General features: G+C 58.4%; 9 protein-coding genes across 17 annotated transcripts in view; 3 read left to right on the top strand and 6 right to left on the bottom strand.

The window, feature by feature from the left end:
• Positions 1-1993, top strand: part of KMT5C (lysine methyltransferase 5C) — a 6957-nt gene extending 4964 nt beyond the window's left edge. Inside the window, 4 exon segments of the mRNA XM_032326575.1 lie at positions 190-332; positions 422-473; positions 475-601; positions 815-1993. Of these exon segments, the coding sequence (XP_032182466.1) occupies positions 190-332; positions 422-473; positions 475-601; positions 815-1308 (816 nt within the window). The 3' untranslated portion in view covers positions 1309-1993.
• A 4336-nt stretch (positions 1994-6329) lies between these two features.
• Positions 6330-7795, bottom strand: LOC116580325 (cytochrome c oxidase subunit 6B2). The gene is made up of 4 exons (XM_032326574.1): positions 7694-7795; positions 7451-7580; positions 6618-6718; positions 6330-6511 (listed from the first exon to the last, which is right to left on the bottom strand). Exons 2-4 carry the CDS (start codon positions 7560-7562, stop codon positions 6458-6460), a joined length of 267 nt encoding a protein of 88 aa, XP_032182465.1. The 5' UTR covers positions 7563-7580; positions 7694-7795; the 3' UTR covers positions 6330-6457.
• Positions 7796-7915: 120 nt separating this feature from the next.
• Positions 7916-15879, bottom strand: FAM71E2 (family with sequence similarity 71 member E2). 6 transcript variants are annotated; one of them, XM_032326551.1, is made up of 13 exons: positions 15496-15879; positions 15146-15300; positions 14752-15010; positions 14376-14400; positions 14151-14215; positions 13961-14061; positions 13819-13871; positions 13661-13737; positions 11475-13428; positions 11256-11414; positions 10412-11195; positions 8255-8342; positions 7916-8165 (listed from the first exon to the last, which is right to left on the bottom strand). In XM_032326551.1, exons 1-12 carry the CDS (start codon positions 15643-15645, stop codon positions 8315-8317), a joined length of 3810 nt encoding a protein of 1269 aa, XP_032182442.1. In that variant the 5' UTR covers positions 15646-15879; the 3' UTR covers positions 7916-8165; positions 8255-8314. The 6 variants fall into 6 exon arrangements, with proteins under 6 accessions (XP_032182442.1, XP_032182443.1, XP_032182441.1 ...); XM_032326552.1 differs by having other exon boundaries at positions 10412-11414; positions 11475-11675; positions 11856-13428; positions 15496-15878; XM_032326550.1 differs by having other exon boundaries at positions 10412-11414.
• Positions 15880-17084: 1205 nt separating this feature from the next.
• IL11 (interleukin 11) lies at positions 17085-20879 on the bottom strand. Of its 2 annotated transcripts, none has more exons than XM_032326565.1 (5): positions 20709-20879; positions 19361-19533; positions 19077-19163; positions 18795-18956; positions 17085-18066 (listed from the first exon to the last, which is right to left on the bottom strand). In XM_032326565.1, the coding sequence occupies exons 1-5, from the start codon at positions 20713-20715 to the stop codon at positions 17896-17898; spliced, it is 600 nt and encodes a 199-aa protein (XP_032182456.1). In that variant the 5' UTR covers positions 20716-20879; the 3' UTR covers positions 17085-17895. The 2 variants fall into 2 exon arrangements, with proteins under 2 accessions (XP_032182456.1, XP_032182455.1); XM_032326564.1 differs by lacking the exon at positions 20709-20879 and adding an exon at positions 19966-20164.
• A 4234-nt stretch (positions 20880-25113) lies between these two features.
• On the top strand, positions 25114-26444 carry TMEM190 (transmembrane protein 190). The gene is made up of 5 exons (XM_032326571.1): positions 25114-25221; positions 25314-25349; positions 25792-25917; positions 25989-26073; positions 26162-26444. The coding sequence occupies exons 1-5, from the start codon at positions 25164-25166 to the stop codon at positions 26400-26402; spliced, it is 546 nt and encodes a 181-aa protein (XP_032182462.1). The 5' UTR covers positions 25114-25163; the 3' UTR covers positions 26403-26444.
• Positions 26445-27309: 865 nt separating this feature from the next.
• Positions 27310-32010, bottom strand: TMEM238 (transmembrane protein 238). Of its 2 annotated transcripts, none has more exons than XM_032326572.1 (2): positions 30273-32009; positions 27310-27434 (listed from the first exon to the last, which is right to left on the bottom strand). In XM_032326572.1, exon 1 carries the CDS (start codon positions 30811-30813, stop codon positions 30280-30282), a length of 534 nt encoding a protein of 177 aa, XP_032182463.1. In that variant the 5' UTR covers positions 30814-32009; the 3' UTR covers positions 27310-27434; positions 30273-30279. The 2 variants fall into 2 exon arrangements, with proteins under 2 accessions (XP_032182463.1, XP_032182464.1); XM_032326573.1 differs by lacking the exon at positions 27310-27434 and adding an exon at positions 27580-27656 and having other exon boundaries at positions 30273-32010.
• Positions 32011-32443: 433 nt separating this feature from the next.
• Positions 32444-34850, top strand: RPL28 (ribosomal protein L28). The gene is made up of 5 exons (XM_032326570.1): positions 32444-32568; positions 32884-32975; positions 33077-33200; positions 34492-34610; positions 34717-34850. Exons 1-5 carry the CDS (start codon positions 32493-32495, stop codon positions 34804-34806), a joined length of 501 nt encoding a protein of 166 aa, XP_032182461.1. The 5' UTR covers positions 32444-32492; the 3' UTR covers positions 34807-34850.
• Positions 34851-44922: 10072 nt separating this feature from the next.
• UBE2S (ubiquitin conjugating enzyme E2 S) lies at positions 44923-49309 on the bottom strand. Its single transcript, XM_032325507.1, has 4 exons — positions 49084-49309; positions 48322-48469; positions 46831-47021; positions 44923-45396 (listed from the first exon to the last, which is right to left on the bottom strand). The coding sequence occupies exons 1-4, from the start codon at positions 49084-49086 to the stop codon at positions 45067-45069; spliced, it is 672 nt and encodes a 223-aa protein (XP_032181398.1). The 5' UTR covers positions 49087-49309; the 3' UTR covers positions 44923-45066.
• An 11249-nt stretch (positions 49310-60558) lies between these two features.
• Positions 60559-65096, bottom strand: part of SHISA7 (shisa family member 7) — a 14019-nt gene continuing 9481 nt past the window's right edge. Inside the window, exons 4-6 of one of the 2 annotated variants that reach the window (XM_032325180.1) lie at positions 63814-63879; positions 63190-63339; positions 60559-61308 (exon numbers count right to left, since the gene is read on the bottom strand). In XM_032325180.1, the coding sequence (XP_032181071.1) occupies positions 60665-61308; positions 63190-63339; positions 63814-63879 (860 nt within the window). In that variant the 3' untranslated portion in view covers positions 60559-60664. The remainder of the gene's footprint in view (positions 61309-63189; positions 63340-63813; positions 63880-65096) is intronic. The other variant, XM_032325181.1, reaches the window with a different exon arrangement.

Consider the following 65096-nt stretch of genomic DNA (forward strand, 5'->3'; position numbering starts at 1 on the left):
ATGGGCGGAAGGTCAGGGAGTGTGTGCAGAGGGCAGGCCCGGAGGGGTGCCCCCACCAGAGGACTCTGGGCTCCCAGCCCCTGCCACTCCTCGTCCCTGCCCCAGTCCCAGCCCTGGGATGTGTGCTTAGCTAGGAGGGGTGGAGGCCGGCAGCCACCAGGACCAGCGCTGAGCAGCCCGGGCCCCCAGTTTGTGCCCGCAGATGGGAATGCGGCCTGCGTGAAAGTGCTCCGGGACATCGAGCCAGGGGACGAGGTCACCTGCTTCTATGGGGAGGGCTTCTTTGGTGAGAAGAATGAGCACTGTGAATGCTACACCGTGTGAGAGGTGAGGTGCCCAGGAGGGTCCTGGGAGGAGGGCAGCGACCCGGACGTGCTTCCTCAGGGCCTGCTTCTTTCCTTCTCCCTCCTGCCACCCCCAGGAAAGGTGAAGGAGCCTTCCGCCTGCAGCCCAGGGAGGTCCTACCACCACGGGCCCCTGGACAAGTATGAGCTCCGGGAGACCAAGAGAAGGCTGCAGCAGGGCCTGGATGGCGGTGGTCGCCTGCTGGGCCCCAGGGCCTGTGCTCACCTCTCCGCGCTGCGCCGGGACCCGTTCTGTGGTGAGTGCCCCTCCAGTCCCGCCCTTGTCTGTTCTGCCACCTCTGGCCCCCCTGCCCACCTATCTGTGCTGCCAGCTCCTGACCTCTGTCGCCCCCATGCCCCCCTTGTCCTGCCACCACCTGCCATTGCCCTTGGTGGTGGGGGGGGGGTTTGCCAGAGCCCAGCTCATGTTCCATTCTCTCCCCCGTACCCCCCTCCCCGGGCCTCCACAGCAGCCTGCCAGCCCTGCTGCCCTCTGCCCTGTGGTGCTCGCCCGGAAGCCTCGCCCCTCTGGCTCCAGTGGCTGCCGCAGCCCCCACTCCGAGTGCGGCCCCGGAGGCGCCGACGCCCTCAGCGGCGGCGGGCCCCAGCGCCCCCCGTTCTCCGCACTGCCCGCGTCTCCCTGCACCAGTGGGGCGGCTGTGGTCCCCGCTGCTGCCTGCGAGCAGAGGCCCTGGTGGCCCTGGGCCCAGCCCCCCGTGCCCACTGGGCCCCTCAGCAGGACTGGCACTGGGCCCGGCGCTACGGGCTGCCTTACGTGGTGCGTGTGGACCTGAGCCGGGTGGCTCCAGCCCCACCTGCTGCCCCCGCCCCGGCCGGGACCCCAGGCCCTGCCCCCATCCCCAAGCAGGCCCTCGCCTTTGCCCCCTTTTCCCCACCCAAGCGCCTGAGGCTGGTGGTCAGCCATGGCTCCATTGACCTGGACGTCAACAGTGACGGGCCATGACAGGCTGGACAGGGAGGCCCCAGGCCAGGAGAGGAAGGAATCCCTCCTCGCCCCCCTCCCCCCGAGCCCCAAGTTCTCGGGGACTCACTGACCTCTAGAAGGAGCCATTGGCACAGTTCTGCCCTGGGCTGGGCTGGTTTGGGGACACCCGGGGGTGTGACCCCTGACCCTTTGTGACTGCTGTCCCCTGAGCCACCCCCACCCCAGCAGGGTACCGTGGCTACTGCTGCCTTCCTACCCCAATTCCAGCCTCAGGACTGCGGGAGCTGCTCCCTTCCCCACCCACCTCCTTCCTGCCCAGGGAGCAAAGCCATAAGGGGTAGGGGCCGCCCTGTGGCATCTCCCCAGAAGCCCAGGCCTCAGGAGGCAACGGAGCTGACCCAGGGTGGCACTGCCTAGAGACAGCATGACAGAGGGGAGAGGAGTGGGCTTGCTCCTGGCTCCGCGACTGTCTGAGACAAGGGGCTGTCTGGGACACATCCTCACCAGCTGGGGGGTTGGGGTCTCAGGGAGGCCGGATGCGACCTCATCTTTCTCATGGTGCTATCCCTGGTGCTACTGGGGTGTGGGGGGGTCCCTCCCCTCCCCCACACCAGAATGGGGTATGTTGGGGGATTGGAAGCACTTGAACTTTTTATTTTATTAAAACCTTGTTATAAGCAGCACCCTTTGTAGCTTTTCATTTTGATTGACATTTTGAGGGGATGTTGTCAGCCTACTGAGACCCTCAGCCCTGCTGGGGAGACCGGGCGGGGGGGGGGGGGAGGCGGCCAGGGCTCCGGGGGCCTCTGAGTTCAGAAGGGTGAAGGGTCCACAGGCTATTGCTGGGGATGGCGGGGGACAGAGGCGAGAGTCACATCTCAGACAGAAGCGTGCTTCTGAAGAGGGCCCCACATGAGAGAGGTGACAGACAAGGTGACATTCCGGCAAGAAGAGGGACTCGCTACCGGCCCCCCCCACCCCCGGCACAGGGTCCCAGCCACCCCTCTGAAGTCAGCTGCGCCCGCACCCTCGTCCGTGTGCTGTTGGCCCAGCTCTGGGGGACCAGCGCAGTGGGCCTGCTCAAGCTGCTCAGGACCCAGGTCCGTGGGGATTCTGCCGCCCCTCCTCATTCTCCCCTCCACCGCAGGCGGTGCCCAAGAAATGAGGACAGCTCTCTAGACCAGTGAGCTCAGGTGGTGGGTGGGCCTGAGGCCTTCCCCCTCCGGAGCATCAGGTGGAGCTGGGGGCTGAGCGGTGGGAGGGGCGGGACCCAGCAGAGCTGTAACCTTTCTCCAGTTCCTTCCATCTGCAGAGGGCCCCCCCTTCCTTTCAGGAGACAGTGAGAGAGCTCATCTCTCCTCCCTGTGGCTCCTAGTGCCCCTGGTCATTTCCTCCCTCCTGTTAACGACGAGGGAGAAGAGAACGCAGAGGGATGGCTTCCTGTAAAGAAAGAGGCCTCGCCCGGACTGGTGGGCAGGTGCCCTCACCGAGGCTTCTGGACAGGGCTCAGAGCTGGGAGCCGCCTCCCAGATGGCCACAGGGTGGCAAGAACCTCTGGAAATTCTGCTTTAAATGTAGCAAGTGCACATGTGCCTGTGGGTTCTTCTCAGGGAAGAGGGTTTGAAGCCTTCCTCTGATTCTCAAGAGTGTCTCGAACCCCAAAAGCAGAGATCAGAGACATGGCCTCCATCTTGAGCCAGCTAATGTGTGTGTTGTAGGCTGAGGAGCACCAGTTGTGACAAAGGTGTTTCCTGACCTTTCCCAATGGCCCCCTGGGGCCAAGGCCACCCCTGCTGAGAGTCAGGGAAGACCTCCAGGGCAGGAACTGCTGCCCCTTTCATAGATGGCTTGCGGCATCCACCTTGCTGGCAGTTTCCACCCTGACCAGCCCCGCCCCCATAAGGGCCCCCAGCCCAGCGCCACTGGGAAATGCCTGGAGCCCACGTTGAGGCCAGGAAAGTGTCAGGACCTGGAGGGCTTGGCATCAGGAGCTCCCCCTGGTGGCTCAGGCCCCAGGGGCGGGGGTAATAAGGGCCGCAGGCCTTGGGGCCTAGAGCCCCATACAATCCAGGCAGCCTGAGGGAGGACAAGGGGAAGACCCTGAGATGAAGGAAAGAGGAGCTGTGAGAAACAAAGTAACTGCAGCTCCCAGGACGAGGGCTGTGCTCTGCTCTCTCCTCTTCCCAGCTCACTGTCCTCTCTGGTGGCTAGGAGGGCAGCAGAGCCAGGTGCTCCCCAGGCCGGCGCCCCAATCCTGGGCCCACGTGTCTCCTCGGGGGGTGCTCTCCTACCCTGCCAACGCCATGTGTGTTGACCAGATGGCTCCAGCAACTCCAGGCCCCTGTTGGTGGGCCGGCCGGCCTGGAGCTGCTTGGTCAAGGAGGGATCCAGGCTTCCCGTCGCTGCCACCATCGGGTGTGGTGTGGGGTACCAGCATTGAACCGCCGCACTAATTCTGAGTTCCTCGAATCGCCCACACAGACTGAGCCTCCTGCACATGCACCCCGAGAACACCGGGGTGTTCTCCTAACAGCGGCATCCTCCCAGCAGCCCTGTGACCTACCCGTGTTATCACCACATTGGGGGTGAATGACCGTGGTGCAGAGGGTTTAGGGAGTCTGTCTGGACTGGAGCTGCGCCACAGGGCTTCCATTGGGGGGGGGAGCGGGTGCCTCGAGGTTTGGGGAGCAAAGGATGAAGGCTGCTGAGCCCCTTGGTGATTCTGAGCCTCTGGAGGCACCTGAGCCTGTCTGCAGAGATGGAGGAAGGAGCTGGCTGAGATCTGCAGAGATGGGAGGAGGAGAGATGGACTGAGGGCGAGGGGGAAGAGGGGAAGGAGGTGGCGATAGCAGGGGTGCAATTGGGAGGGGGAGAACTAGTGAGAGGCCTCAGTTTCCTCCAGCCGGTCAGGCTGCTGCAGGTCCGTGAGGTTGACATCAGGTGCTTCCGAGGAGCTGGTAGAGGAGCAGCGGAACAGGTGTTCAGAGTTCGGGCCTGGGAGTTCGCAGTGATGTTGGTGTAGATCCTGCCTTGGGATCTGGCATCCACAGGACCGTGGAGGCAGAGTGTAAAGAATGTTCCAGAATGGGGCTTCTGGGTGGATCAGTCAAGTGTCTGCCTGGGGCTCAGGTCACAATCCTGGAATCTGCTTTTCCCTCTGACCCTTCCCCCTCTCTCATGCTTTCTCTCTCAAATAAATAAATAAAATCTTTTTTTTTTTAAAGAATCTTCCAGAAGAGGAGCACGTGGGTGGCTCAGTCAGTTAAGGGTCTAACTCTTGATTTTGGCTCAGGTCATGATCTCAGGATGGTGAGATCGAGCCCCATGTGGGGCTCTGCTCTCTCTCCCTTACCACTCCCCTCCCCCCCCGCTCACACAAGCGCATGTGCCTCCTCTCTCTCTCTCTCTCTCTCTCTTCAAAATAAATAAAATCTTAAAAATGTTCCAGAAGTGGTCGAGGAATGATGGTGGGGAGGATCCTGGGCCAAAGATGGAAAGGAGGAGGAAGGCTAGGAGTGGCTTCTGGGCAGCCAGCAAAGCACTCTAGGCACTGGTACCCTGGGGAAGGTCAAGGGGCTGGCTGGGGCTGCGTGGGTGTCAGGCCCTGTGGTCAGAGTCTACCTGGGTGACCTCACTGAGTGTCAGACACCCATCAGCCCCATTTGGTGACTCAGAGCTGCCTTGCCTGTGTCCCTTGATCCAGCAGTGCAGCCACTAGAGTGGGACAGCCCTTCCTGTAGCTCTCAGCACACCCTGCACCTTCCTGTGCCCTCCTGCTTCTCAGGCTGTGGTTGGAGCAAGGGAGTCCTGGGGCAAGGTATCTGGGTGCTGCCATCCCAGCAGATGAGACGCCGGGGGTGTGCCCTGGTTGGGGTGATGAGGGCAGTGTAGAGGGTATGCAAGGGTGGGAGAAGTCATCAAGGGGGATGGGAGGAGTGAGGAGCAGGATTGAGCCAGTCCTCCCCTGAGTCCACTCAGCCCCTCCCATCAACCCACCTCTCCTGGTAACGGGACTCTGCACCATCTGGGTTTACAGCTGGGGAAACTGAGGTGCACACAGGTCAAGAGGCTTGTTCAGGTGTTATTAGTAATAGCCACCTTTGAACCCCAGGATTGAACAGGCCTCTTGAGACTACTTCAGGCAGAGTGTGGGTCCAGGCTGTTCAAGGAAACGTACAGCTTCTGGGAGGAACAGTGGGATCCAGTCCTCCCCCTGCCCAGGACTCAGGCCCAGGCTAGAATCTCAGGGCTCTGTGCTTATGAAGGGTGACTCCTCAGCCTTGGCGGGGGCGGTGGGTTGGGGGGAGGACAGCAGGGGGGTGGGTGGTTAGACAGGTGACATTTCAAGAGGCATTTGGAATCAATGCTGCCACCTCTGAGGCTGGCTGAAGGCAGATCCAGTGCCTGGATGGGGCAGGAGCAAAGCATTATCCAGACAGGAGCCCGGAGCATCCGGCAGAAGCATCCTGGAGAACGTCAGAGGAGACTGCTCTGGCCTGGGAGCAGTGCTGAAAGGACGGGTGGGCCTACAGAAGACTGCTGGGAGGGGCTCCAGCGTGAGGACAGGGTGTACTTGGGGGGCAATGGGAGTCAGACGGGGGAGGGGGAGTGACATAGAGTGGTGAATAGCTGGGAAAGGGTCTAGAGACGGAGAGGGATAGTTGGGGTCAGCGCTGGGGGGCACACAGTCAACACCTCAGAACTTGGGAATGTAAGTCCCAAAGGAAGACTCCTTTGGGGAGGTTAGAGGGGAGGAGGATCCTGAGGGAGGAGATGGAGGGCGGACCAGGTGTGGGGGTGGGCAGTCAGGAGCACCCTGGGGGGCAAGCGCGGTCATCCACAGAAGCCTGGGCCGGCGGCTGCTGGCTGCTGGAGGTACTGGAGCGGGTGCAGGAGGGGCTGGGCTGCATCCCACCCTGGAGACCCCACGATCCTCCTTCCGCCCCTGCCCCCTCTCCCATCAGCACCAGTAGTGCTAGCTGCAGGGCCCTGACGCAGGAAGGACTTCTCCAGCCCCCACACCACATATTAAGAAGAAATATCAGCAGCAACAGAGCTTTATTGGTGGTTTAGAGACTGGGGAGTGTACAGCCGGGGCCGGGGCTCCAGGAGACGCCAGGACGCGGGGTCAGTGCGCTGATCGTTCGGAGGAGCGGCACTCAGACCGTCAGATTTTGCCGGCGAAGGTCCCGTCCTGGATCTGCTCGGTCCAGCGCCGCACCTGGGAAGGGGCGGGCGGGGGTGGGAGAGGAGGCCGAGGGCGCCGGCTCAGCTCCACGGAACCCGGCACCCCCGGCCGGCCGCCGGCGCCCCCCCGGCCTGCTCACCCAGCTCATGGGGCACAGCGAGTGGAACACGCGGAAGTAATACTCGCAGGGTTGCGTGCTCTTCCCGCGGCGGTTCATTCTCTTGACACAGCGGTGGTAGTCTGCAGGGTGGGGCCAGGCGAGCCGGCGGGGTAGCTCTGCGGCCCCGCCCCGGCTCTCCCGGCCTGGCCCCGCCCCTCACCCCGCCCCCAACAATGGCCCCACCCCCTCCGTGGCCTCGCTCTCCACGACTCAATCCCGCCCCTCCACTCCAGGCCCCGGCCCTGGCCAGGCGCTCGCGCTGTATCTCTGCATCTTTGTATCTCTCTCTGTCTCTCTACCTCTTTCTGTGTATCTCTCTCGCTCTCTCTTTCCCTCCCTCCCTCCCTGCCTCGCCGCTACCTCGTCAGACCAAGTTCCTCCCCTTCCCGGGAAGACCCCGCTTAGCCCTCCCTTGCCCCGCTCCTGGACTTGGTCCCATCCTCTCCAGGCCGCGCCCCTCCACGACCAGACCCCGGCCCACCAAGGTTGGCCCACCCGCTCCAGACCAAGCCCCGCCCCTCCAGGGCTCAGTACTCGCCGCTCCACACCAGGCCCCACCCACTCCCGACCAGGCCCCGTCCCACCATGGTCGGTCCATCCCCTCCAGACCAGGCCCCGCCCCTCCAGGACTCGGTTCTCCCCGCTCCATACTAGACCCCGCCCCTGCGGACGGTGGTCCCCTCCCCTTCCATCCCAACGGTCTCCGCCGCCAAGTCGGGTCCCCGACCCTCTCCCCATCTTCAGGTGGGGCGCGCCCCTTCCTGCCTCCCCTCTCTTACCCCCTGCCCCTAACCCGGCCCGCAAGGTCTCACCCAGGAAGTTCTGGTAGCAGTTTCGGGTCTGGTTCTGGTTGGGGAAGCGCGGGTCGAAGGGCGGTGTCGACCATTTCCCCTTGGGGGGCTTCTGGGAATCGACATCCAACATCCACGGAGGCGGCAGCTCCTGCGTGGGAAGGGGGCTCCGTGGCGCTCGGGAGCGCCCCTCGTTCCGACCCACACCCCGCTGCTGGCCCCGACCCGAAGGCCAGCCCCTGAGCCCAACCGCCCTGCCCTCACCAGAGTGATGTTAGCGTGTCACTGGGTCAGCTGTGGTGTGGGACCGTCCAGGGGTACCCGTCGCTTCTGAGTCTCCCCGGTCCAGCTCACGAGAAACCCGACCCCCAGGAGGATTGGCTGGGACCCCTGGATCGCAGCCAATGGGAGCCGCTGCGCTGCAGGGGCTGTTCTAGGGCGTGGGGCGGGGTCTGCGCGGACCTCTTTTCCGCCTCTTACCCCCAGCCGCACCAAGCTCTTGAGGTTCCCCCGCGCACACACAGGCATCCAGGCACGACTTTTGCTGAGTCTGACTCAGGCTTTTAATCTCTGCGAAGCTGGGCCACCCCGCGGGCTCTCCCCCGTCCCGCTCCCCGCCCCCCCAATATATAAAGGTATAGATAGCTCTGGTCTCTGCCGGAGAGGGAGCATACCCCCGCCCGGCCTTTTCAGCACCCTGCTTCTTAGTGGTAGAGGTGCACAGCACCCTGGGGGCCTGTGGGGAAGAGGAAAGAGCCAGGGTGGGGTCTGAGCTCCCGGACTCCGGTGCCAGGACTTGGGCGGGTCTACGGGGTCTCGGGCTACCTGGCCAAGCTGGGCTCCTTTGGACACTTTGGCAACTGAGATCGAGTTCCCGGAATCCCGCTATTGAGGGCTCTCGGTACTGAGCATGCTGGAGAGAGAGAGAAAGCCAAAGGAAGCTTTGGAGGCCACAGTTTACTGAGTGCTCAGTAAACCCGTCCCAATCGGAGCATGAGATGGAACAGGGTCCCCATTGCATCTTCCTGGCCCTGACGGACCTGCAGGTTCCTCTCCCTCCTGCCTAGTCGCTACCAAGCCCAGCTGTGCACCCTTCACCCCATATCCAACTGCACTCTGGTCACTCTCCTCTCAAGAATCGCTCTTGCGCCTGCTTCCTACCCCAGCTGCCTCTCCACATCCCTTCTCCCCTTGCAGCAAGCCACTTGCAGAAAGCTTGTCTACCCCTCCCCTCAGAATGCCCTCTTTGCCAACGCCTGGAGGTAGGTATGTAGGGATACAGTGGGGAAATACCCATCACATAAAATTTACCATTGCAATCATTTTAAAGTGCATAGTTCAGTGGCATTCGTTGCATTTGCCACGTGGTGGGACCACAACCTCTGAGCTCCAGAACGTTTCATCAGCCCACAAGGAGACCCTGTTCCCCATGTGCCATCCCTCCCCATCCCAGCTCCTGGCAACCACCAGTCGGCTGGGATTTGTCTACCCCACAATTGTCAAAGGGCATAATCCGCGACAGGGACCCTTGCATCTGGCTCCTTTCAGCCAGCATCACGTTTTCAAGGACCCTGGCAGGTGACCTCCTGCTCTCTGTGCCTCTTCAGGCCTGCCCCATTCAACTCGTTACCACCATGTAACAAATAATCGAATCCTTGCTGATAAATCCAGAGGCCTCATCTCAGTCCCACCTCCCCCCACCTAGATGCGGCATTAGACACAACTGCTCTTTTCCCATGGTGGCCAGGATGTCTGTGTCTCACCATTCTGCACACCACTACTGTGGTCTCCCCTCTTCCCAACACTTGCTTTGTTTACACTCGCTGGCCAGAGACCTCCCCTAGTCTTCTAACTTGCAGTAGCCATCCCCGAGCTGATGATTTCCCAAGTCACCCGTGACTCACGCATCTGGCTACCTAACCCACATCTTCACCAGACATCTTGGAATTCAGATGTCCAAAATGGAATTCCTGATGATGCTCTACCTGCCATCCATTTCATTCACAGATTCTCTGACTGCTGCCAATGGCCACAGCATTTCCCCAGTGTCCCAGACCACAACACTTACACTTTCCCTTCATACCACATGGACACAATCTGTTGGCTCAGCCATCAGAGCGTCTCTAGAACGCTGTCTCCTCTCAACACCTCCAACACCTCCCCTCGTGTCCAGATCCACATCATCTCATACCTGGATCACTCCGACTGCTTCTTGCCAACTCCCAGCTTCCATCCTTGCCCGCTTACCTTCTCGATGCTTGGGCCAGAGAGAGCCCTTTCTAACACACATGAATCCAAACTATTTAGCTCAATCCACCTGCCCCCAGCTCACTCATCAGCATCAAAGCCTAAGTTCTTAAAACGCCCGGCAAGGTCTCCTGTGATCGCCACCAGTTCCCTGACTCTTCTAATGGCATTCTTCTCTCTGGAGCCCCTTGGAACTCACTTTTGGTCAACATACTGCACACTCATAACTTCCCCAGATGTGTGCACAGAACCCTCCCTCTTCTCCTCCAAGTCTTTTACAAGTGACATCAGCTCCCCGAGGCCCTCCCGGATTCACCAGTCCCATTCTGGAGGCTGCCTACCTTCACGCCTAGTCCGCCCTCCTGTACTGTCTCCCCATGGAGCTATCAGCTTACATCATACAATATAATTGCCTTAGTTTTTATTGTCAGGATTCCTAACTTCATCACTACTGATAGTTTGTGTGGATCATTCTTCGCTGGGGGTGGGGTTGGAGGAAGAGCCTGTGCATTGCGGGAGGTTAAACAGCATCTCTGGGCTCTACACACAAGATGGCAAGGGCATATACGCCCCAAATTTCTCAGTGCTGGATTCCCAGTACTTAGAACAATGCCTAGCACAAAGTCAACACTCACTAAATACCAACTCCATGAATAAAAGTGAGAAAAGAGGGCGTGATCCTCCACCTGGCAGAGAATGGGGTTGATGGAATATATCAGTCATCACCCCAAGTACCTGGCTGAAGGGCTGAAGACATCCTGTTCCTCTTCCTTATCCCCGCTGGCAGCCAGGTCCGTCCCGCTCTCAACTTCCAAGGGTGAGGGTGAGACACCCGCTGAGGACAGCCCCGTTGTGGTCACAGGGCTGAGGTCTGACATCTCCTTGGGCTCGAGAGGCTCTTGAGATATGCTGCTGAGCGGTGGGGACCCCCCAGCTCCCACTTCTGACACGGGGGTCAGTGAGGTTGGCGACCGGGTTGTATCCTCCCCCTCTGATGCAGGCAGAGGGGTGGGAGACAGGGAGACATTGTCCATCTTCTGGCTGCTGGAGACACTGCCCATCTCCTGCTCGGGGAGGTAGGGCACCTCAGAAGGCCCCATGGTATCCTGGGACAGCTCCTCTACATTTGCTCTCTCCTCTGCCCACTGATGCCTGCTCCTCTCTGCCCACCGATGTATTTTCCCCTTCACCCAGGTGCCCACTGGGGACTGCTCTCTACCCCCCACTGAGGTCCCCTCCATTGAGGGCACCCAGGAGCCCACTGGGGACTGCTGTGTACCTCCCGCTGGGGTCCCCTCTGTTGAGGGCGCCCAGGAGCTCACCGGGGACTGCTCCCTAACTGCCACTGGTTTCCTCTCTGGTGAGGGCACCCATGAGCCCACCGGGGACTGCTCCCTACCCCCCACTGAGGTCCCCTCTGTCGAGGGTGCCCAGGAGCCCACCGGGGACTGCTCCCTAACTGCCACTGGTTTCCTCTCTGGCGAGGGCACCCAGGAGCCCACTGGGGACTGCTCCCTACCCCCCATTAAGGTCCCCTCTGTCGAGGGTGCCCAGGAGCCCACTGGGGACTGCTCCCTACCCCCCACTGAGGTCCCCTCCATTGAGGGTGCCCAGGAGCCCACCGGGGACTGCTCCCTAACTGCTACTGGTTTCCTCTCTGGCGAGGGCACCCAGGAACCCACTGGGGACTGCTCCCTACCCCTCACTGAGGTCCCCTCCATCGAGGGTGCCCAAGAGCCCACTGGGGACTGCTCCCTAACTGCCACTGGTTTCCTCTCTGGTGAGGGCACCCAGGAACCCACCGGGGACTGCTCCCTACCCCCCACTGAGGTCCCCTCTGTCGAGGGCACCCAGGAGCCCATTGGGGACTGCTCCCTACCCCCCACTGAGGTCCCCTCCATCAAGGGTGCCCAGGAGCCCACCAGGGTCTGCTCCCTAACTGCCATTGGTTTCCTCTCTGGCGAGGGCACCCAGGAGCCCACCGGGGACTGCTCCCTAACTGCCACTGGTTTCCTCTCTGGCGAGGGCACCCAGGATCCCACCGGGGACTGCTCCCTACACCCCACTGAGGTCCCCTCTGTCGAGGGTGCCCAGGAGCCCACCGGGGACTGCTCCCTAACTGCCACTGGTTTCCTCTCTGGTGAGGGCACCCATGAGCCCACCGGGGACTGCTCCCTACCCTCCACTGAGGGCCCCTCCATTGAGGGTACCCAGGAGCTCAATGGGGACTGCTCCTTAAACCCCGCCAGGGTCCCCTCCATCGAAGGCGCCCAGGAGCCCACTGGGGACTGCTCCCTAGCTGCCATTGGTTTCCTCTCTGATGAGGGCACCCAGGAACCCAATGGGGACTGCTTCCTAACTACCACTGGTTTCCTCTCTGACAAGGGTGCAGAACAGGGACTGAAGGGCCCTGTACCCTCTGCTGACATAGATGCCTGGGGAGCTGAGAGCCAGGAGGGCAGGCCGACTGCAGCTTGTCTCTGGGGGGGCTCCTTGCAGTTGGCCATGATCATCATCTTGGCGAGCGTGAGGCCTTCTACCGAGAAGGGCCTGCTCTGCTCCTCTGGGCCTCCCTCGATGGCCAGCTCCTGGGTCTTGAGCCACCTGTGCTGCTCTCCCCTCTCCTTGGATTTGAAGCCAGGCATGTCCAGGGATATCTTCTCCTTCTTTCTGTGGACCTTGTCCTCCAGCAAGCCCCGACCCTTCAGGCCATCCAGGGTGATTTCCCGGGCTTTGCTGATCACGACTTCCTCTGACTGCTTCTTCGTGGTGGTGAAAGGCAGCTCCATGGATGTCTTCTGGGTCCTCGTCTCCAGTACATCCATCTCCTGGGTGCCCACGAACAACATGGGCTGGGGTGCCCCTTCCTGCTTCCTTCTCTCAGCCACATCCCTTCTAGGACCTATCTCGGGCCCCAGGCCAAAATCAGCCCTCTCCGGGGTCATCTTGTACCGACTAGGTGAGGTCACAGCCTTCTGGGATGGGGTAGGGATGAACAAAGATTTCTTCCTTTGGAGAGTGGGGGACACGGCCTTTGGGGGAAGAGCCAGGGTGGGTGGGGACTTCTGAGACAGGAAAGGTACGGCTGGAGGCTTCTGAGGACTAGCCAACATGGGTGGGGGCTTCCGAGATGGGGCAGGTATGGCTTGGGCCTTCCGAGAAACAGCCGAGGTAGCTGGAGGCTTCCGGGATGCACCGTGAGCTGGTGGGGCCTTCGGGGAGGTGGTCACTACAGGTGTTGCCTTCCGAGATGGGCCCCGTGCTGCTGGGACCTTTTGAGGGGCACCAGGCGCAGTGGGGACCTTCTGAGGGGCACCAGGAGCAGTGGGGACCCTCCGGGATGGGCCAGGGGCAGCTGAGGTCTTCTGGGATGGGGCGCGCACTGCCGAGACCTTCTTGGACTGGTCGAGGATGAATGGAACCCTCGAAGAGGTGGCCCGGGTAGATGGGGACTTCTGGGAGCGCGATGGCCGCGGCCTCTGCCCGGCCTTTTCCTTGTGCTTCCGGCCAGAGGGTAAAGCATGAGGGAAGTAGAAGGCTGGAGGGCCAGGGGCGGGGCTGAAGGAGGAAGAAGACAAAGTGCTGGTATCCGGGTCCATCAGGTCTTCAACATCCTGCTGCCACAGGTAGGCGTCCAAGCAGTCATAGGAGCCCACCAGGGAAGGCTCCTGGCTGTCCTCCGAGATGCACCGGACAGGGGTCTCCACTAAGCCTCCGAGAACCGTGCCCACCTCTGAGTCAGATGAGTGACCCTGGAGACGGGCCGAGAAATGGGAAGGATGATCAGGACCAGAGAAATCTTGAGACCCAGGACCCAGGAGACCAGAGCCTCAGCCCCACCTCCTCCCTCAGACCCAGGAGTCCAGACCACAGCTCCTCCTCCCTCAGACCGCCCCCAGTCCCTCCTCCCCACTCAGACCCAGGAGTCCAAACTTCCAGTCCCTCCTCCCTCAGACAAGAGTTGGGCCCCCAGTATATAGCTGCCTTGGAAGAGGACTGTGTGTGGTTGATGGTGTTGGAAATGATGCTGAAGATGGTACGGATGGTGATGCTGGGCTTCTCTGGATGGAAAGAAAGTAGTCTGAGCTTTCAGCTGAAGGGCCAGAACTTTGGGGATCCACACATGTGGGGGGTGTGCTCACCAGAAACCTGGATTTTCGTCTGAGATGTGTCCAAGTAGAGTTTTGGTTGGGACCTGTAGGACCACATGGCATGACTGACGGCATCGGCACTGGGTCCTCAGCCTTCCCCTGCTTCCCCCCAGGAGCCAGACCCCCAGCCTACTTTTCTGTAGGTTTCTTCTTAGCTTGAGCATGCTCCGCATGCGACCAGATAAGAGGCACAGAATCGCCCACGGCCTGAGACTTGAATCTGCGCTTGAGGGTCTGACAGTGGAAGGAGGGATGGGGGGCAGTGAGGGAGCCCAGTATCCCTGCCCCATCCCTCCATGACCAAGCCTGGCCTGCATGCTCACCTTGGTCTTCTTCTGTCTCTGAGATGCCATCAGCTTGTAAGGAAATGTGGGCTCGGCAATCATGACTGCAGAGGAGGGGATGCTTTGAGTCAATGTCCCGGACAGGGAGGACACAGGGAGACGCGCGGGGGGCTTGGCCAGGGAAGAAGGGGAAGGTCAGACCATGCCTGGTGCAGAAGATGCTGAGAAGCAGGGGAGAGCCTGATGGACACTGAACCTGCTCACCTGAACGTTTGGACTGGGGCTGGGCCTGCTGATAAGAAGGGGGACAGTGAGGAGGGGTGGCCTCCTCCTGGTTTCCACATCTCCCTTACCTACTCAGCCCAAGACTCCAGGACCCCAGCCCATCCCTCTCCCAGGACTCAGGGATCCTGTCCTCTGCTCCTGCAAACCCTGGAATCTAGGCCCCCAGCCTCCTCCTCCCTAAACCAGGAGTCCATCTCCCAGCCCCTCCTCCCTCAGATCCAGGAGTGCAGGTCCCAGGCCCTCCTCTGTCATCCAGGCCCCCAGCCTCATTTCTTGGGGCTCTGGGTTGCAGGCTGTTGGACTTGGTTCTGAGATCTAGAACCACAGCTGCCCCAGGGTGGGGGGCAGTACCCACCTGGAGACGCCAGGTGGAGGCGGGGGGTACCACATGGACCAGGCCCATGGTTGGTGTGCTCAGGGTCCGGGGGGCCCAGGTTGTGGCCGGCTCATGGAGTAGGTTGATGAGACGGATCCAGCGGTCAAACAGGAAGCCAAGCTCATTATCAGGGGCATCCAGCTCCAGGTAGTAGTAGCGACCTGTGACCAGGCGTAGCTTCAGGCGGCAGGCAGACAGGTCGTGCACGTAGAGGTGGGCCAGGTCCAGCGGGAGCATCCTGGGGGCGGAGGAGCAGGAGATGCCGATGGCAGAGCAGGAGATGGGACAGAGCAGGAACAGATGGGAGGATGGAGGCACCCAATGAGGACCAGGTGGGAGCACTGTCTGGGGCCGCTGGGGGGGATGGAGGCACCTGGTGAGGACGAGGTTGGAGCACTCCCTGCCCTCTCCGCGCTCAGCGATCAGCAAGATGTCTGGCAATACCAGGCCTGGCAGGGAGGCAGCCACACCCATGGTCAGACGGTTGGTTCTGTGGTGCACGTACACGGGGGCCCCTCGATTGTTCACCTGGGGGGCCAGGGAGAGGGGCTGGAACCACTCCTTTCTCCAGCAGTCCTCCGGCACCCCCAGCCCAAGCCCCTGGCCACCGGAGCCCCGCCCCCACCCCGCCTCATGCCTGCCTGGGTCCAAATCCCCCAGCCCAGGGGGGTTTCCAATCCCCTCCTGCCCCTCTCCGCCCCCAGGGTGCAGGAAGCTGGGGACCTGCACAAAGTTACTCTCGAACATGGGCAGCGGGCGGAGGGGCAGGTACTCGCCCTTCTGGAGGGTCTTCTGCAACTCGCCCAGAGTGGGGACCCATTTTGAGGGTCCCTGGAGTGGCTGCATGCGCTTGATGTTGCGAAACCGGTTCATGGCGGCGGGAGAAAAGGTGGGTCACCACAGATACATGGTCAGGGAGCCAGGCACCTGGGCACATGGCCAGCCCAGTGTCCCCCAGCCCACCCGTCCTGGCCTTTTGGGCTTCACAGGTGCGGGAGCTCAGCGGTTCCAGAAGGTGGAGCTTCTCCAGGGCTTGGCCATGGCCCTGCAGAGGGGGGGTGGTCAGCCCTGGCCTGGGGGAGGAGCCTTACGGTGGAGGGGCTTTGTGACCTCATCAGACACCTACGTGTAGGTCTCTTGCTGGGAACTCTCTGGGGGGCACGGATGGGTTCCTGACTCCAGGATGTGGCTTAGGGCCTGTGGCTCAGAAGCCCCAGTCCAGACCCAAACTAGTGAAAACACAGGACCCTTGTGGGGGGTCCCCGAGCCGGGGGGTGTGGAAACTGCTCTCTTGGATATTGTAAATGGATAATTAACTAAAGAGTTTCTGACTCTTAAGAAGGGAGGCCCGAGTACAGCCCCAACTCACCACTGACCTTTCTCTAGGCCTTAAGTAAGACTCATACCCACACTGGGCCTCGGTTTCCCCATTTGTAACAGATTTGTGTCTGTGTGGGTTATAAAGAAAGGGAGAGACGTGCGCTTTGGAAGGAGCCAGACCTCTGGCAGAATCACAGTTGTCTCTCCCTAGCTATGTGACCTTGAACAACAGCCAAACACCCCCTCCAGTCTCACCTTCCCTCACCCAGTCAAGTGGGTCATGATGCCTCATTCAGGGGGTCATGTAAGTAAAACCCCACACTTCAGGCACGGCCCAGAGCAGGCACTCAGTGAGCCGTGATTCCTGACTCCTTCTGAGAGCTTATTTGCGGGGGAAGGTGGTGACTGGTATTCTTTCACTCTAAAAAGTGTTTATTTATTTTATTTAATTATGTCATGCAAAATACATGGTCATTGTGGAAATTCTGGATAATATAGACAGGCACAAATAAAAACAAGTCACTCAGAACTCCAATCCACCTTCCACCCTGAGGGGACCATGGTCAAAATTTGGGTGTATTTTCTTCTAGGATTTTTTATTTTAAAGATTTTATTTATTTGAGAGAGTGAGCACGAGAGCGGGGTGCGAGGCAGGGGGAGAAGCAGACTCCCCACTGAGCAGGGCCCAATGCAGGGCCTCGATCCTGGGACTTTGGGATCATGACCCGAGCGGAAGGCAGATACTTAATCGGGTAAGCCACCCCGGCTCCCCTATTATTATTTTTAAAGTAAAGTGTATGCCCAGTGTACGGCTGGAATTCACAACCCCAAGATCTAGAGTCACACGCTCTACTGAGTCAGCCAGATTCTAGGACTTTTAAAAACGTCTGTATATCCATCCATCCATCCAAACACAAAATGCAAATCACACCATGGTTAGTAGCCTGCTTTCTCTGGTCTTAAAGCAGCACCCGGAGCATCCCCTCGGCATGGCTGATGGCATCCCATCAGACAGATGGGTGTAATTTATTAAACCATCCCTCACTGTTGGACATCTAGGTGGTTTCTGGTTTGCTGTTGTGAACATCACCTTAACAAACGACATCAAACTTGCAGCTTTGTCACATACAAGTATTGTAGGGCACAGGACGGCCTTCTGGAGCCTTCCATTAAAGATTCATTGAGTGCCTACAAAGTGCAGTCTCGGACCCTGCCCCTCAGTGCTCAGGGTCTCTGGGGAACAACGATCTCCCCTCTGCTGTCCTGCCCACTGAGGGTCTGTGCCTCCCTCTATTCCACAGACCCCAGTGTCCAGCCCCCAACCCTCAGCCCTCAGAGAAATCACCTCTAAGTGGATGTGTATGACAAATTTAATTCCCCCTTCTCCATCTTACAAAGGTTTCTCACATTTTTGTACAAAACCCAGGCCTCCTTTCCCTTTCCCTCCCCACCCCAACCCAAAAAGTAATTGTTTAATAAATAATATATGCTCCTGCCCAGGCCCAGAGGGCTAGGGGATAGGGAAACCCTGCAGCCAGACTTAAGAGATTCAAGAATCTAGGACTCCAGTTCCCAGCCCCTTTGGTCCCCAGGTCTACCTGCCTCCCACCCACCCACCCTTAAATAAATAAGTATAAATAAGGCACAGAAACCCCCCTACTCTGCCCAGGTCTCCTGGAGGGACCGTCTCAAATTAAGGGGAGAGAAGGAGGGGGTGTTTTCCTGCTGCCATGCACCCAGTCCCCAAATAAATAAATAAATAAGATGTGGCATCGAAGGACGTTGGTGGTTCCCGGTGGCGGGTCACAGCCGAGTCTTCAGCAGCAGCAAGCCACGCACAGCCCAGTCAAGGGTCAGGTGCAGCCCCCCAAGAATAGCATGGGCTGCCCTGATGCCTCCCCAGGCGGAGGCCGGGGGCGCTAGTGGGGGAGCTGGTGGGTCCGGGGGCGCCTGGGGTAAGGCCAGGCGGGACATCTGTTGGGAGAGGACAGAGGGTTAGCAATAGGCCCAGGGTGCAGTGGGGGTTCAGGGAAGGGGTGTTTGGAACTTCTACTAAATGGGGGGGGGGGGGTTGGGAAGTCCAGGCTGCCGGTTTCTGGAGCTTCTCTGGCCTGTGGCATAGGCTTTCTGGGCAGGCAGTTCTCAGCATGTTGGGTGCAGAAAATGAAAACTGGGGCCGAAAGGTGGGGGTGTCAGAGCCAAGTCCAGGGGCTTGGGGGACAAATCTATAGAGTTAGGACTGGGATCCTGATGCTAGGCAAGGGCTGGGGGCTCAAGTCTGGAGTCGGGTCCAAGATCTTGGGGCTGGGGTCTTAGATGTGGGATCTCTCCAATCCAAGATGAGAGACTCATGGGTGAGGGTTAGGCATTCAGAAGTGGGACCTGGAATTTGGGGTCAGGCCCAGGAACTGGTATTTGAAGTTTTCTGTCCTGGGTCTAGGATTTAGCAGTCAGGTCTTAAGGGCTCATGACCAGTGTCTGAGGTCTTAGGGACACAGAGCTCAAGGTTGGAGGCCTCAGGGTCTAGGCTCTTGAAGTCTGGAGATGGTAGACTCAGGGTCTCCAGGCTGCCTTTGGGTCAGGGTCTGGGGGGTCTTGGGGCCACAGGATTTGAAGGTCTCAGAGCAGGTCTCAGAGCAGGCCCAGAGTCTGGGGTTGGGTTTCAAGCCTAGGTGTCAGGCCTGGGGGCTGGGGAATCCTACCAGGAGCTGCAGCCGGCGCAGCAGGCGGTCCAGCCGGGCCTGCAGGGCACCGAGCTCGGGCTCCAGGGTCCGCAAGGAAGGGCCCCCAGCTCGGCGCAGCCACTGCACGTGGCGCAGATAGGAGAACAGGTCCGCCCGCAGCCGTGTCAGCACACCTGGGAGCTAGGACACAGGGCATGGGGGGCATCAGGAACACATGCCACCAGCCTGCTCTGGCCCCCAGTCCCCCTCCATACTCAGATCTCACCAATCCCCCCCACCCGCCCTTTCCCCTTCCCTTACCTGCAGGGCTCCCAGAGCCCCTGCGCTCATGGCCAAGGTGGGAAGAGAGTCCAGGTTGTGGTCTCCGTCCGCTGGAAATTTATCCCTCTGTGGGGGCAAAGAAGCCTTGAGGGGGACCCTGCCCAGCTCCAAGGGTCCCTCCATCCTCCAGATAGGCTCAAAACTCCTCTCCCCCACCCCCACCCTCCACCCCACCCCACCTCCCGTTTCTGCCACCGTGGTAGCCCAGAATCCCTCCCCACTCCTCGTCCTGGTCCCTGCCCGTCCCTTCCAGTCTCTCCTACCAGCTGGGCGGCAAGCTGCCGAGTGTCCGCCAGGAGGGAACGGGTCAGGAGGACGGCGCTGTCCAGCTCAGCCCGAGGGTCTGGGGAGGCCCGTGGGGGGCCAGGAGGCGGCCCGGGGGCAGCAGCTCTATCTGGCCACAGGCTCAGGGCGACCAGGACCAGGCAGCAAACACCTGGGGGCGGGAAGAAGCAGAGAGCTCAGACCGGACTGGTGGGTCTGAGGGAGGAGGGACTGGGGGTCCTGAGTCCCAGGGTGGAGCGCCCAGGGCAGGTCGCAGGGCTGGGGCGGGCTTCCCTCTCCCTCTCCGGCTCTGGCTGCCCCGCCCGTCGGAGCAGACGCGGCCCGGGGCGGGTAGACGGGCCGGGCGTCTCCCGTCCGCCCCCGGACGCCGGAATCTGGGCCCCGGGGCGGGGCATGAAGGGGGGAGGCACAGGCCAGAACCTGCCCCCTCCCCGGGCCTCGGAGCCCGAGCCGGACTGAGAGCAGAGGCAGGAGACCAGGGCAGAAACCTGAAGGCCCAGACCCCTTCCCAGGGGTACATCCCCACCCCCTGGTGGACCGCGGAAGGCCGGGCCGCGGAGCCGGCGATGCCCCCGAAGCACACCTGGGCGAAGAGAGGCAGAGGTGCTGGCGCAGCGGGGCCGCGGGAGGCGCAGAGGGACCCGGCGGCGGCGCGCGGCTCGGGGGCTCCGGCCCGCTGGCTCCCCGGCAGCCCATCCCCCAGCTGCCCCGCCCACCCCCGCGTCCGTCAGCCAATCAGCGCCCCCCGGGCCGCCCCGCTCCGGCATCACACCCCCAGCCCGCCCCCCGGCCCTCCCCGGCCGCTGTCTGTCCGTCGGTCCGCATCTGTCTGGCTCTCCCGTTCCTGTCTGCACCACTGTCTCTCTCTCTCTCCTCCCCGTGGCTGGGGTCGGTGTTCTGGACTTGGCGCTCACCTCCTGGAGGGTCTCTGCCTCAGTTTCCCTCCCGGAACCTCTTTGTCGGGATTCCTAGGCGTCTGCGTCTCTCTGTCCCCGCTGACTCCCTGGGGTCCCCGGGCCCTCGGGGATCCCCTCCGGGCATCCGTCTCTGTCTGTCTGGGGTCTCCATCTCTCTGGCGCTGCCCTGTGCATCCCTCCGCGTCTCAGCTTCGTCCTCTCATCTCTCTGCCCCCCTCGTCTCTGGGCCGCCTGCTTTCTGGGAATCTCCTTTCCTCTCCCATCTCTGCCCACCCCCCATGGCTCCCTCACTCTCCTCTCTCTCTTTCTACCCCATTCAGCTGCGCCTGTCTGCTCCCCACCCTCCTTGCCACTGGCCCTCCCTCCTCCCTTCCTGTCCCCCCCACCCCATGAACTTGAACCAACTTACTGTTCATGTCCCCACAGGGCAGGGGTTCCCCAGGGCAGGGAGCAGGGAGCTGGGGGCCTTTAACCCTTCCCTGTCCGCTGCCGGGGGGAGCCCTGGGGGTCAGCTGGGCCTCGGCCTGGGGAGGGGAGGCATGTGCGTGTGAGCAGCGAGGGCCGTGGCAGTGAGGGAGTGTGTACGCCTGGGGGGTTATATAGGGGGCCAGGGCGGTTGGGCGGGGGGCAGGCGGCAGGGGAGGGCGGCCTGACACATCCTGACTCACCCTCCCTGCCTGCCTTTTCCATTCAGAGGGAGCCGGCTGCCTCGCAGGGCTCAGGCTGCCTCGCTCAGAGGAGGGCAAGGAAGGAAAAGTTGGAAAAGTTGAAGAGAGAAAGGGGGGGGTGGTCGGAGAGGGGCTGGTGAGGTCATTGGCGTCCCCTCCCTCCACCTCCTCCTCCGGGCTGCCACAGGGGCAGACACAGTGGCTCAAGAGCTGGGGCTGGGCTGGGGGGGGGTGTGTGCGGGGGGGTTCTGGTGGTCTGGGTTGGCTGGACCAGGACCATCAGAGAGGTAGGGAGGCTAGGGAGAGAGGGATGGGGAAAGCCGAGGACAGAGCCACAAGACGCAGCCCTGGGGAGATGGAGGTGCAAGGCAGAGCCGTTCGAAGGGACAGAGTGAGTGAGAGGGATGGAGAGAGTGAGACCCAAGCGAGGACACAGAGAATATGGGGAACCTGAGGCAGAGGTGGAGTCTGAAAGGCAGAGATAGACTGTGATCCACGGAGAGATGCGGGACATCTCACTGCAGGAGCAGAGAGACCCACACAGAGACCCCAGGAAGAAAAGGGACATCAAGTTGTGGGTTAGAGAGAGGAGAGGCAGGCAGCAGGAGAAACACACCGGGGACAAAGTTGCAGAGGCCGCTAGAGACAGGCAGGGAGCCAGAGACCCTCAGAGGAGGTGCTGGGCGCTGGGACAGAGAGGAGTACAGTCTCTGGGAGACAGACAGGGATGTGAAGGTGGGGAGAGAAGCAGAGCTGAGGGGGAGAGAGAGAGAGAGCGAGCACGAGACACCCAGACGAGGAGCGATCTTGCATAGGTGCTGCATTCCCTCTGGGCCTCAGTTTCCTTATCTGTGAAATGGGGATAACCAAGCACCCATCCCCTTGCTGCCCCCCCATGCCTGGTAAGGATGAGTTCACTCGTGTAGAGGTGTAGGACACACAATCAGCTGTCAATAAACATGAAGCATTGCAGTTCTCTTCCTCAATTTTTATTAACACATGCCCGGAGGCCCAGAGAAAGATGCAGCATCCAGTAGGCTGGGGATGGCAAGTGAGTGGGCAAGGTAATGAGGGTGACAGACACATGGAGAGAGTGGCTCAGCCAGGGAGTGGAGATGGGGACAGGGCAGAGATGGCAATGTGCGGAGGCACTGGAGCAGGGGATGGGGGGGGATGGACAGGACATCCCTGGGAGCACAGGCGCCCTGATGAATGCTGGGGACAGAGGCAGAGCCAGTGAGGGACTCGGTCTAGAGCCCCATCCCCTGGAGCATCCCCCCTTCCCAGCGAAAGACAGGGTGGGAGTGAGAAGGCAAAATGACAAGGTCCCCCTGTAGGCCCCCTCCTGGCTCTCAACTGTGCTGAGCTGGTAGGGGGGCTCTGGGGATGAATGACAGCTAGAGTCCTCCCCCTCCCATCCCCCACCACGTGGGGTGGGGGACGAGGGCTCACATCCCCAGGGAGGTGAGGTCACAGCCCCCCCTCCATGGTGGGACATGACCTCATTGCCTCAGGTAAGAACTCTTTCTGCGGGTCTGTCATGGCCACCCCTTCCAGGGCCCCCCAGGGGCCCTCCCCAGCCCCCGCTCCCACAGGGACCCAGGCCTCTGACCACTGGGTCTCCGCCCCTCAGGGGGCCTGTTTCCGGCTGAGTCAGTGTGGGGGGCCCAAAGCTGCGTCAGTGAGGGGAGAACTGACGTAGCCCCCCCCCCAGACTGGTGGGGCCAGCCAAGGTGACTCAGGCCACCAGCCTGGGGGATGGACTGGCCTGAGGGGATAGGGACTGGGCCTGGGGCCAGTCTGAGAGCAACAATAGGGATCCTGCACTGGCAGCCCCTTCCACCTACTAGGAACCAGGAGTGCTACCCCAGACCCTCTTCTTCAACCCAGGATCCTGGGCCCCCAGCCCCCTCCTCCCTCCGAACCAGGTGGCAGGTGTCCAGGCCTTAAACCCTGGTTCCCAGGTGGAGAAAAAGGTGTTTCCATTCTGCCATTTGGAAAATGCTCTATGGGAAAGGTCAGGAGTCTGAGGCTGGGTCAGTGTACCTGGCTGGTGCCAGTCCCTGCCCCCCCCCCCCGCATCGTGCCTTGGCCTGCACCCTGAGGCCGTGGGGTCATCTTTCCCCTAATTCCAGCTTTGCTGGCTGCAGGAGTCTGAGGGAGATGGGGTGGGTAACGCATGTGGTCAGGGGGATTCCTCAGCATCCTGGGTCTTCCCCAGGGTTGGAGGCAGGGAGGCCTGGGCTCCTTCTATTGCAAGGAAAGCAAGAGGGCACAGGGTGCCCCCACTAACAGGCAGAACTGGGGAATCACAAAAAAGTGACGACACTGACACATACACACAGATGCTGTAACACAGACACCCAGGGTGAGCAAAAGACCAAGTTGTGAAACAATAGGATATACAGATACAAGCAGCTTTAAGGAAACCAGCTCAGAGGCTCAGAGACAAGGACCAGGGAGACATAGTGCCGAAGGCTCTGCCTGGAGGGTCCCGCACGTGAGGGAAGATGCCACTGGAATATGAGTGGGGAGCTAGGGGTCCTTTCTCCTGTGCTGGCCCTGGGTGAGGTAGGGCTGGCTGGTGTGAGGTCAGCAGGTCCGAGGCTGTGTGTGTCCGTCTGTCTATCCCTGGGGGGTCCTGTCTGGCCTCTGGGGGGTGACGGGGCAGGCAGGCCACAGAAGCAACCCAAACCTGTCATTAGCGGTGAGGGCCGTGACGGCGGGGGCCCCCCCAGTCCCAAGCCGCGGTCCAGGGCCCAGCAGCCCCGCCCCCCACCCCCTCCTTGATCCCTGAGGAATCCCGGGAATTGCGAAGTGGGTCCAGATGATGTTGACACAGGAAATGGTCATCAGCTGCTGGCCTCAGCCCCATAACCCCTATGACCCCCCCACCCCCGGCCCCCTGCTGAGCCCCCTCTAACCTGTGTCATCTCTGACGGAGGCAGCACAGGGCCACTCAGCTCCCACCAGGATGTTTACAAGAGATGCACAGACCAGGAGTCAGCCTCACGAGGCTTCCTGAGAAATGGGGTCTGGACTCCTGGACAGCTGCCCTCAGACCTGGTCCCTGGCCTTCTGTCTCAGACCCGAGAGTCAGGCCCCCAGCCCCTCCTCCCTCAGACCCAGCAGTCCAGCCACCTCCTCCTTCAGACCCAGGAGTCCTGGTCCCCAGCCCCCTGCTCCCTCAGACCCTGGAGTCCAGATCTCCAGCCTCTCTTTCCTCAGCCCCAGGAATCTGGGCCCTCAGCCACCTCCTCCCTCGGACTTGGGTCCAGACTCCCAGCCCCTCCTCCCTCAGACCCCGGAGTCCAGGCCCCAAAGCCACACTGCCCCGGGAGGCTCCCTTCTCACTGTACTACAAAGCTGAATGGAGGGTCACCTGAGAGAACTAGGGATCATGGTCCCAGCCCAGCCCTCCACTGGGCTCCTCCACCACAGAGGGGGACCAAATGGGAAACCTGAGGACCTCCACATGGACCCCTTTCCCCATTTGTGGGTGGAGAGACTGAGGCCCGAGGAGAAGGGTCTTCCTCCCCACGAGCCACACTCAGGGCCCGCACATCCTCATGGCCCTTACACATTCCCCATCCGTTCTCCACCGGGAGGCCTGGAGAGCCCTCGGAACAAGAGGACTCCCAAGCAAGTGCTCTGGCCTCTGGCCCAACCCCCATTTTCCCCTTGTCCTCCTGGGCCACCTGGTTGTTAGGGGGGGCCCTCCCTAACAATGGGGCTCAGTGAGCCTCAGGGCGCCTGCCCCTGGTTGCTAGGGGGAAGACCCCTGGCAACGACATCTCTGGAGACTTTGGGCCACCTGGGGCTGCCCTGCAGGCATCAGGTTACCAAGCAGAGGGATTCCCTGGCAAGAAGGTCTCCCAGGCCCCGTGGGTTGGGGTCCCCTGGTTGTCAGGCAGGAGGTGCCTTAGACCCCTACCTACTTTCTACCCAGGTTGGCTGGCCCCCACCACTGTGGGCCCTTCAACCTGGTTGCTAAGGAAGCCACTTCCTACCAACCAGGCATGACCAGGCCAGTGTGACCCCCCGCTCCTCCTTCCCCACTGCTAAGGGGGCTCCCTAGCAACAGAACTTGGAACCTTGAAAGCTGGGTGGGCAGGTGGGCGGGGCCCCACTGGTTGCTGGGGTGATGGCCTTCAAGGTCTGTCCCCACAGAGGCCCCAAGGGTCTGGGGAGGCAACATGGTGGGCTCTGGGATCCCCGCTTTGAGCCTCTTCCTGCTGATGCAGGGCTCAGTAGGTGAGGGGGCTGAAGGGAGGGTCAGAGAGCCGAGCACGGAGCCTCTTCAGCCTCCTTACAGCCCCTCTAACACTGACCCTTTTTCTCCACAGACGGGAATGGGATCCAGGGATTCTTCTATCCATGGAGTGAGCAGTGGCTGAAACCCGGTCCCCCAAGGACAGGAAGTCCAGACTCCTGGGAGACTAACTCCATGGGTCTAAAGGGAGAAGGGGCTGAAAACCTGATCCTGGTCTGAGCCAAGAGGGCTGGGGACCCAGACTCCTGGGTCTGAGGGAGGAGGGGGCTAGGGTTCTGGACTCCTGGTATTGAGGGAGGAAGGGCTGGGGGTCTGGACTCCTGGTATTGAGGGAGGAAGGGCTGGGGGTCTGTACTCCTGATATTGAGGGAGGAAGGGCTAGGGGTCTGGACTCCTGGGTCTGAGGGCGGGGGGGTTGCCAGCCTGGACTCCTGGGTCCTCCACAGAGTAAGCCCTCGGCAGGAGGCCAGGAGCCTGACTTTGAGGTCCTGGGGTTCTGGGGCCCTTGGGTCAGAATCTGTGACGTAGGTGCCCTTGTGGTTGGTCTCAAGGCTGTGAGGGAGATGTATGGGACCGGGAGAGCTGTGGGGGCCAAGCGGCAATTGAGAACCCCAATCTGTGTCTGCGTCTCCGGTGCTGCTATCGTGATGGGGTCTGCTACCACCAGCGGCCAGATGGTGAGTGCCAGGAAACCGGGTCCCCGGGGCCACTGAGACTCCTGGGTCTCAAACCTGCCTCCTTTGTGCAGAAACCATGCGGAGAAAGCACATGTGGGCGCTGGGCTGGACATGTGGAGGCCTCCTCTTCCTGATCTCCAGCATCTGCTTGTTCTGGCAAGTGGGGTTGGGGCTGAGGGTGGGCTCCCGCACCCCTGCAGGAGCGGGCAGATGGTCAAGTCTGAGTGTGACCCTTCCCCATCAGGTGGGCCAAACGTCGAGATATGCTGCACCTTCCAGGATTCTTAAAGGGCAAATGTGACCTGTCGAGGACTGTGTCTCTGTTATCTAAGGACAGGGGGCCTTCCAGCGAAAAGAAGACGTCCGCAGGCAGCATGCCAACCTCTGTTACTCCAGAGGGGAACACGGAAGTGTCAGGGGTCACCGAAGGGGAAGGGACGACAGAAGGGGGTGATGAAACAGAAGGGGCGGAGGACGAAGATTAGGGGCACCCCTGGGGGGGCCCCTCAATACAGATATAGCATATAGACGCGTGGTCTCTTTTCTAAGATCCATGGGAGCAGGAGGCACAGGAGCTCCAGGGCAGGGAGTGTGCGTGTGTGTGTGTGTGTGTGTGTGCGCGCGCGCACAAGGGGACTGGGCTGTGATCATGGGGTTTCCAGCCTGAGTGGGGTCTGGAACCAGGGAGCGGTGGGTTGGTGGGAGGTGGCCTGCTGTTCTCCTGCAGGAGCACCACTGACAGCCTTGGTTGCCGACCCTTGGGATCCTGCCTTGTCTGCCAGCACACCTCCCACCAATGCCCAAGCATGGCAGGGCTCCCTGCGGGACACAGGCCACCCCGGGTGGACAACGTTACTCTCAGATTCTCCAGTGGCCCGGTGGAAATTCTCCAGAAAGCACCTACGGTACAAGACTTGTCCTGCCCAGCCCTCGGGCCTTCCTCAGGCATACCCTGTACCAGGTCCCCTCTACAAGTACTTCCCGGGCACCTGGGTGGCTCAGCAGGTGCGGACTCTTGATTTCGGCTCTGGCCACGATCTCAGGGTCGTGGCCTCGAGCCCCCTACCCGGGCTACTTGCTTGGCCGGGGTCTGCTGGAGATTATTTCTCTCCCTCTCCCGCAGCCCCTCCCCTCTAAAATAAATAAATCTCTCTCTCTCTTTTTTAAGGTACTTCCTCCCAATAAATACCTGGCGAGTCTAATTTGTCCCTCTGTCTGCTTCTCAGAGGACCCCCAGAGGTCTGGGTTCAAGGTCCTGGCGCCACTCTCCCACCCCCCTCCATGAGAGGCTTGTGTGCAGCTGGGCTCCAAGGTCCCCAAGGGTGTGGATGGCCCCTCTGTGGGTGTGGCCAGGCCCCAGTACTGTCCCTCTCCCAGACAGACACACGGCACTAGGAGGCAGAGCCATTTATCCGAGAGAGGATAGGGGCAGACAAGCAGGCATCCTGGTGGCCCAGATGGCGGTGGGTGCAGCTGCACACGCAGTCCCGTCCTCACAGGTGGGGCTGTGGGGCTGTCTGCAGGACGAAGAACAGGGTTAGTGCCTGTGCAAGACCTCTCCCAGGGACCACGTGTTCCCGGGGCTCACCACCAGCGGCCTGAGGGGAAAGGGAAGGGAGCCCTTTCTTGCTGCTCTGGCCCCTGGTACATTGACTCACACTCCTGCTTGATCGCTCCTTCATCTCTCCACCGCCAACCTGGGCCGGCATACTTGCCTCCCTGGGGGCCAGCGGCACAAGCTGGAGAATGAGAGACAGGAAAGTAAGGGACGAGAGACAGAGAAACAGAGAGACACAGGAGACCAGAGAGACACAGGAGACCCAGACAGACAGACACAGAGAAAGAAAAGACAACCTGGCAGTGACTGCTGCTGGTGGCTCTGTGGACTCCATTCATTTTGGTCTCGGAGGGAGAAGGGAGGAGGGAGGGACCCGGGCCAGAAGCTCCAGGTCCCTGTGTTAAAATTCAAGTTTTCCCGGGTGCCTGGATGGCTCAGTTGGTTAAGCAACTGCCCTGGGCTCAGGTCCTGATCCTGGAGTCCGCATTGGGCTCCCCAGTCAGCAGGGAGCCTGCTTCTCCCGCTGACCCTCCCCCACCTCAGGCTCTCTATTTTCTTTCGAATAAATAAATTCTTTAAAAAAAAAAATTCAAGGGGCGCCTGGGTGGCTCAGTGGGTTAAAGCCTCTGCCTTCGGCTCAGGTCGTGATCCCAGGGTCCTGGGATTGAGCCCCACATCGGGCTCTCTGCTCGACAGGGAGCCTGCTTCCCTTCCTCTCTCTCTCTGCCTGCCTCTCTGCCTAACTTGTGATCTGTCAAATAAATAAATCTTAAAGAAAAAAATTCAAGTTCTCTGGCCCTCGCGGGCTAGAAGCCCTTGACTCCTCCCACTGAGGAGTCCCATGTTCGAATGAACAGGCCTGTCTTCCTTCGAAGAGAGGCCCACACACCAGTTGGCTTGGCCCACGTTTCTGGCAGGTGGTTCCAGCAGACCTGCCCAGTTGTTTTAGACTTCTGGGCAAGGTAAAGGACTCTCACTGCTGGCAGGTGGTTCTACAACTCTCGGCCTGATTTTTGTGGGAGAATGCATCTCGTCTTAAACCCATCTCCTCCTCTGAGCTGCAGAGCATGGCAGAGGATGGGAGGGACTATTTTCTGTTTTTACAAAGCAGCACATTCAGGATCCATAGGAGAACAGCTCAATTCTTCACATACAGAGGTCTTAGCACATCAAGATTTAAGTTTTTTAGGGAACTCCCGTTTGAGAAACTGGGTCGGTCACTCATCTGTTGACGCTGTTCCTCCTCTCGGTTCATCCATGGGTCAACCCAACCATTCTTTCATCTACCGTCCTATCTACGTGCCCAAACCACCCACTCAACAGTTCTGAATTGCACCCATTCCTCAATCTAACCATATCCATCCACCCATCAACTGAACATCCATCCCTCTATCTGCCCATCCATTCACTAGTCCGTCCAGCCATCCGACAGCCAATCCATCCACTAGTCAAACAATCTAACCGTCCATCCACGCATCCACCCTTACTGCTTGCGGGGCGATGCTAAGAATGAAGGCACCAGAGATCCAGGCCTTACCAGTGGGATGCTCCCTGTCCAGCGGGAGAGACATAAACCAGCACACAGATCCCACAAGACACACAACAAGCAATAACGGGGTAACTCAGACACTGGGAAGACCCAGAGAAAGGCAGAGAGTTGAGCTGGAGCTTAATGGGCACATGGGACATTTTCCATGTGGAGTACAGATGGCAAGGGCACTCCTACTATAGGGATAGACAAACAGAGGCCAACTGACTTCAGACAGCCTGGCTGTCTGTGGGCTGAGGGATGCCATCATAACCCAAAGAAGGAAGGAGATGTGGGGCTGAAACCTGTGGGGCCCAGGGAGTGGCAGGGGTTTTAATCAGAGAGCAACAGGGAGCCACAGCAGAAGTTTGAGCAAAGGAGTACAAGCCGGAGAGTGTGTGTTTAGGAAAGAGGAGAGAAGACAGAGGAGAGAGAAAAGGAAAGGGATGAGCAGTAGCTCCTTTCCGGAGTCTCACACTCCTGGTGTTCTGCTCTTTCCCTCACTCTTATTAGAATCCTAGCTGTGTGCCCTCGGACAAGAGATGGTACCTTTCTGGACCTCGGTGTCCTCCCCTGGGATGGGGACGGTACTGGTGGTGGCCCCTGAAACTCATTACAGTGATGGGATTAAAAGGGACCTGGTGCCCCTGGGGGCTGGAGTGCAGAGCAGGGTCTCTAAGTGGGGGGTGAGCGAGTAGTGACTCTCTAGGCCTCAATTGGGGGGCAAGGTCTCTTTGTTTCTTCCAAATCTGCACTCATGCCTGTGGTCCAAGGCTCCAGCCTCTGGGCCCTGCTACTCTCCTCTTGATCTGGTCCTTTGTTTTTCCCTCCCTGTTGTCAGTCTCCCTCCCTATCTCTCCATTTCTCCTCTATTTCCACCCCCACATCTCCTTCCCCCTCTCCCTCCGTCTCTCCGGCTCTCCCCGCCTCTTGCTGTCTCTCCAGCGCTCTCCCACTCCATCTCTCTCCACTGTCCCATCTCTGGCCTGTCTCTCCATCTCTCCCCGCTGTCTGTCCATCTCTCCCTCTGTCTCTTCATCTCTCCCCGCTGCCTGTCCATCTCTCCCCCGTCTCTCCATTTCTCCAGCTCTTTCCCTTTCTCCCCCCAACCCCGTGTCTCCAGCTCTCCCACTGCCTCTCTCTCCTCCCGTTTCTCCAGCTCCTCTCCTGTCTCTTTATCCCCCCAACCCCAAGTCTCCAGCTCTCCCCCCGGCCTCTCCAGCTCTCTACAGCTCTTCCTGCCGCCCCACTCGCTGCCCCACCCCTCACCTCGGGCTCACTCGGTGCCCGCGCCCGCCGCCCCCGGCCCGGCCTCGAGCGTAGCGAGCTGCAGGCGCACGCGGCGGGAGCCGGCGGCGGGCGGCGGGGGCGCGCGGGCGGCACGGCGCGTTCCCAGAGAGCCGGGCGCGGCGCGCGGGCCGGAGGAGGAGGCCGGCGCAGACCAGCGGCGGGAGAGCTTGCGCGCCAGGCGGGCAAGCGCCGAGGGGCGCAGGCCGTAGTCGCGCTCGAGTTCCTGGCGCGAGATCTCGATGTTGCCGGTGTACCAGAGGATCCAGCCGAGCAGGCTCAGGAAGACGAGCAGCGCGCCCGAGTAGATGAGCAGGTCGCCGAAGTCGCGGCCGCGCACCTGCAGCTGCGCGAACACGCCGGTCAGCAGCGCCGCCATGCCCGCCACGTCCAGCGCCACCGCCAGTAGCAGCGCCATCCGGCAGCGGCCCAGGCCGGACGCAGGCCCCGGCGCGCCGACCGGCGGGGACGGTGCCCCCGGCGGGGGCCCCTGCGGGACGCCCACCGTTGGCGCTGCTGCCATGGCCCTGCTGCGCCGCGCTGGCTCCCCCAAAGAGCTTTCCGGGGTGCGGCCCGGCCCGGGGCGGGGTCAGGGGACGGCGCCAGGTGTGCCCGGCGCCCTCCTGGTCACCTGAGCTGGCTGGGGTGCACACGGGCCCGACTCGGGGGGTGCCCCGGCCCTGGTTTCTGGGCCCGTCCTGGCCCTCAGAGGCCTTGATGGGGGCAGCTGGGCTCCCGGATAAGGGTGGGAGGGGCCTTACGCACCCCAAGGAGCGCGAAGGAACACATTCAAAATTCAGGGTGCCCTAATGGAGGCAGCGTGGGGTGCTGCGGGAGCCCGGACGTTGCTTCTCTTCAGCGCCTGCCTGCGGGGCCCTCTGCGCCCCAGGCCCCGCGGTGGGGACAGGTGGGGTCAAAAAACAAGGACCAGACAAGACGCCTGGGCCCGGAGCCCCGGGACGCCGGAGTTAGCGGGCAGGGCGCCCTAATGGAGGAAACACGGGGCTCTCGGGAGCTGAGATTTCTCTCCCTCATTGCCGGTCCCCTGGGGCGGCCCGTGCGCCCCTGGGAGGTGATGGAGCTCCCGGCCCTGAGCGCACCCCCGTCGGGCCTGGGGGCGGTGGTGCGGGCAGCGGGGCAGGCCCCCAGGCTTCTCCCAATGCCTCTGGACGGCCGGGATTCCCTAGGGGCGAAGCCCCTGAGCACGGAGGGGGACCTCATGGAGTTCCCGGACACAGTCCCAGGTCCAGCTGCACTCGCGGGGGCGACACAGGCCGTGGCCGTTCCCTTTGGTGAGCCGAGGTCTCCGGATCCCCCCGAGCGCCAAGCCCCGTGCTGTTGAGGCCGAGGACCCGGGGTACATCAGGCGGGGCTCCTGCCCCTGAAGAGGGCCGTGGCAACAGAAAACAAGGGCGTTTAAGGGGTGCGACTGGGGGCAGACTGGGGGTAGAGGGGACGGGGCAGAGGCCAACAGATGCGGCCCCCCAAGAAATCAAGAGCTTTTAATGCAAATCTCTCCCCCGCCAAACGACTCGCCCTCGGGGGGAACCGACGCCCTCCTGGGGCGGAGGGCTAGTCAGTCCGCTAGAAGATTACCTCCAGCTTCTCTCCAGAGTAAAGCGTTTGAGATCGTCCTGCGGAGGGCGACCCCAATCTACCCGCATCAGCCACAGATTTCCGAACGTGGCCCGAAGGAAAACGAGTGTTTCCGAAGAGACCCGGGAGGGCGTCTCCGAAGGGTTCCGGAAATGCCCGAGCGGGCCTCTGTGCATTCGTCGGGAATAGCCGAGAGCACGCGAAGAAGACCGGGAGCATCCGGAGACCTTGGGTCTGGCCTTAAGTAACTCACGCATCCGCACGTACAGACGTAAAACACATACTTATTGAGCACCTATACTGTGCCAAGCGCTGGTGAACAACCCTGGAGAGAAACCCCTGCGGAAAGGGACTTAGGGCCTCTCGAACTGGACCTACTCGGAAATCCAGCGCTGCCCTTCCGAAAACACACGAAGGGCCCTCGGAAGGGTGATGCTCCGCCTCCGAGGATACACCCTCGGGTCACTAGCCGAACAGTTCCGAAGGCCCCCGAGCGGTTGGCGACGGGCTGGCGGAAGCAGCCGAACGTTACCGAGCCGGCTCGTAGGCGGACGGGAGGAGGCGGGGACAGGCGAGTCCTTACGCGTGCCCACAGAGGAAGCGGAAATGCGTGTGGATATTAAAGGCGTCGTCCCGCCTCCTCCTTGTCTCTTTCCGTCTCCGGCTGCCTTAGCGAGAGGAGGTGAGCGTGCGGCTCTCTGTCGACCGCGTGGTCGTATCGTTTTCCGAGGCCCGGGGCCTCTGGCTTTGTCTGGCGTCTGTCGCCGCGCCCCTCGTGTCCTTGGCCGCCCCTCGACCCCGCCACCGGAGCTCGCTGCGGCTTCTCACGTTCTGTCCCCCTGCGTCCCCCGCCTGAGCTCAGCCCGCTGCGCGCTGCGGGGACCCCCGCCGGCGCGGTTTCCAGTCACGCCCCTGCCCCTGCCGCGCGGGTGGGGCCGCGAGGCCCGCCCCCGGCCCGCCGCGCCCCCTGACAGCCGACCCGCCGCTCTTCCCGCAGCTGCCGCCGCCATGTCGGCCCACCTGCAGTGGATGGTCGTGCGGAACTGCTCCAGCTTCCTGATCAAGAGGAACAAGCAGACCTACAGCACTGTGAGTGAGGCCCGCGCGCCGGCCCCGGGGGGGATGCGCGCCCCGCCGCGGTCGCCAGGCCGCTTCCCCGACTCAAGGCCCCGCTGCGCCCTCCTCCCCAGGAGCCCAACAACCTGAAAGCCCGCAACTCGTTCCGCTACAACGGGCTGATTCACCGCAAGACCGTGGGCGTGGAGCCGGCGGCCGACGGCAAGGGCGTGGTGGTGGTCATGAAGCGCAGATCCGGTGAGCATCTGCGGGCCCCGCTCGGGTCCGGCCTCGGGCCGCACGGTGCGGCCGAGGGGCCGGGGTGGAGCATCAGCCCGGGGAGCCCTTGCGCCGGCTCAGGTGCGGGCAGCCGCCCCTGTCCAGCCGTGGGGGTCGTCCCCGGCTCTCACTGGTAAGGACCGTCGCGCCGGCCGTGGGCAGGTGGACCCCGGCCTGCTGTGTGCGTCCAGGAGCGGCCCCGGCCGTCCGGCCCCACTGGACGGGCTCTTGGTGTCTGAAAAGGCCGTGCGGACCCAGGAGCTTCCAGAGGCAGCTTCTGCTGAGTGTAGCCTGCGTGGCCCCAGGGCCTTTGTCTTCTGCTGGGGGTTGTCCTGGTCTCCGTTTGGGTGTGGAGCCCAGCCTCCTGCGCTGCATGGCGGGGTCGGTGACATGGTGGCTCTGGATGGACTCCTGCCCACCCCGTGGGGGATACATTCCCCATCAGCTCGCCAGTGAGCTCTTAGGGTTCTCATGCTCGGAAAGCCCCGTTGTGCTGCTCTGGGCCCTGAGAGCTCGCTCGCCTCTCTTGGGTTGATGGGTGGCCTCCGCTGGGCTGTTGGGAGCCAGACTGACCTTGTCTTTGGTCTGGGGTTGGGCTCAGTCCAGGGTGGTGTTGGAAGTCACTGGTAAGGTGAAGGGTCTTTGCTTTTGGGTGAGCTGTTCCTTTTCTGCCGTTTGGGGTATAGGACTCGCCAGGACCCCCTAGGTGGGACGTACTTCACATCCTGAGTGAGGCCCACAGCTTTGCGCACAAGGAGGGGTGCTTTCGTCCTCATCCGGGGTTGGTAGGGTCCAGGCCCCACGTGTGCATGGCTGGGGGACTGCTTGCCGCAGGGCTCTCCCTCTCCCTGGCCTTACTGGACTCCTCCTGGCTCTCCAGCACTCTGGCCAGGCCTCCCAGCTTGTGTCAGGTCCCTGCTCCAGATGGGGTAGCCTGGGCCCTGGAGGGTGGGCAGGAAGAGGCCAGAGCTGCAGTCTCCCGGGCAGCAAGTGTCTGGCCAGTGTGGGGCCCATGTCCCACGCTGGAGTGCGGCAGGCAGTGCCTCTGACTTGGACGAGAGTCCTTCTTCCGTTGCTTCTGCTTTGCTCTCTGAGAAGTGACTAGAATCTCACATCAGGGACACAGGACAGGACCCACCTCAGAGTGCAAGGCTGGGCGTGGATGGGGCTGGCTGCAGAGAGTGGCCTGCCCAGGCTCACAGCACTGGGGCGAGAGCGCACCGTCACACTCACCCCTGCCGCTATCCCCTTACCCCTACCCCCACCCCAGGCCAGCGGAAACCTGCCACCTCCTATGTGCGGACCACCATCAACAAGAACGCCAGGGCCACCCTCAGCAGTGTCCGGCACATGATCCGCAAGAACAAGTACCGCCCAGATCTGCGCATGGTGAGTGGGGGCCATCTGTGGGCGGCTTGTGAGGAGGGCCTCTGCTGACGGCTGGACCCACGCTTGGGAATGGGGGCAGCGTGCTGAGCCTTCTCCCTGTCCCCAGGCTGCCATTCGCAGAGCCAGTGCCATCCTGCGTAGCCAGAAGCCTGTGATGGTGAAGAGGAAGCGGGCCCGCCCCACCAAGAGCTCCTGAGCCCCTGCCCCACCTCCAGAGCAATAAAGCAGTCAGCCTCCTCACCTGGGCCTCTCTCTGTGCTGCCCTGGCCTTGCCCCGTGTGTGTGTGTGTGTGTGTGTGTGTGTGTGTGTGTGTGTGTGTGTGTGCGCGCGCGCGCACGCGCGCCTGTATGTCACCGTGTGCCCCCCCCCCCCCCATGTGCAGGTCCCGGTCAGGGCTGCTCTGTCCCAGCATTCCCACCCCTGGGGATGGGGCGCGGTCTGGGTCCTTGCATTAGGGGTGACCCATGCACATGTGTGTGCACATTCAGCAGTCCGCCTCTGTTACGGTCCTCATGATCCCAGGCTCTTTGTGGATACGTGACCGTTTCAAGAAAGACCACTGAGAGCCCTTGTCTAAGGGCTGGGCATCCAGGCCAAGGGTCTGTGCCCCATGCAGTGTGTGCCATGGGGCCTGTGCCTGTGAAAGGATGTGCTGTGTGTGGGGCTTTGTCCTCTGGGATTGGGCTGTGGACCTGGCTGGGGGAGGGGGGAGTGGCCTGGAGATGGACGGAAGCAGGTCAGGGTTGCTTCCCTCCAGGGTTAAGAACTAGGTCCACCAGGAGAGAAGCAGACGGAGTTGTGGGGCAGGAGTGTACCCATGCTTCTTGGTTTGAAGTGGGAGCTGCTGGTCTTGGGCACAGATGCAGGTCTAGAGTCCTCACAGGTCCAGGCTGTTAAAACGGCCTGTTCCTGGGTAGGAACCTGGGTGCCGCCTGTTTGTTTTCTGCTGGACGGAGAGTGTGAGTGCCCCATCCCTCCTGGCTCCATCTCCTCTGTGCTGTCTGATCCCAGCCTTCCCCAGTGCCTCCAGGACCCCAGAGCAGTGCTGCTTTGGCCACTCCTCATTGCTGCCCCTTCCCTCCCCCCCACACCCCATCTACCCCAGACGACCCTTGTCTCTCATCCTTGGGGGCTAGAATAGGTTCTCTGGGTTTCCTGCTTGCTCACCCCTTGCCTGCCTCCCGGTGTTAAAACTGGTAATGGCTCATGGGTCATACCTCTCCACTGAGGACACTACTAGTGTGGCTCTGGGCATGGACCAGGACTTCTCTGTGCCACTTGGTAGAAGTCCGTGGGTTAAAGGAAGCAAAGAGCTGAGCAGGGGCTGCGCATGGCAAGTGCCTGGTAGACCGTGTACTGTCTTCTAGAAGGTACACAGTTGCATGCGGTGACACATGTGCATATGCACGCATATGTACTTAGACCATCTCATCCCAGATATCCCACATGCCCCACTTGACAGATGAAGTCACTAAGTCCGCTGTGGGCAAAGATTCTCCACTGCCCCTGCGTTGGCCTGTTTTCCTGCATACCTGCCATGTGCTAGCCAACATTCCATGGATTAAGGATCTAGCATTGAAAAGACCCCTCCCTGGTCCCTACCGTTCTGGAGACCATGTCCTGAGACAGTGACCTGCTCTCTGTCCCCACACCAGATTTCTGTGGCCAAGGGCATCTGCCTCCAGAGGCCCTGTTTTGGGACAAGACCCTGCCTCCAATGGCTGCCTTTGCTTGTCCGGACAGAGATTGGGATAGAGGAGGCCCTGCCTCCTCCAGCTTTCCTCAGTCCACAGATGTGAACCTGACCTTTTTCCTGATAGAAACCTGTCTTGCTTGGACTCTTGGAGTAGCCTCTACTCTTGCCCCACTTGGGTCTGTTCTTGACCCAGATAAAGAGGCAGCCTTTTGGAACTAAGTCCAGTGGCTCTAAGTCTGCTGAGAACCCTCCCACGGTTCTCCTCTCACTGCAAATGAGAAGCAGGCCCTTGGCCACGGCTGCCTAAGCTGGCCTCCACCCTACCAGGCCGTGTGCCTCAGAGCATCTGTACTTGCTGTTCCTCGCCCTGGAAGGTGCTTCCCACCTGCTAAATGTCACCTAAACCTGAGTTGTTTCCTGACCTGTCCATTAGAAGTTGTAGCTTTTCCTCCATCTTGGGGTTATTTTTGTCCATAGAACCGATGGCCGTCTAATGCACATGCCTGTGCTGGTGAGCCACAGTGGGGTCCAGGGCCCCAGCGTTTGGATGGTGCTCGGTAGGTACTGGTCGTTGAAGAAATGTGTGAGGCTCATAGCTGTGAGCCCTCTGCTCATCCCCCTCGTGCTGTCTCTGTCCGCCCCAGAGTCCTCTCAGTCCACGTGGAGTCCTGCTAGCTGCTGGCATCTTCAATAGAAGTACTTGAATCCTCCCACATGTGGCCTCTCCTGACCTCAGTGTCTGCGACATGGGCTTGGGCTGTGGGCATCATCTAGGGGGCTGGGCTGGGGAGGCAACACCAGGCATCTGGATGCCACTGGCCTGCTAGAACCAGAAGGGTGGGTGGAGGGAGCAGTTCTCCACCGAGTCCCCAGTGCTTGCGGACTCAGGCGTGGTGTCCTCTCCCCAGGCCTCAGCTTCCCATCTCCAAGTTCTCCAAGAGAACATTTTGAGGTGTGACTGGCATGGGGCTATCTATTCAAAGTTTTTTCTTAAAAGTGACTGTGTGTTCACGTGGAAATTGGAAAACAGGGTAAAGGTGAGATAAAAAGTGAACCTCGGGGCATCTGGGTGGCATGAGATAGAGTCCTGTGTGGGGCTCTGTGCTGAGCATGAAGCCTGCTTTGGATTCTCTCCCCCTCCCCTGCCCCCACCCCGGCCCCTCCAGCTGCATACTCAAAAAAAGAAAAAACCCTCAAATACCCAGACACATCACAGTAATAATGCTGAAAGACAAGGGAAAATCTGGAAAGCAGCAAGAGAAAGATGACTCACAGCAAGGGAACCCCAAGACCAACACTGACTTCCCAGCAGACAGTGCAGTCAGGAGACAATGAGGGGACTGGTACTGAGAGACCACCCCACCCCCTCAGCCTGCTGCCCACCTCCCCCATCGGGGCTAGTGACTCAGCAGCCAAGGCAGTGGGGCTGCCTTGTCGGGGCAGGCTTGCCAGCCCCCAGCTCTGGGCATTTGGGTGGGTCACCTAGTGCCTTGATGCCTCAGTTTCCACAGGTGTGAGATAGGATCATTTGAAGGGCTCCTCGAAGCAGACACTGGTTTTGTTTGCTGTTTGCCTCCAGAGCTAGCCCTGGGAATCTGCAGAATTGAGTGTAGGGCACACCCTTGGCAGCTCCCATGGCAGCTCCCCCGGCGTCACTCAGAAAGCTGGGGATTTGGGGCTGAGACATTCTGTGTTCACAGCGGGGGCTGGCCTGGATTCTCCTTCCACCTGTTCCAGCTCAGGAGATCCGCTGGGGCTCTCTGCATGTCGCAGCTGGCTTGCATTTGCGCTCACTGGCTGTGCAAGCCAGGGCAAACGGCTCAACTTCTCTGTGCCCTTGTTCCCTCATGGATGACTGCGCACAGCCACGGCCCCTGCTCCCCGACCCCTGCAAGATGGCCGTGTGGAAGAAGCTTAGGGAAAGGCCTGCCATGTTGTGCCCATGAATCTTCACAGGAATGAATGTTTACCATTAGAAGTTATTTTGACCAGATGGACTCAAACCACCTGAGACGTCTTTCCAGATCTGTAACTCTTTGCCCGCAAGTAAAAAATGATGCTCAGGGGTTTTCCAGAGCGCTTTGAACACCTGTGCTAAATCCACACAACCCAACAGCGCAGGGCTCTGAGCTCGTGTGTGCGGCCCTGGCGTGTGTGTGTGTGTGTGTGTGTGTGTGTGTGTGTGTGTGTGTGTGTAAGTCTTCCGTTTGGAGAATGGCATGTGTATGAGGTTTGGAGATGTGTAAATGGAGAGTATCTAGGAGGAGAAGGGCCTCACGATCCCAGCCCCCAGTTCTGCAACCTGTTTTATCTTTTTTGGAAACTTATCATAAATATGGGGTTCAAGCAGCCCGCTGAGTCAGCCCCTCCTGTGTGTTCATCCCTGGCCTTGGGCTCTCCCCCAGCAGAACCAGCGGGTTTGTTCTGCAGCTACGTTAGTGCAGTATTTATGGGAGAGAGGCGGCAATGGGGAACATTGTATGGTCTTCATAAGTGTCCCAGAAATCCAGAACTCTTATTAAAAAAAAAAAAAAAAAGCCTATTAAAAAAATTCTAAAATGGGGTGCCCGAGTGGCTCAGTGGGTTAAGTGTCACCTTTGGCTCTGGTCATGATCCCAGGGTCCTGGGATCGAGCCTGGTGTGGGCTCCTTGCTCAGCAAGGGGCCTGCTTCTCCCTCCCCCAGCTCCTGCACTCTCACTTGCTCACTCTCTCTCTCCCTGCCTCTCCAATAAAATTCCGAGACAGTTTATGATTCTCAGAGTAGGAAAATCCCCACGTTAGGTAAAGTTCTGAGTGCTGTTGCGGGCATGGGAGGATGGGAGCATTGCTGACAGCTCCGACCGCACAGACCACATGGGGACCAGTTCAGCAACATCTGTACAAACGACAGATGAATATACCCTTTGGCACAGTACCGTCACTGCTGAGATTTGCTCTAAAGATCTGTTCCCTTGTGGGCCACATGGCTCACGTCTAAAGGTTATTTATTGCAGTGTTGTTGGTCAATGCCAACAGGACATGCTATAGAAATCGGGGCACGTGTGTATGATGGGGTGCTCAGCGGCGAAGAGCAGGGAGGTGCTGTGCGCAGACTTCCAAGACTTCCGGGGCAACTGACCCGCAAGGAGTGGGGGTGCCCGGGGGGCTCCGTTGCTTCGGTCGGTTTAGCATCTGGCGCAATTTCGGCTCAGGTCTCGGGGTGGTGAGACTGAGCCCTGCATCCAGATTCGCGCTTGGTGCGGACTTCTGCTTGGGATTCTCTCTCACCCTCTGCACACTACCCCCACAACAGATAAAATCTTAAAGAAAATCTTTTTTTTTTTTTTTTAAGATTTTATTTATTTATTTGACAGAGAGAAATCACAAGTAGATGGAGAGGCAGGCAGAGAGAGAGAGAGGGAAGCAGGCTCTCTGCGGGACTCGATCCCAGGACTCTGAGATCATGACCTGAGCCGAAGGCAGCGGCTTAACCCACTGAGCCACCCAGGCGCCCCAAAATCTTAAAGAAAATCTTAAAGAAAAAGTAAGGAGCAGCAAGCTGCGTACAAGACACTGTGTGCCGTGCGAAGGGAGTGGGCTTAATAGAATACATATTTAAATTTGATCGCGCTCGTGTAGAACTTCTTTGGAAAAATATACATGAACCTGGTAACAGTGTTTGTCTGTGGTGAAGGGAACCGGGTCTCGGAGAGACAGGAACGAGAGGGAGCTGTTTCTTTGTAGAAACTTTTTTTTTTTTTTTTAAGATTTTATTTATTTATTTGGCAGAGAGATCCCTGTTGAGCAGAGAGTCTGATGCGGGGCTCCATCCTGAGATCGAGCCTGAGACCCTGGGATCATGACCTGAGCTGAAAGCAGAGGCTTTAACCCACTGAGCTACCCAGGTGCCCTTTTTTTTTTTTTTTAAGATTTTGTTTATTTATTTGAGATAGAGCAAGAGAGAGAGCAAGCAGGGGGAGGGGCAGAAGGAGAGGGAGAGCAAGCTTCCTGCTGTGCAGGGAGCCCAATGCAGGGCTTGATCCCAGGACCCCAAGGTCGTGACCTGGGCCAAAGGCAGATGCTTAACATACTGAACCACCAAGGTGCTTCCCTTTGTAGAAACCTTTACCTAAAAAAAATATTAAGAATTTGCTTTTTGAAAGAGTTACATTCACGAGGTATCCTAAGCTCTCCTTCTTTGAGGCAATTAGTATTCCTGGTTCCAGTGTGCTCTTCCAGAAGCATTAAAATCACATGCAAGCAAGTAACACATATCCTATTTTATTTTATGTTTTATTTATTTGTCAGAGAGAGAGGGAGTGAGAGAGCATGCACAAGCAGGGGGAGCAAGAGAGGGAGAAGCAGGCTCCTGGCTGAGCAAGGAGCCTGATGCGGGGCTTGATCGCAGGACCCTAGAATCATGACCTGAGCGGAAGGCAGATACTTAACGGACTGAGTCATCCAAGCTTCCCAACGCATATCCTATTTTTTTTTATTTTTTTAAAGACATATTTATTTATTTGACAGAGAGATAGAGAGAGAACACAAGTAGGCAAAGTGGCAGGCAGAGGGAGAGGGAGAAGCAGGCTTTCCACCTAGCAGGGAGCCTGATGTGGGGCTTGATCCCAGGACCTTGGGATCATGACCTGAGCAGAAGGCAGCCACCAAGTCAACTGAGGCACCTAGGGGCCCAACATATATCCTATTTTATTTTTTTAAAAGATTTTATTTATTTGACAGAGAGAGAGAAATCACAAGTAGGCAGAGAAGCAGGCAGAGCGGGAGGGAGAAGCACAAGAGAGGGGGAAGCAGGCTCCTAAGCAGAGAGCCTGATTCGGGGCTCAATCCCAGGACCCTGGGATCATGACCTAAGCTGAAGGCAGAGGCTTAACCCACTGAGCCACCCAGGCGCCCCTGGTATCCTATTTTAAACAAAAATTTTGGGATGCCTCCCCCAACTTGTGCCGTCTCTCTCTCTCTCTGACAAATAAAATCTTTTTAAAGATTTTCTTTATTATTTATTTGACAGAGAGAGACAGTGAGAGAGGAAACACAAGCAAGAGAGGAAGGAGAGGGAGAAGCAGAAATCCCAACTGAGCAAGGAACCCAATGTGGAACCCTGAGACCATGACCTGAGCCCAAGGCAGACGCTTAACAACGGAGCAACCCAGGTGCCCCAGATAAATAAAATATTTAAAAATATAAACAAAAATAAAAAAAATTAACATGGGGCACCTGGGTGGTTCAGTCAGTTAAGCATCCAACTTTTGGTTTGGGCTCAGGACATGGTCTCACGAATTGTGGGGCTGTGCGCCCCCATGGGGCTCCACACTCAGTGGGGAGTCTGCTTGGGGATTCTTTCTCCCTCTGGCCCTCTCCCTACTCACACTTTCTCTCAAATAAAATAAATGTATTTTTTTTTTAAGATTTTATTTATTTATTTGACAGAGAGAGATTACAAGTAGGCAGAGAGGCAGACAGAGACAGAGAGGAGGAAGCAGGCTCCCTGCTGAGCAGAGAGCCCGACGCGGGACTCGATCCCAGGACCCTGAGATCATGACCTGAGCCAAAGGCAGCGGCTTAACCCACTGAGCCACCCAGGCACCCCTAAAATAAATGTATTTTTAAAATTAACAGAAATGGTAGCATGTCGTATGCGCTGTTTGCATGCTGCTTTTTGTTCACTTACTCTAGTTTGGAGACCAGCCCGTACTCACACATAATGAGTTTCTTCAGGTTTTAAAAATTCTGCAATACAGGGGTGCCTGGCTGGCTGGCTTGGTGGAGCGTGCAAGTCTTGATCTCAGGATTGAGTTCAAACCTTGTGGTGGGTGTAGAGGTCACTTAAAAATAAAAATCGTTAAAAAGGGGTGCCTGGGTGACTCAGTTGGTTAAGCATCTGCCTTCGGCTCAAGTCATGATCCTGGAGTCCTGGCTCTGTGCTCAGCAGGAAGTCTGCTTCTCCCCCTCCCTCTGCTCCTTTCCCCTGCCTGTGCTCCCTCGCTCTCTCAAATAAACAAATAAATAATCTTTTAAAAAATTAACACATAGTACTACTTGTTTTGGGGTACAAGTCTATGATTCAACAGTCTTAAACAACATAGCACATACCCTCCCCAGTGTCCATCACCCAGCCACCCCATCCCTCCCACCCACCTCCACTCCAGCAACCCTCAGTTTGTTTCCTGAGATTGAGTCTCTTATGGTTTGTCTCCCTCTCTGGTTTCGTCTTATTTCATTTTTCCCTCCCTTCCCCTATGATCCTCTGTCTTGTTTCTCAAATTCCTCTTATCAGAGAGATTATATGATAATTGTCTTTCTCTGATTGACTTCTTTCACTTAGCATGATATACTCCAGTTCTATCCACATTGTTGCAAATGGCAAGATTTGGGGGTTTTTTGATGGCTGCATAGTATTCCATTGTATACATATACACCATATCTTCTTTATCCAATAAATAAATATATGTATATATATGGAAAAATACAGTATATATACAGAAAATAATTATAAAGCAAGCTCCACCCAAGAGACAGGCCTACCAAGTCCTCAGAAGCCCTCCTGGGTTCCTCGTGGGCTTAAGGTCACCAGAATCCCCAGCTTTACGGAAACAATCTTGCTTGTACAGTTCTACCACCTATTTACCTGTTCAGCTGTATGACTTATTTTACTTATTTTTGCCTGCTTTGGAATCGTGCTCGAAGGCATCCGAATTGGGGGAATCTTGCATGACTTGCTGGTTTGAGTGATTGTGACATCTGTCATTTCTTCCTGCTGCTAGAAGCAACAGTAGTTCCATTTTCTTGTTCTGGCATCGTTTCCTGAATGTATGACCACGTGTACACTGCCTGTGATTAGGACAAATGGTGAAAGCCTGCGCCGTATGTACAAGGATGCCGGGGAAGGGCTCCAGCTTACACTGTTTTCTCAACTGCTTGTGAGGAGTGTCTTCTCGTGCTTGGCAGTCCCATGGATTTCCTCTTCTGCGAAGTGTTGAAAGGGCTTTTGCCAACTCTTGTGTTTTCTTATTGATTTGTAAGGACTCTTTATATACTGTGATTGGTCTGTTTTGGTTCTGTGTCTTGCAAGTATCTTCTGTCCCCCTGACTTCTCTTCCCTTCTCTAGAGAAACAAGCAGACTAAATAACAAGTATCTAAATAAGCGTCATGGATATAGTTTACACAAAAACACAACTTTTTCGACTTGGAGCTTTGACAAATTCATGCAGCCATTTGACCAAGAGTATGCTAGATGTGGAGTATGCTTCTCACCCCAAAACGCTCCCCAGGTCTTCCCCGATCCCTGGCGGCGGAGGCCCTGCTTTCAGCCCCTGGTGCCTGGTGTGAGGCTTCATCTATGGGGCATCGGGTATCTGGCAGATGGTGTAGACGGCTTCACTGCAGTATTTTTGGTGTTAACATTCTGCTGAGTGGTGTTCCCTGCTAGGAACTGTTTCTTTTTTTTTTAAGATTTTATTTATTTGACAGAGAGAGATTACAAGTAGGCAGAGAGGCAGGCAGAGAGAGAGAGGAGGAAGCAGACTCCCCGCCGAGCAGAGAGCCCGACACGGAACTCGATCCCAGGACCCTGAGATCATGACCTGAGCCAAAGGCAGCGGCTTAACCCACTGAGCCACTCAGGCGCCCCTAGGAACTGTTTTACTCCTCGCCTCTCGAGCATTTGGGTGGTTTCCACCTTTTGTCTATTACTAAGGAAGTAACCACAATAGCTCACATACGAGTCTTCACGCAGACAGGTTTTCCCTGAGCCAATTTAAAGCCTCTGTGCCTTCACTGATTTCTGCCAAGACCCACTCTGTTCCTCCTCCCCACTCTGCTGCTCTGGCTTTGCAGCCTTCACCTCTGGCCCTGACAGATGTCTGCGACGAACAGGAGCCACCAGCCTGCAGTCAAGCGGGATGGGACAGCAATGGCAGCCTGCTGTGTCCACGAAGTTAACTTGCTGCCTGCCTATCTCCTGACCCTCCCCTGGAGTGTGTGTGTGTGTAGGGGGGAGGAACAGAACCTGTCCCCGTGGCAGATTGGTTTCTGTGATTAGGTCACTTGGGTTTAAACAGGAGCACCCGGGCGGCCTCACCCAATGCACTGAACCTCCGAAGGACCCGGCCCTTAAGTGGACACCTGAGGCTGAGAGGGGCGGGGAGAGGGGCCCAAGGGGAATAACCCAGGAAGCTTCCAAGAGTGGAGGACAGCCTCAGCCTCCCACAGCCAGAGGGCCTGAAACCTGTCAGCTTGAAGAGCTAGGGACGCGGACTGGAAGGGGCCGTCACTTATGAAGCCAGGAGCAGCCAGCAAGGCCTGCCCAGGCCACAGAGCAGCGGAGGGGGATGCAGGATGCACAAGTACACGTGGAACGTGCTCTGTCACCCTGAGCTGGGCCCACACCGGTCACCTGGCTGTCCCAGGCAGGAACCCTGCCAAGCCACACACCTACTTCAGGAAAGAACAAGGGCAAGTGTGATGGAGTACGGGCCCAGCTCCCGGGCTCTCAGCAGGGACATGGGGCTCCCTCCTCCCTTGGCACGCCCCACGGCAGCCCTGCACACAGACTTCGAGGCCCTGGGGACCAGTGTGGCAGAGGGAGCGGTCCTGGGGTGTCTGTGAGGCAGAGCAGCTGCTTTTCCAACTTTATTTAGAAAAACAAATCCAGGTCCCATTGCCCCACACCCTCCCCCACCCCAGCCATAATTTAAATAACTTAGAGACAGCGTTGGGGGTTGGGGTCTGGGGAGGGGGTAGAGCTGGGAGAAAAACCCACTACAGTCGCCGCAGGGCCCGTTTCTTGTCCGTCTTCTTCTTGGCCGCCAGCTTCCTATCCCGCTCACCAGCATGCTTCTTGGCCATGGGACCATCGGCCCCTCCTGGGCCCCCGGGGGCCATGGGGTCAGTGGAGGGGGCGGCACCCCCACTGGCCAGGGCCCTGCCAGCCTCGGTGCTCCCGCTGCTGGGCCCGCCTGCGCCCCCGTGGATCTCCGTGAGCAGGCGGGCGCGGGCAGCGTACTCCTCGTAGTTCTCCAAGAGCAGGCGGCCTGCCTCCTCGTTGAGGGCGGACTCAGGGTTTGGGTGGATCAGCAGGCACTTGATGGTCTGTGGGAAAAGGGCCAAGGTCAGGGCTAGGCCACCCACGGGCCCCCAAGCCTCCAGAGTTCGGCCGTTGCCTGTTCCCTGCTCTCAACACCACCCCCCAAGCAGACTCTGGCCCTGCTCACACTGGTGTCCTCACCTTTGCTCAGTGTCACCTGCACAGGCCCACGGGGGGACAGGTACTTGAGGAGCACCCAGAGGGAGGTCCAGGGTGGTAACCAGCCCAATACGCCTTCTTGAGCCCCTTTAACGAGGGGCGAGCTGAAGCCGAAAGTGCACAGACTGTGCAGGTGCAGTGGGCAGCCCTGCAGGCCTGAGTTGGGTCTGGCTGGACCAGTGGCGGCCCCCGCACTGTGGTGTCTATCCTACCTCCACGTTCAGGCACAGTGACAGGGAGCCTGCAATGCCCAACACATGCCTGGCCTCCATCAGGCGACAAGACCCTTCTGGCCTGCAAATGAGGCCCGTAAGAGCTGCTCCCTGGCTGCTGAGACACACAGCGCACCTGGTCTGGCACCCGTCACTGACGCTCATCAGGGACCCCTGACCCTGCCGCTCTCACAGTGGGCCCACACTGCAGCTCCTCGGGATCACTGGGGACACAGTCACTCTGTGAGCTCATTTCCAGGGTCCCTGGCAGCTGTGGCTGACACTCCCGGGAGAGGAGGAGGATGTTTACTTTGGAACTCCATCTTCCCGGTGTGCCCTAAAGGAAACTCCATGTTTCCTCATCCCCCTACCATCTGCCCCAGGGCTTGTCAGCAATTCCATTAAAAAATTCCTTTTTTTTTTTTTAAAGTAAGTTCTATGCCCAACACAGGGTTTGAACTCAGGCCAAGATCAAGAGTCCCTGCTCTTTTGGTGGAGCCAGCAGGGGACCTAACTGCTTTAGCGGCCTGTGGGGATCACGGATGTGTCCTGCTGCCTCAGCCAACAGGGTGCTGTGGGGGCCATCAGGCAGACCCCTGCTCTGCCCCACTAGAAATGACAACGACAAGACAAAACGCCCCCGCGGGGCACATCGCTGCTGGCAGACAACAGGCAGCTCATTGAAATACTCAAGAACCACAGTGGTGACAACTAACAGACTGCACACCTGAGAACGCTGGATTTGACGATACCGCAAACTCTGCTCAGGAGGGAAACCAGCTCTGTAACTGCATACTGACTTGTCCCATCAGGAAAGCGTCTAAGACACAGGCCCACAGATGGCCCTACAGCAGACAAGCCCCATGCACTACGCTGCCTGGACAGCTGCACTTAGGTGTCCTGGCTCAAACACTGCCGACGCTTCCAGAATTTTCCAGCTGGACCTGGAGTTTTACACGGAAGATCCCAACTCCTTCAGGGTTGATTTTCAAACAGACACCGTGCACCATGGCTCAGACATCAGTGGGACGTCCGGGAGGGAGGCCCCTGGGCCACCCCAGAACTCACCAGCAGCACGTGCCGGATGCCCAGCTCAGCCGTCCAGTCCCTCTTGAGCACGTTGACACAGATCTCACCGTTGGCGCCCACGTTGGGGTGGAAAATCTTGGTCAGGAAGTAGCCCTTGGGTGGGGAGGCAGGAAAGTCCTTCCCCAGCAGGAGTTTCATACGGAACAGGCCTCCGGCATAAGGGGTCCCCTCTGGAGTGAGGGAGAAGGGGCTTGATCAGGAAGCTTGGACTCTCTGGCACCGCCTAGTCTCCAGGGCTGGCTCGGAGGCCAGTGTCCCACCGCCTCCCCCACCACTCCGGGGCATCCCTGACGGGGGGGGGGGGGGGGGGGGGATGATGGGGGATGGGTCCAGGTTCCCAGCAGACCCAACGGCAACCCCGAATGCCTGTCTCTCAAGTGTCTCAGTCACACACCCTTCCCAAGAAGGGCAGACACTTCCCGTGAGCACTTGTCTTTCTGGAAAACCATCTACTTGGTAGGAAAGCCCGCAGAGAGATGAAGGGACTGTTCTGTCACCTCCAGTCTTTCCATCTGCCCAATCAGTGAATGGTTCTCATCCCCCAACTTGCTCATGTCACAGAAAAAGTGGGAGTGGTTCTGGACCCTGTTGTTCCTCATGCCTGGGTCACCAGATCCCTCTGTGGTAGCTTGGGCAGCTGACCTCCTGGTCCCCTCCTGAATTTGACCCCACCTTCTAGTCCGGCCAAGCCACTTCACATCTCACCCAACTCCAGTGGTCCGTGGTCTCCTGGCCACCCTTTCCCCATCAGCTCAACACTGCAGCCTTCACATCTGCTTGAAACCCACCAATGGCTTCCTTTCCAAACTCCTTCCAGGATCCTACAAGCCCTAAAAGCTTCCTCGATCTCTTCTTCCTGCTTCTACCAAGTATCCAGGTCGCCTGCCTCAGGACTCGGCCTATCGGGGAGCACGGACACCCTCACCACTGTCCCACTCCCGACCAGCTGCTCCACCACACGCTCGTGGGACCTTCTCAGCTTACTTTGTAGAAACAGCTCACTACAGCACTACAATGTGATCACTCGTTATTACTGTTCCCTCCTGTGACACTGGGTCTGGCTGGTTCCCTGTCCTGGGAACCCCAGGCACAGCAGCAAGGAGTTGGTCTATGGTCATCGGGCCCACCCTTCAGAGAACCCCCATCTGATGAACCTGGTAAGGCACCCCTTAAATGCTCTCTCAGGGATCAGAGTTTTCTCACTACCTGCTGGAAAAATATCCCCAATGATTTGTTACTTATGGAGTCCTGCCTACAAACCGTGAGCCCCTAGAGGTGTCTCTGTGCAGTCCCCAGCACCTGGCAGAGCCCAACTCTTAACAGGGGCTTCCTGTTCTTGTACCAGTTCTGCTTTTTGGTGTTCCTTTGCATTTCTGATTCCACGTATAGATGAAACCGTAAGTTGTTTGTCTTGTACTGAAGGAGAGAATGCTACAAGCACACTCCTCCTCCTCTCAATCCCACACTCACCAGGGCCCTCGATGGTGACCTGCAGGTCAGTGAGGTCTTCCTCATTGGGAAAGACCTTGATGCCATCAGGCGGGTCAGCAGTCAGCGTTGTCACCTCCTTATACACCAGGCGAATGATGTGGGGGGGCAGGTTCTCCACATTGGAGTTCTGGACACAGAGAAGAGGGTGAGTAGCTGGCGGAGTCGGGGCCTCCTGCAGGATCTAAGGATGCAGTGGCCACCCTGGTGTTGACCTGCCGTCCCAGATCCCCCACCCGGTAGGCTTCAGATGGCCATCCCAAGCTGACCTCCCACTAGACATGGGGGAGGTTTTCGAGGGGCTTGTGGACGGGTCCACCTTCGCCAGAAGCATCCAAAGCTCGCTCATAGTCCAGCATGGTCCCCCATAGTTCCGGGTACGCCCGAGGCCTACCCTGGTCCCCCCATCCCTACCTAACCTTGGTGAAACCCTCTTCGAAACCCCAGCTCGGGGCTGGAGACGGAGGCGGAGCGTCCTTGGTCCCGGATCACCCACGGGCGAGCCACAAAGCCCCTGAGCCCTCCCCGGGACTCAGTCGGGCCTTCCCCTCCGGAGAACCTGCGGGCCGCCCAGGCTCCGCTCCTGCCCCGCGTCCAGAAAGGCCCGTCAGCCCATTCCAGGCCCGGGACCCCAGGCGGGTCCCCCCACTCCGCCCGGCCGTCCGCGAGAGGCTCCTGAGACCCCGCCTCCTCCTCTAGTGGGGCCCCTCGGCCGCCCCTCCCAAGCCTGGCCTCCGCGCTCACCATGACTGTGGCCGGCCGGGGGCGGGTCCCCCCGGCCCCCTTCCTGCGCTCTCCGGGCCACCGGCTGGGGCGGGGGGCCCAACTGCTGCCGCTGCGGCCCTGGAGAGGCCCCGGCGGCCCCGCTCCACTCCCCGCTGCCTCCGACGGCCGCCGCGCAGCGCGCCTAGAACCCCTCCCGCCCCGAGTGCCCGGCCGCACTGAGCCGGTCGCGCGCGCACTGCCGCCCTTTTATAGCCACCCGTAGGCCACACCCCCCCCGCGGCTCCGGAGCGCCGCGCCTTGACCCGTGACGTCACCGCGCACGGTCCTCGGCGTTCGAGGAGCTCGCTCTCTTCCCGTAAGCTGCGGGAAGAAGCCGGAGAAGTTGGGGACGGGGGCGCGCGGCGTGTTGGCCAATGGGGACAGGCGAGGGTCGTAATGGGGTCCCTGGAGAGTGGAGGCGCTGAGAAAGGAGGGGAGAGAGGGAAAAGACGCGAGGGGTAACGCGACCGCTAATTGGCCCGTTTGAACGAGACGCCGCCTCTGCCCGGCGTACGCGCGCGTGCCCCGACGCCCAGGAACTCGCGCACGCGACTAACGGTCGGCCGCGGAGCCGGGGCAGGGCCAGGATGGGCGGGACTCGGGGGGGTTTAAACGGATGATGGAAGGATGACTGGCCAATAGGAAGGCGCCATTGTAGATTGGCGTCAAGAGGCTCCTGGGCGCCAGCTCTTGGCAGAGAAGGCGGTGTCAGGGGGCGGGGACGAATGGAGTGGAACCAATGGGGGCTTGCTTAGTGCGGGCCTAGCCCCTCGCAGCCAACGAAATTCGTCGGTTTTGTATATGCAAAGACCGTGAGCGCGGCCCCCGCGCCCGCTCCCCAGCCTGCGGTGGGGGTGGGCGCTGGAAGTCGGCTGCATTTTTCTGTGAGGCGCCATTTTGTGCGGGCAGAGTCCACGTGAACCCGTGTCGTGCGTCGCGGGGGGCGAAGAGGCAGGCCGCACGCCCTGGGGGCTTGGCCGCCTGTGGCCTGGCAGCCTGCCCCGGCGTCGGTCACGCCGTCGGGCTTCTCTCTCCCCACGTGGAAGGTGGACGCTGGGGTCCCTGGCGATGCGCGGGAGGGAGGTCGAGGCACGGCCCTGTGTGCGACGGACCCCCGGCCTCCACCCTGCAGGCCTGCAGTTCGCGGGTGCAGGGCACTTTGCCCAGGGGAGTGCGCAGACGCTGAAGGAAGGGAAGGGAGCTCGGCTGCCTCACGCAGCCCCCGCCCCAGCCCCCACACCCCGGCAGGGACAAGGCCGAGGGGGCAAGCCAGGCCCTGCCACGAGAGCGCGTGCAAACGACGGCGCTGAGGATGGCAGCGCTCACCGTGCGGCGCACGCCCGCGGCCCGACTGCGCCCTCGGGGTGCCTGGTGGCGGTCGCGCCCGGTGCTTGCAGCAGCCCGTGTGCAGACCGTGGGGGGGACCGGGCTTGGGACTGCGGCGCTGGGGCTGCGCAAGCGGGTGCTTGCGGGCTGAGCAGAGCAGAAGGCGCGGAGGCCTGCAGCCCGCACTGCTAACCAGGGGCAGCCAGGCCAGACAGCAGGACTGCGGTCGACGGAAGAAGGGTGCCTCGGCCGGGGGGCGGAAAGGGGCGGTGGGGACCTGGAGCTGCGGGGAGAGCGTGCAGAGAGGGACAGCAGGTACCTCGTCCCGGTCAGGCAGCTGGCAAGGCTGGGTCCAGTGAGCTTGGCGGTGGAGGACGCCCGGTGGAGAGGCAGGGAGGTCCCAAGTCCAGGCCGAGGGAGGCAGGGTGTTCTTTCCTTCAGTCTGGGCAGGAGCAGAGAGGCGGAGATGCCGGCGCAGCCGCAGGTGTGTGCCCCTGGGGGTTGGGAGAGGGGATGGGCATCTGTGCCGGTCCGCCAGACCTGGTGTGGGGGGCGCGGGAAGGGCCGCCCTGTGCCCTGAACAGTCACCTTAAATGGGGGTCAGCGACCTAACCTAGGACTCGGTGCTGCTGCAGCCCCCTGGGGCCTCGCCAGTGCACAGACCAAGGTCGGGGGCGGGGGCTATGTTCCAGTCCCGCTTGGTTTACAGAGGCCGGTGGTGCCTGAGTGACCTCTCGGGGAGGTGGCTGTTTATGGACGCCTGGAGTTTTACTCCCGACAGGCACCTTACCTGCTGAAAACTTCGCCAGGGTCTTCTGCCCCCACCCTACGCTTTGACTAAACCCCTGGCCCTGGGCCCCTGGGCTGCCTTTCTGTGGGTCCCCAGCGTGCGGTCTCACAGGAGGACACGTGGGTGTGGGTCTGGGTCCCTTGTCTTCTCCCTCCTCATGGCCTCGGCTCACTTGTCCCTCCCCTCCACTCCCATGCTTGTTCATGTGCCCCCCCCCTTTTTAAAGATTTTATTTATTTGAGAGAGAGAGATCATGAGAGGGGAGGTCAGAGGGAGAAGCAGACTCCCCATGGAGCTGGGAGCCCGATATGAGACTCGATCTCAGGACTCCGGGATCATGACCCGAGCCAAAGGCAGTTGCTTAGCCAACTGAGCCACCCAGGCGCCCCTCATGTACCCTTTTTGATTTGGTTCCAGAATTTGTCATTTCTTGATCACTTGCATGTTTATCAGGGTCCCCTCTGAGCAGACCAGCCCCAGGACAGCAGGGACTCTCCCGGGCCCCTAGCAGAGTGCCTGACGAATCAGAGGTGTTCATTCGTTCAGTAGGTATTTGCGGAGTGCCTGCTGTGTGCTGCGCACCATCCTGGCTGCTTAGGGTAACTCTTTGTTCTGCAGCGGGGACAGGTAGACGTAAAACAGTCCACAAATAAGTAAGACTTGGGGTGCATGGAAGGGAGCAAGAGCTGTGGAAGAAGTGGAACAGGCAGGGTTCGGGGCACTAGACAATGCAGGCTGAACTCTGTGAGCCAGCACCTCTGCATGGTGCTGTTGCACGGTCTTGGGATGGAGCAGTGACCAAGACAGGAAACCAAGCGGTGCCTTCCTGGGGCACTCACTCCAGCAGGGCAGAGAAAGAGAAGCCGTAAGGACAAGAGCCGCGTGGTCAGCTGTCCTAGTTTGCCCCAGATGCAGACTTGATTCAGCACCAAGACCGGAGATCGGAGGCTCGTTTGCAGTACAACTTGGGAGGATGCAGTGATACTCATCACCGGACAAGTTAGAGCAGGGCAAGGAGTATCCGGAATAACGGGGGAGGGAATTTTAGGCAGGCTGGGGAGGGGAGACTTCCACGGAGAAGAAGGCATTTGACCAAAGATCAAAAGGAAGCGAGGGAGCATGTTTTGTGGGAATCTGGAGTAAACAGTTCCAGGCAGGGGTACAATGTCCTGACACAGGCATGAGCCTGGGTGTCAGCAGGCTTCGCGGTCCATGCCGCCACGGCACATGCCGGGGCTTTATCTCCGCCCCCGTTTTCGTTTGCAAGCGCCTCCATCTTCCTGTCGGAGGCTGTTTGGCCTCTGCCCTTGGTGGCCTTGTGGTCTCAGCTCAGTGTCCGCAGGCCTGCGGTGACTGATGAAGGAGAAGCCAGTTCCTTTGTGTCCCAGGAGCAGAAGGTGGCGCTCACCTGGGTGGGGGTGGCTGTCCTGCACAGGTGAACACGCCCTGCAGGGGACCAGTACCCTGCAGTGATAGACACACTGTCCAGGACACACTGCGGGCTCTGGGCCCACTCCACAGACCCTAGACAGCAGGGCCGACTTCACGCTGGAACAAACGAGCTTTCCGGCGCTAGGGGCTTCCTTTGATGCCTGGAAAACCAATCCCTCTGACACCCTCCCATATTCAGCAGATCGGTGCTGGCGAGGATGGGGAGTAGACCGGCATTCCAGGGCGCGGCCTGGCCCTGAAGTAGCAACTCTTCATTTAGTTCATTGTTCAGGTTTCATTTATTTACTTGGTTTGAGAGCAGGTAGGGGCAGAAGGAGAGGGGAAGAGAATCCCAAGCAGACTCCCTGTTGAGCGTGGCACCTGACGTGGAGCTCGATTTCCAGACCCTGAGACCATGACCTGAGCTGCAGCCAAGAGTGGGTGCTTCCCCAACTGAGCCACCCAGGCAACCCCAAGCCGCAGATCTTTGAAACCTTCTAACTCCGCCATTCATCTGGGAGTGCACCGCAGGGAGAAAGACGTGAATGCAGCAAGTGGTGTGTGATAGATGACCTTTAGGGTATTGTTAATAGCAGTGAAAAATGGGAAAAGCCCGAGCGTGTCTGGGCAGGGACTGTCATATGTCTGTCCTATAGCCACGTCTGCGTGTCCCTAAGATGTGGAAAACCCTGCCGTGGTTGGAAACGCTGGTAAATTTGCTGTTGGAATCCCTGGCGTGTCTCACAGTCTGATGAAGGGACTGTATCTGCGGTGAGGTGGGGGGAAGTCACACGCAAATGCTAGCAAATGCCAGAGGAACCGTCAGAGTTGAACATTATCCGTTGACGAACAGCACAGCAGGAACTGATCTGGGCAGGACAGGCGCTGTGGAGGCACCAAGTGGAGCCCAAAGGCCCCGCAGTGTCACCGGATCCTCGGCCGGGGTACTTCTGTTTACCGTGGTGCTCTGCTAGCATCACTGTCATGAAGAGGACAGAGGGACTGTTCAGGAGACATAAGCAGGTGCAGTGCTGCATCCCCACATAACAGGGACTGAAAAGAATCAGCTCCCAAAGGACAATATGGGGACCGTCGGTGAAACTTGAACGTGGACTTTGTCAGCCTGAAGTGCTTGGTTTTAATCATCCCGTGGACGTGTGAGAGAATGTCCTTGTTCTTCAGAAACATCCTTTTTGGGGTGAAGGGGTAGGACGTAGGCAGCTTGCTTACTCTCAGATGCCTCCAGAGGGAAAAAAAGGCGGTGGGGGGGGGGCGGTATTTGTCAGGAAAGAAAATCCTGAAGTGGTGTGTGGAAAAGTTAACCGTTGGTGAATGGGCGAAGGGTATACAGGGTTCGTGGATGTATTCTTGTCTCCGTTTTGCAAGTTTGAAATTGTTTCAAAACACAAAGGTAAAAGAAGCAGTGGGCGGTATCCACACACACACCACATCTGGTGTGGAACTGAGACGCCGCAAACCTGGCCAGTCAGGTCGAGGAGCCGCTGGGGCCGAGCTCACCAAGACTGTGCTGCTGAAGACGGAGTGCGTGTCAGGCCCAAGCCTCGCCTGGGCCCATGGCGGGGGAAACGGAAGGACACAGGCATCCGTCTGCTGCTGGCTGTCAAGCTTCTCCCTGGGAAAGTACTTCTGCTCCCATGTCACTAGAGTCACAAGACTCACAAGGGCTCATCTGATCTCGAGGGCGCAGGGCCGTCCTGTGTCCCTAGGAGGAGAGTCTCTGAGTGCTCAGAAAACTGCTGGTCGGGTGCATGGCACAGTTGCCCGTCCTCCCTGCTCAGCCCTGTCTGCCCCAATGAAGACACCGGTGGAAGAGGTGATTGCTGAGACCACGCCAATGTTGCCTAAATTCCCCACGATGGGGGGCGCTTTCCAAGTGAGCACAACAGTGATGTTCAGAGCCCCCCTGCCCCGCTCCCTGTAGCCAAGCAGGTGTGCCTGAGTGGGGGAAATCTGTCCAGTGCCGAATGCTTAGCACTTAGGATGAGGCTTTCTCAGACACAGATCCCCCTTTTTCCTCCTACAAGCAAACACCTCCCCGCACATGGTGGGGGGTGGTGGTTAGATTTCATGTGCCACTTGTTGGGTCAAACACCAGTCCAGATCTTGCCGGGAGGTATTTCATAGGTGTGATTTTTTTTTCTTAGAAGAGCTGAGAGATCGAGAGGGAGTTGGGGACAGGGGCAGTGGGAGAGAATCTCAAGCTGACTCCCCGCTGAGTACAGAGCCTGATGCTAGGCTTGATCTCAAGACCCATGACATCATGACTTGAGCTGAAATCAAGAGACTGATGTTTGGGTTGCCTGGGTGGCTCAGTTGGTTAAACATCAGCCTTCTGCTCAGGTCTTGATCCGGGGATCATGGGATCGAGCCCTGTGTCGGGCTCCCTGCTCAGTGGGAAGTCTGCTTTTCCCTCTCCCTCTGCTCCTTCCCCCTGCTTGCGCTCTCTCAAATAAATAAAATCTTTTATTTTTCTTTTTTCTTTTTTTTAAAGAGTCTGATGCTTAACTGACTGATCTACCCAGGAGCCCCTTGCAGATGTGATTATTTTTATCCATTGACTTCAGGTAAGGGAGATTATTCTAGATCAGATGGGTGGGCCTCATCCAATCAGTTGAAGGCCTTAAGACTAAAACCTGATGGAGCTCAGAATAGAAGGAATTTTGTCTCAAGGCTGTAATAGAGAAAGCCTGCCTGAATTTTCAGCCTCTCAACCTGCCTTACAGACTTTGGATTTGCCAGCCCTCCCACAATCACGAGATGTTCTTTAAAATGAATCTACCCACACACACATCCGATTGGTTCTGTTTTCTGGAGAACCCTGATTGATAGAGTAAAATCTAAAATTTGGGGAAACACTTAAATGTGCCAGAGAGGAAGGGGTTTCCTTTATTTTCTTTTAAAGAGTTTATTTTTTTTAAAGATTTTATTTATTTATTTGATAGACAGAGATCACAAGTAGGCAGAGAGGCAGGCAAAGAGAGAGGAAGGGAAGCAGGTTCCCTGCTGAGCAGAGAGCTCGATATGGGGCTTGATCCCAGGCCCCTGGGATCATGACCTGAGCCGAAGGCAGAGGCCCTAACCCACTGAGCCACCCAGGCGCCCCAAGAGTTTATTTTTAAGTAATCTCTACACCCAATGTGGGGCTTGAACTCACAACCGTGAAATTAGGAATCACATTCTCCACTGATGGAGCCAGCCAAGCACCCCAGGAAGGGGTTTTCTTAGTGATAAAGTCAATACTGAAATGCACAGCTCACAACCCACACCCAGAGAGATGTGAAAATGAGACCTTCTGTGCAAGAGAGCCTACAATTCTCAGCAAACACTTGGATGCCCCCAGGGGAGGGGTGTCCTAAAGTTCATAGGAAGGCCAAGCCTTGGAGGCACCTCTTCTCCCCACTGTGGTTCAGTCAAGACACTAAGATTGGGGCAGGCAACTCTTATCATCACTATGTTAATATCTTAGAGCACTGGGGAAAACGCTCCCTGGTTCTCATAAGAGCTGGTGTTTGAATGAACGGTGCCATGCCACATGCACTTTCTGGTTTGAATTGTGTCTCCTCAAAGAGCTGTGGAAATGCTCGCCTCCGGGACCTGAGAACGTGACCTTACTTGGGAATAGGGTCTTTGCAGATGATTGAGTGTAGAAGTCACTGAGGGTGGGGACTGGTGTCCTCACCAAATGGAGAATTTGTACACAGAGGGAAGGTGCTGTGCATGTGGTGGGGTCCCAGCCAGTGCCAGCCAAGCCCCAGAAGCTGGTGGCAAGCCCTGGTACCAGCCCTCCCGTCAACCTCTCAGGGAATCAGCAGGTGGCTCGTTGCCGACGCTTCCGCTGCTTGTTACAGCAGCCCCAGCAAATGACCAGAGCATCCCACTTCAATGAGCCTCGGCCAGGGAACTCACCCAGAAGGAGGCACAAACCATGCTGGAATGCCCCGAGGGAAGAGGCTTGGTTAGGAAGGTGCCCAGGGCGTAAAGGCACTGTGCTCCACCCCTGACTCGGGCTTGGAGGCAGACTCTGGGGCAGCCTCCTAGATATCTGCCCCCTCCTCAGCCACACAGGGGACTCCCCGGTGATAAACGTGGAGGTGGAAACCCATCTCTTCCCCACAGTAAACCTGGAGACCCTGGCTCAGGAAACATCTGTTTATTCCAAAAAAATACCAAGTTGCCACTCGGCCCGCTGTCCTCACCAAGGGACTCTGGGGAAGATTCTGGTGTTGAGCAGAGAGAGGGAGGGATAAAGAAGCTGTGGAGAGTCTTCTGGTCCAGAACTGTTTATCTTCTCTCGGCACCCCTTCCCTGCCCCTCCCCAGAAAGGGTGTGTGTGTGTGTGTGTGTGTGTGTGTGTGTGTGTGTGTGTGTGAGTGTGCTCATGCACGCTTGTCTGGGGCCGGAAGACGCAGCTGGCGAGGTCCCAGCGCTGGAGGCATGGAGGAGGATCAGGCAGGACAAGCCCACTTCCTCACCTGCTGGAGACCTCTCCCCACTATGGCTTATTTGAGATCAGAGGTCAAGACCCCAAGGTCAGGCAGCCTGTGGCAGTGAGTGGAGGGAAGGGAACAAGATACCTGGACTCCAGGCCAGGAGACAGCAAGTCTGGGGGGGGGGATGTACAAAAGCTGAAAGACCCCAAGCCCCTATATTCCAGGGGCGGCGGGGGGAAGCTGAGTGCTCAGTGGGGGTGGGGAACAGAGGGCTGGGGGTGTGAAAGGGGACAGGCGCTCAAGCTGGCTCCTTTCTGGGGGATGTCACAGTCTGCCTGAGGGGCATTGGGCACAGGGAGGCCCTGGATGGGACTGAGGGAACCCACAGGAGCAGCTAGAAGCATGGACACGGGGGCCCAGGTAGATTGGGGTTGCTCCCAGTTCCCCTGGGTGCTAGGAGCTGAGGGCCAGTTATCTGCCCCAGGCTTCTGATGAGAAGGAACGAGCTGAGGTGCCAATATTTGGGGGAGACAGAAGAGGGAGGGGGACGGCCCAGAGGAGGGAGAAGAAGCCCCCTCACCTTGCCTTGGGGGCTGGGGAGGGGGTATGTAGCCCTTTAAGAGTGGGGGAATGGCCGCCCCCCGCAACATGGCTATATACAAAGAATTGGGGCAAATTGTGCAGTGGGTGTTGAGGAATTCCCAAAACCCCTGGAGGCTCCCTAGTGTGTGAGGGGGAATTAAGGAGAGAATGCTGCTTCCTCACCATCTTGAGATGATGCAGAGCACCTCTCCACCCCATGGCCTTGGCAGTGGCCATGGCCCTCCAGATGTGCCTGCTCCAAGACAAGGCCAGCAGAAGACATAAGTGAAGGCCCCAGGGAGGTCAGCAGCTGTCCACCCAGCCCATGGGGTCTCTGAGGAGAGTTTGGCCCAAGCCAGTGGAGTGCTGTTTTGTGTGGGGGTCCAGGTAACAGGGGCAGGGATGTCACCTGAGGACTATGAGGCCCGTTCCCCACTCCCCTCATGATGACAAAAGCTTTCTGTGTTGACCCTGTCACCGATCAGATGGTTGGGTGAAGGGCTTTGAGTTATCAGGAGGGTCCTGGATGCCCTCACCAGGGGGTGATGGGGTCTGCCCAAGACCAGGTCTGTGGTGGGGTTGATGCTCAAGTCAGGAGGGAGGCAGTGACATCATTAAGAAGGGGCTGGCTAAGGTTGATGTCATCAGAGGGGACCCCACCCATTCCATTTTTGAAGGAATGGAAAAATGGTGTGTATTGTGCTAGTTCCCCTTAAAGGAACAGTTATAGGTGCTATGGGACCCCAGAAGACAATTGAAATACAGCCATTTTAGTACTTGACCCTCAAAATGATGGATCCTGGAAGATAGTGATGCATGGTTGAAGTGAATCCCAGTAAATGCCATATTTTGATGTCATGGATCCTAGGAGATGATGATGCTCTGGTTATGGTGGATCCTGGGAGATGATGACACCATGGTTGAAGTGGATCCTGGGAGATGATGACTCCATTGGTTCTCATGGTTCCTGGGAAGTGATGACATCATGGACGAAGTGGATCCTGGCAGTTGATGGCACCATGGTTGAAGTGGATCCTGGGAAATCATGATTGAAGTGGATCCTGGGAGGTGATGACATCATGGGCAAAGTGGATCCTGGGAGGTGATGACACCATGGTTGAGGTGGATCCTGGGAGGTGATGACACCACAATTATGGGGGACTGTGGGAAATGGTGGCATCATCAGTACTCGTGGATTCTGGTAGAGGATGTTACCATCAGCCATAGAGGATTCTGGAAGGTAATGACCTAATATGTCATGGTAGATCTTAGGAGATGATGATACAATGGTTGTAGATCCTGGGAGATGAAGACACTATAGGTCATAGGGAATCCTGGGAAGTGATGTCATCATCAGGCATGGTTAGCATTTGACCCCAGGTACAATGCCATCATGAGTGGTGGAAGTCTTACGGTACTGATATCATCAGCAAAATCAATAGTGGGTACACCCCAACCAACCCCATCCCACCTCACCCCCAATAGGAAGCCAGGAGCTTGTTGACAGATGTGATGATATCTCTAGTCATGGCAGAAAGAAGTGACAAGGGCTTTGGGCCACTATGCTTCCCAGGACTCTGGGAGACTGATGGGCTAGAGTGGCCTCCTTGGGAGCAGAAGCCAGTCTGGGAGTCCTGTCCTCCAGGAGTCACACGGGAGAAGCCATCACCGAGCAGGGTGGGTTCTGAGGCCCAATCACCCTTTAGAGGGAGAGTCTGCTGGAGACCCTGCAATTAGTGTCCCTGGTGTCAGGGAAAGGAGTGACCACGTTAAGTCATGGCAGGACAAGGCAGAAACTCTGGTAACACCATCACAAGTGACGGCCCTCCAGAGCAGGCAGTGTCTCTGGTGATGACATCACAGCATTGGGACGGAGCCTCAGTGGGGGCCGGCTGCCAACAACCTACAGTCAGATCATCATCTCAGTGGAGACTTCTGCAGTTGGGGTTGCCTCCCCAGTGAGAAAATCCCTCAAACAACTCCTCAGGTCAGGGCACCTTCTTGGGTGACTCCAGGGTTGCCATGGATCCAGGGCCTGCCCTGCCTTCTCATGACCTGGCATGGAGGCATCTTAGAGCATGACCCCAGAATAGGCAGAGTCCAGAGGTGAGATCGCAGAAGGGCCCTCATCCTGGAGGTATCCCAAAAGCGGGCTGTCCTCCCTGGTGATGACATTACAGGAAGAGGCACAGTCCTTCTGATCATGTCATAGGGCAAGGCACCTTCTCTGAAGATGGTGTCACAGGAAGGAGGCAGAGTCCCTGTGACAGTGTCCTGGAAAGGTCTTACTTGTAGGGAGGACACAGTTGGCAAGGCCTCTCCCCTGTGATGTGTCCTAGGAAGATGGCTTTGTCTGTAGTGACAACATAGACAGAGACATCTTCTCTGGAAGGAAATATTTTTCTGGTGTTGATGATGTCAAAGAGGCCTCTCGGTGCCAGATATGACATCATCAGGGTGAGATGTGTCTCCAGTGACATTCACAGGAAGGAATCTTTGTTTCTAGGGATGATGTCATAGGACAAGGCATTGTCTCTGCTGTGACATCACAGGGAGAAAGTCTGTGGTGACTTCATGGAACAGAGACATGGCCTTTAGCGATGACCTCAGGGGTGGGCCTGTTCCTCTGTGATGGATTCATGGGAAGAAGGTGTTGTCCCTGTGATGACATCACAGAACACAGACATTTTCACTAGTGATGACCTCACGGGCAGGGCTCTTCCTCTGTGATAACGTCATGGGAAAGAGGCCTTGCCTCAAACAGTGACATAGGAGGAGGGATCTACCATGACATCCCAGAAGGAGGTTTCATCTCCGGTGACGAGTTCATCCAAAGCAGCGTCCTCGGAGGCAGCCCCCCACCCCCACCCCGTCCCGCGCACGGGCTGCTCCCGGGTCCCAGGCCCCTTGAGTGTGTTGGGGGATCCCGGCTGGGGTGGGGGCCTGCGAGGCCGCAGCCCGCCAGCCCCGGGGCCTGGCCTCAGACTGTCACCTCGTTCTTGCTGGCGGTGCGCAGGTGCTGCGGCAGGTGGTGGCCCGGGATGAACTGCAGCTGCTCCAGCGTGCCCTGGCGCTGGAAGGGCGGCCTGCGCGCCAGCGTGCCCCCTCCCCCGCCGGCGTCCGACATCCAGGCGGGCTGCGGGGAGCCGTGCAGGCCGTGGTGGTGGTGCGCGTGCAGGCCGGGCGGTGGGGGTAGCCCGTGCAGCGGCGTGGGCGGCCCTCCCGGGCCCAGCAGCAGGTTGGAGTGGGATGCGGCCAGGCCGGCGCGGGCGCCGGGCTCTGGGGGCAGCGCTGGGCTTCGCGGCGGCGACAGCAGGTGCTCCCGGCTCTGGCGCAGGGCCTCGGGCGACGACAGGAGCAGATGCTCCTGCGACACCAGGCGCGCGCGCGGCAGGGTGAATTCGTAGCGCGAGCGGCCTCCGTCGCCCAGCAGGTGCTCCTGGGACATGACCCGGCGCGGGTTGGGCGCAGGCGCCAGGCCCAGCTCCTCCGGGCCGCCCCAGGCGTCCATGCGGTAGCCGCCCCCAGTGCCCGGCCGCCGCAGCGCGTGCAGGGGCAGCGTCCCGCGGGGCATCTCTGTCAGGGGCCGGCGCTTCAGGTAGGCCTCGTCCAGATCCTTCTCGGCTGGGGGAGGGGGGAGAAGCCAGAGGGGTGAGTCTTCAGCCAGCCCAGAAGCTCCCCTGTCCCCTGGCTTCGGTATGTCCCACCCCCACGAGGGCCCTGGGCATCACGGGAGCGCCCTGGTCAATATTAGCCTGTGCACAGGTGGGTGAGTCCCACATTGTAATCAGTCAGAGCAATCAGGCTGCCTGTGTGGCCAGAATGCAGATTCCTAGGCCCCGCACAGGATGGTGGGCCGGTAAATGGAGGGACTTCGTTTCTCACCCCATCTCCCCAAACTTGGAGATGTCACCTCTTCGTGGGTTATGAAGTCAGTTTTGTGGATGGTGACTGGTATTTTGAAAATGAAATAGAATTTAAAAATTATCAGAATGCATCCACACAGGGGCGCCTGGCTGACTCGGTTGGTAAAGCCTCCCAGTCTTCATCTCCTGGTCCTGAGTTTGAGCCCTATATGGGGCACAGATATCACTTTAAAAAAATCAATTAAAAAATTAAGGAGAGTGGTGGGGAAAAAGATTTTTAAAATTATATAAAAAAGAAGGTATCCAGGGGCGCCTGGGGGGCTCATTCGGTTAAGCGTCTGCCTTCGGCTCAGGTCATGATCCCAGCGTCGTGGGATAGAGCCCCACATGGGGCTCCTTGTTCTCCCTCTCCCTCTGCTGCTCCCTCTGCTTGTGATCTCACTCACTCTCTCTGTCAAAGAAATAGATAAAATCTTAAAAAAAAAAAAAAGCATCTACATAATAGGGGAAAAAGGGTGAGTACCCATTCATAAATTTTTTATTTCAGGTATGTTTGTGTTACTGACATATTAATGGAAGCAGTGACAGTACCTACGGTTTGTTTTAAAATAATTCAGCAAAGGGCTGCAGGAGTGACACAGAGGGTTGGGCGTCCCACTGTTGGTTTCTACTCAGATCCTGATCTAGGGCTGTGGGACTGAGCCCTGCCCGCGGGGACTCCACACTGAGCTTGGATTCAGCTTAAGATTCTCTCTCCCTCTCCCTCTGCTCCTCCCCACTCTTCCTCTCTTTCTTTCTCTCTCTCTCTAAATAAAAAAATCTTTTAAAAAAATAAAAGTAAAAAAAAAAAAAAAAAGAAGTCATCCACCAAAAACTGGGGTAGAGGGAGTATAGATTAACGAAATTGTGCTCATTTTAAGCTGAGTGATGGGAACATGGGGATTCATTTTACAATTTCCTCTAATGCTGGGTATGTTTGAAAAAGTTCATAATAACAAATTTCAAATTTTTCCTGTAACTAAAAAATATGCATAGATATATGTGTCTCATGGGTCATAGCATAAAAAGTATTTCTTAATGGGTCTCTCAGTTTAAAATGTTTGAAGGCTACTCCCATTGACCAAAAATGTCTGGAGTCACAGTGATTGGTTCAGGGACAAGCATGTGACCCAGGTTGGGCCAGTACACTCCAGACCTGGGATTTTTGCTGGAATCATTGGGAAGAATGCTTTTCTGCTGGCAGAATGACACCCTGAAATTCCTCACGTCAGTCTTTGCCACCACTAAGGAAGAATCTGTCTGAAAATGAAGCCAGCCCATCATTTAGTATAGCTGAGAGAAATAGAATCCTGGAGACAGCTTTTGAATTCCTGGATCTAGCCATACCTAAAGCTCATAGAGACTTTCCATTATCCAGCTAATGTAGTTTTTTTTTTTTTTTTTTTTTTGGCTTAAGTTGTGTTTCTGTTAATTGTTAAGTACAGGTCCTGATGAATACAGTACCTCTTAGGAGGGCATGAATCTGCATTTTTAAAAAACACCTTCAGCGTCATTTGGGCCACTCTCCACCATTCTGAACCCAGGCCCTGGCTCTTCACCCTGCCCCATTGCCTGTGCCCTTCCCCTTCCTGGCACTCACCCAGTCTCTTGAGGGAGGAGTAGCGGTTGAGTTCGGATTTCACAGCGGCCTCGTAGGACGGGGGCAGATGCGAGAGGTTGTGGAAGGACCGTGAGCAGGAGAGTGTGGAGTAGTGCAAGGAGGGGCTGGGTGGCGGAGCGGCGCGCCAGTCTGGGGCAGAGGGGCGTGGCCAGGGTCAGTCCAGCCCCTCCTCCCTCAGATCCCTTAGTTCCAGCCCCCAGCCCCTTAGGGAGTGGAAACCAGGGATTCCAGCCCCTCAGAACCCCAGCAGCCAGCCCTGTACTCATTGGCCCGCCGCAGAAGACAGGCTCATAGCTGGGGAAGCAGGTCAGGGCACAGGAAGAGAGGCAACCAGCACCTGCTCAGCACGTGCTATGGGCCTGGCCCCAGGCAGGAGTGGCAGTCCACTCCGTGCATCATCCCACCAACCCAGGTGGGAGAGACTTGACCACTTCTGGTGTCCCAACTGGGAAACCAAGGCTAGCTTGGTTACCTGGCTAGACTGGGAGGTCAAGGCTCACAGGGTCTCACGCCTGCTCTGCTGTGGGCCCCCAGCTCAGGCTCAATTTAAGGCAGGGGAGGAAAGGAGCCTTGTCCTCCCCACAGCCCAGCCCCTGTCCGTACCCATCGTGGCGGCATGGTGCTTGGGGCTGTTGACGTTGAGGTGCAGGTAATTGTGGTGTAGATTATCTGTGGGGACCAAGAAGGGAAGTGGTGTCACTGCTGTCACCTGCCCCCCGCTGGCACTGCTGTCCTGGTCTTGTGGAAGGATTTCCACGCATGTCCACTCAGTCCCTGGCTCTGATTCCCTCCCACCTCCTGAATCTCTGCTCTGACCTGCCTTTCCCTCCTGGATCATCAAATCAGCCTTCCGGCCATCTAGCCAACCCATCTTCAAGATCAGCCCCCCAGGGTTGTACTCCCAACACCCACAGCTGCTATTGCAAACTCTTTCCATGTCTGTCTCTCACCCACAGGACAAAACTGAAGCCAGGAGGGGCACCTGGGTGGCTCAGTGGGTTAAGCCGCTGCCTTCAGCTCAGGTCATGATTCCAGAGTCCTGGGATTGAGTCCCATATCAGGCTTTCCCTGCTTTGCAGGAGCCTGCTTCTCCCTCCTCCTCTGCCTCTCCCCCTGCTTGTGCTCTCTCTCTCTCTGTGAAATAAATAAATAAATAAGTTGAAGCCAGGAATTACTTGGCTTAGATTTGTCTCAGCTGATGCCTTGCCCGAAGGAGCCTAGCTCAGTCCTGTCACTGGGTCTTTGCACATGCTGTTGATATTTTCTCTGCCTTGAATTCCTTCCTCTCCTTCTTTGCCTGAAGAACTCCTACTCATACCTCCAGATCCACCTCAAATGTCTTCTCCTTTTTACTACTATTCAAACCCACCTCTTCCCCTCCATTTCTGACCCCAGTTCAGGCCTTGTCCTGTACAGTCTGGCGTACCATCCAGCCTCTTCCTCTCATCTCTTCCCTTTCACATGGATTCCAGAAAAATCATTCTTCCACTCACTGCTCTAAGCTCCATGGTGGCTTCCCACTGCCATCAGGACAAAGGCAGAGCTCTTCAGCCCAGCCTGGTGCTCAGGTCCTTCCCGACACCCTCTTCCTGACCCAGCAAACTCTGCTGCAGCGGCCCAGAGCTCCATTGACCCAAGTAACCCCCTCACCCTCCAGGCCACTACTCAAACAGCATTGCCTGTGGAAAGTCTTCCTCCTCCTCTAACCCGCTACAGCTCCCTGGACTTCTCCACTGATGAGCTCATCATAAAATATAAGAGTAACACGAACAGCTGCTCATATCTATATGGCGCTTTTTCTGTGGGAGGCATTGCTCTCAGCCTTCAGTCAATAGTTCCTTTGACCTTCACAATAACCCTGTGAGGTGAATGCTGTCGCGCTCCTG

The sequence above is a fragment of the Mustela erminea genome, chromosome 19 (assembly GCF_009829155.1).
Source record: "Mustela erminea isolate mMusErm1 chromosome 19, mMusErm1.Pri, whole genome shotgun sequence".
Taxonomy (NCBI): domain Eukaryota; kingdom Metazoa; phylum Chordata; class Mammalia; order Carnivora; family Mustelidae; genus Mustela; species Mustela erminea.

Excerpts from the sequence above, each read along its gene's own strand:
- TMEM190 (XM_032326571.1), top strand. The coding sequence starts at position 25,164 with ATGGTGGGCTCTGGGATCCCCGCTTTGAGCCTCTTCCTGCTGATGCAG. Across the intron at positions 25,918-25,988 it reads CTACCACCAGCGGCCAGATG|AAACCATGCGGAGAAAGCAC; the intron begins GTGAGTGCCAGG and ends TCCTTTGTGCAG. Across the intron at positions 26,074-26,161 it reads TCCAGCATCTGCTTGTTCTG|GTGGGCCAAACGTCGAGATA; the intron begins GCAAGTGGGGTT and ends CTTCCCCATCAG.
- TMEM238 (XM_032326572.1), bottom strand. The coding sequence starts at position 30,813 with ATGGCAGCAGCGCCAACGGTGGGCGTCCCGCAGGGGCCCCCGCCGGGG.
- LOC116580325 (XM_032326574.1), bottom strand. The coding sequence starts at position 7,562 with ATGTTGGATGTCGATTCCCAGAAGCCCCCCAAGGGGAAATGGTCGACA. Across the intron at positions 6,719-7,450 it reads CTGCTACCAGAACTTCCTGG|ACTACCACCGCTGTGTCAAG; the intron begins GTGAGACCTTGC and ends CCCACCCTGCAG. Across the intron at positions 6,512-6,617 it reads CGCTGTGCCCCATGAGCTGG|GTGCGGCGCTGGACCGAGCA; the intron begins GTGAGCAGGCCG and ends GCCCCTTCCCAG.
- UBE2S (XM_032325507.1), bottom strand. Across the intron at positions 47,022-48,321 it reads GGTCACCATCGAGGGCCCTG|AGGGGACCCCTTATGCCGGA; the intron begins GTGAGTGTGGGA and ends CCCTCACTCCAG. Across the intron at positions 45,397-46,830 it reads GCATCCGGCACGTGCTGCTG|ACCATCAAGTGCCTGCTGAT; the intron begins GTGAGTTCTGGG and ends CTTTTCCCACAG.
- RPL28 (XM_032326570.1), top strand. The coding sequence starts at position 32,493 with ATGCGTGTGGATATTAAAGGCGTCGTCCCGCCTCCTCCTTGTCTCTTT. Across the intron at positions 33,201-34,491 it reads GGTCATGAAGCGCAGATCCG|GCCAGCGGAAACCTGCCACC; the intron begins GTGAGCATCTGC and ends CCCCCACCCCAG. Across the intron at positions 34,611-34,716 it reads ACCGCCCAGATCTGCGCATG|GCTGCCATTCGCAGAGCCAG; the intron begins GTGAGTGGGGGC and ends CCCTGTCCCCAG.
- IL11 (XM_032326564.1), bottom strand. The coding sequence starts at position 20,149 with ATGCCGGAGCGGGGCGGCCCGGGGGGCGCTGATTGGCTGACGGACGCG. Across the intron at positions 19,534-19,965 it reads CTCTGCCTCTCTTCGCCCAG|GTGTTTGCTGCCTGGTCCTG; the intron begins GTGTGCTTCGGG and ends TCCCGCCCCCAG. Across the intron at positions 19,164-19,360 it reads GGCAGCTTGCCGCCCAGCTG|AGGGATAAATTTCCAGCGGA; the intron begins GTAGGAGAGACT and ends TTGCCCCCACAG.
- FAM71E2 (XM_032326550.1), bottom strand. The coding sequence starts at position 15,645 with ATGAACCGGTTTCGCAACATCAAGCGCATGCAGCCACTCCAGGGACCC. Across the intron at positions 15,301-15,495 it reads TCGAGAGTAACTTTGTGCAG|GTGAACAATCGAGGGGCCCC; the intron begins GTCCCCAGCTTC and ends CTGGCCCCCCAG. Across the intron at positions 13,738-13,818 it reads GACGAAAATCCAGGTTTCTG|AGAAGCCCAGCATCACCATC; the intron begins GTGAGCACACCC and ends CTTTCCATCCAG.